General features: G+C 35.0%; 4 protein-coding genes and 1 long non-coding RNA gene across 6 annotated transcripts in view; 2 read left to right on the top strand and 3 right to left on the bottom strand.

Annotated features, from left to right (window-relative positions):
* Positions 1-259, top strand: part of LOC127097816 (uncharacterized) — a 2,402-nt gene extending 2,143 nt beyond the window's left edge. Inside the window, exon 2 of the mRNA XM_051036298.1 lies at positions 1-259. This exon is cut by the window's left edge and continues 514 nt beyond it. Coding sequence (XP_050892255.1) covers positions 1-31 — 31 coding nt within the window. The 3' untranslated portion in view covers positions 32-259.
* A 13,127-nt stretch (positions 260-13,386) lies between these two features.
* Positions 13,387-13,875, top strand: LOC127095618 (uncharacterized). Its single transcript, XM_051034286.1, has one exon. It carries the CDS (start codon positions 13,387-13,389, stop codon positions 13,873-13,875), a length of 489 nt encoding a protein of 162 aa, XP_050890243.1.
* A 19,855-nt stretch (positions 13,876-33,730) lies between these two features.
* LOC127097815 (histone-lysine N-methyltransferase EZA1) lies at positions 33,731-42,679 on the bottom strand. Of its 2 annotated transcripts, none has more exons than XM_051036296.1 (17): positions 42,398-42,679; positions 42,033-42,134; positions 41,106-41,377; positions 40,749-40,910; positions 40,326-40,410; positions 40,027-40,182; positions 39,891-39,938; positions 39,739-39,810; positions 38,755-39,368; positions 38,188-38,341; positions 37,279-37,499; positions 36,749-36,880; positions 35,109-35,196; positions 34,947-34,994; positions 34,736-34,864; positions 34,427-34,504; positions 33,731-34,308 (listed from the first exon to the last, which is right to left on the bottom strand). In XM_051036296.1, exons 1-17 carry the CDS (start codon positions 42,437-42,439, stop codon positions 34,126-34,128), a joined length of 2,586 nt encoding a protein of 861 aa, XP_050892253.1. In that variant the 5' UTR covers positions 42,440-42,679; the 3' UTR covers positions 33,731-34,125. The 2 variants fall into 2 exon arrangements, with proteins under 2 accessions (XP_050892253.1, XP_050892254.1); XM_051036297.1 differs by having other exon boundaries at positions 38,755-39,365; positions 42,398-42,678.
* Positions 42,680-50,230: 7,551 nt separating this feature from the next.
* Positions 50,231-50,736, bottom strand: LOC127097814 (uncharacterized). Its single transcript, XR_007793202.1, has 3 exons — positions 50,608-50,736; positions 50,443-50,516; positions 50,231-50,335 (listed from the first exon to the last, which is right to left on the bottom strand). It is a non-coding gene; the product is annotated as an uncharacterized LOC127097814 (long non-coding RNA).
* Positions 50,737-58,563: 7,827 nt separating this feature from the next.
* On the bottom strand, positions 58,564-59,938 carry LOC127097813 (uncharacterized). Its single transcript, XM_051036295.1, has one exon. It carries the CDS (start codon positions 59,608-59,610, stop codon positions 58,732-58,734), a length of 879 nt encoding a protein of 292 aa, XP_050892252.1. The 5' UTR covers positions 59,611-59,938; the 3' UTR covers positions 58,564-58,731.
* Between the last annotated feature and the right edge of the window lie 12,151 nt (positions 59,939-72,089).

The following is a 72,089-nucleotide window of genomic DNA, read 5'->3' as shown; positions in this document are numbered from 1 at the left end:
GAAGCACGCTCTTGTCGAGGCAGTTTTTTAATTCATAGTGCTTTTCATAAATTTGAACGCCTTTGGTTGAAATTTAGTGTTTCTTTGGTTATTTATGTTTGGTTTTGTGGTATTTGTTGTTACTTTTTAGAAATATAAGCTGTGTTTGGTGGGAAATTTGGTGTAACTGTGATTCCTTAATTTTATAGTTCTTCTTGTTTTTGTCCCAATAAAAACGTTATGATATTCAATGGTTCTTAAATTTTTTAAGTTATGAGTACTTCCTAGTGTCACTCAATCTATATACTTTATAACTTATTATCAGTACTATTTGTCTGGTAAGCAACTTACGTTCCCTTGACAAATACATTTATTATAAAAAATGTGTCTTGTTTTTCAAGCTCTTTAGATTGATCAAAGCGTCACGGGTAATATAGCTTATGAGAGACATAATGTCGTTAGATACAACGCCTCTCTTTTGTAATTGGTTTTGTTTCCAATTGTGTATTAGAGTGAGTTAGTACATATTTGAAGTCATTATTCTTTAGAACTTTTGAGCTCTTCAGAAAACCCATCAAATGATAAATTATTTTTTGAAATATGTGGATCATCATCAAAATTAATTAACAGCTAAAATTTAAGTTTTTTTTTTAAATTGAAATTTTTGAAATGTAATGAACTATTAGATATGCAATTCACTTTTAGAAATTAGAAATGAGAAGTTTATTATAATGTGATTAGATAATTTAACTTTTGATTTCACATTTGGTTACTATTAGTTTCACATATGAGTACTGTTAGTTATATATATATATATATATATATATATATATATATATATATATATATATATAATATATATATATATATATATATATATTATATATATATATATATATATATATATATATATATATGATTATTGTTAATTATACATATAGTTACTATTGACTTTGTAACACATGTTTATAATATATATTTAATTTCATTTTAATAATATTTTTCTCTCTCGATTGCTTTTAATTTCTCTTAATTTTTTCAATTTGCAAGTAACTTAAAACATAAGTTATCAAACAAATTGGTATCTTGAGGACTAATTCACTACTTAATCTCCATCCATGGCATATGGAAGTACAACCTTCAATAGATTCCTAGCCAATCTACAAGTTTTCAAGGGAGAACATTATGATAAATGGCGTGTTATGATGAAAGTTATATTTAGAATTCAAGATGTGCTTGAAATCATGAACGATGGTTTCTTGACATTTGAGGCAGATGCTATTGAGGCACAAAAAACTACTCATTACAAAATGAGCAAGAAATATGGGAAAAAGCTTGATCTTGATACATTAGTGTGTGGATTCAAATGTCTTTGAGGAGATCATTAGAAAGAAATAGTCAAAGGTGTGTGGGATACTCTCAATAAGTTGTATGGTGGAATGACAAATTAAAGAAAGTCAAGCTACAATTCTTGAGGAAACAATATGAGAATTTGCAGATGAATGTTGGTGAAGCAATTGTCGAGTTCTTCTAAAAAATGGTGGTTTTGACCAATCAAATGAAGTTGTGTGGAGAAAAGATTTATGAACTGCAGAAAGTGGAAATGGTTCTAAGAGCTCTTCCTGACAAATTTGATCACATTATTATGGCCATTTAAGAATCCAAATATTGGTAAAAATGAAGTTTCAAGAGTTGCAACCATCTCTTGAAGCTCGTGAGTTGAGGCCCAAATCGAAAAATTAAGATAAGGTGTTTGAACAAGCTTTATAGGACAAATTCTTCAAGAAAATGAAAGAAGACTCCTCAAAGAACAACAAAGGAAAAGAAAAGTGGAATGAAAGTGATGGTGCATGCAATAACTCAAAAAGCCAAAGCGAGATAAGCAAGAATGATACTCCTCAGAATCGCAAATTTAAAAAGAAGGTGGAGATAAAGGAAGTCCAATACTATTATTGTCAAAAGTTTGAACAATATACTAGGGGCTGTTACTTCGACAAAGAATCGAAGAATAATGACAAGGGTGTAGCACAATTTACTCATTCTTGAAGTAGTGACTTATAAGAAGTCATTTTTATGGATGATACACAATTGGCTCAAGACAAAACCGATGTTTGTTATCTTGAAAAGGGGTACAACAATCACATCACTAATAATAAACACTACTAGAAATAATATATTTTATGAAAAGTCTTCCACCTCAGCTGATAAACAACTGATGTGTAAATAATATGCACGCCACATTTTTCTAAATACTACCCATTTTCTCGGTTGAGCTGGCAACCAAGGGTAAAAGTATTCAAGTGACACGCCTTCGAATTCCAACAACTTTTAATTTTTTTATGACCTATGACCTCAGTTGAGCTGGCAACTGAGAGTAAAAGTATTCAAAGAACACACCTTCGAATTTTGGCAACTGCATTTTAACAACTTTTATTTTATTTATTTATTTTTGTTTATGACCTATTATTTCAGTCGAGATGACAAACAAAGAGAAAAGTATTGATCAACCTCTCTTTCGAGTTCCAACAACTTCATTTTAATGCATTTTTATTTATTTTTTAGTTATGACCTATTACCTCGGTTGAGCTAGCAACCGAGGGGAGAATGAGAATTTTTTGTCCAATTCGATGAAAAAAACTTAAATAATGAATCTTGTCGTCTATTTATAAAGTAGCAACAGTCAAGACATTTCCAACTCATCAATCCACATGAAACATCAATGATCCGCGTGAAACCATCACCAGCCAATCAGAATGTGAATGCCAAAACGATCTATCTTAGATGTAAAATGCTAAAATGTAAACTTAACATGATGAAAATAATGATAATGAAAGCAATTGCATGAAGTACAACATTATTCTCTAGGATAAATAGCAAGAGCAGGAAACTGTTTCATGTTGGTTCTTTAATGTAATCTCTTCTCTTGTAATTGATGTTAAAAATGTTTAATGTTAGTTAGGAAAGCTTGGATGAAACTTAACAATGTTAGTCATTATTGTTGTGTCAAGTAAAATGTTTAATGTTGTTGTTGTTCTTGTTGTTGAGATTTAATGTTTAACGATTTTATTGATTTTGTTTATTTTTTGTTATTGTTGAGATTTATTGTTTAATGATTATATTGATTTTATCATGTAACTTTTGATTGATAAATAATAAAGAACATTTTTGTCAACATACAATTACATGGGAGTAGCAAGTATAACATGGGGTGGCATGTCAAGTTCTCTACAGAGAGTCGCAAGTATCATACATATATATGGAGAATTTAATTCCCCCCCCCCTCCATTTATACCTGACACCCCCATAGTTTCAAATTGTCAAAATTGCCCCTGACTTAAAATTGAATGAAATTTCCGGTAGGCAAAATCAAAATTTCCGATAGAAACTAAATTTCTAGTGGTGTATTATAATACCCCGTATTTCCTTAAATGCATAAATTCCTATTAATTGAGATCAATTGAGTTCCTATATGCTCTAAAAGTTACCGATTAGGATAAATAGAGCAAATAGCGATTTCAGGTTGACTTAATTAATATTATTTGTAACTGACCTTTTATTAATTGGGACATTTTGGAACTGACCTCCTTGAGTTCTCGGTTCTCTTGCTCTAGCTGATCCATCAGTCTTGAAGTGTTGGCTCTGGTGTAGTACCGGTGAGTCAGCTTGTCTTCAAAATAAATGAAGAGCACAGAGTTAGATCATTGAACAAGAAGCCTGGAGCAAAACCTGCTTATGCACATGATGCATGCAATGTTTGTGCATATGATTTATTTTATTTATCAAAGGAACTTTAGAGTCCTATTGCAAATATTGAAAATATTAATTACTTAGACATATATGGAAATATCATATCAATAATATCTGGAAAATATTTTTACACCAAAGAAGTACAGTCTTGGTAACCAAACACAATACAAGAGAGAAGGAAAATGAACATCCTATGGAACCCTAGAAACAATCGTCTAAAGCTCTGGAGACTGGAAGATAAGTTGCACGAAGCCTCTTCACCTCCCTCTCATAGGCTGCCTCCATATCTGCCTTCTCTTTGGCTAGTCGATCGTACTTCCTCTTCCAAAATTTGGAAGACTGAGGAAGAAGAGAAGTCACCACATCATCAGGCTCATCAATAACCTGATGCTCAAGAAAATCTATCAATGCATCCTTTTCTCTAAGCTGCTGAAGCAACTCCTCTCGTTCACGTATCCAGGCACGTGAACGGTCTTCGTCTCTCAACTCCTCTACTCCTTGGTTAGAGAGGGTTGAAGGCCCAGCCACAACCAAAGGTGTAGGTCTCGGATACTCATAAGGCATAAGATACTCGAAAGCTCTCCTCCTCACCCATGAGGTATAGGGTTCCAAAGCAATACAATTCTTCGGACCAAGCTCTTTCCTTCCCTTCCTATGGATCTTGCTCCAAGCGCGAACCATCCTGCCCTTCAAGCCTTGGGGATCTTTACCCTCCTGAAAGAATACACCCTTTAACAGAATGTTATTAGGTTTATCCTTTAGGGGGAACCCAAGCTGACGACGTGCCAAAATAGGGTTGTAGTTAATCCCACCACATGTACCAAGAAGAGGCACATTGGAGAATTCGCCACAAGAGTCGATAATCTACACACCATCATATACATGGTTGTACCAAAAGATATCATCATTAGTGAGAGACATAAGCCTCGTGGACCACCGTAGACATCCTTTGTTCTCCTTGAAGGCGACCGTCTGCGGCAAGTGCGAAATAAACCACTTGTACAACAGAGGCAAACAACACACAATGGTACCACCACCCTTTGCATTCCTCATATGCAAAGAGAAATAAGTGTCACCCAATAAAGTCAGAACGGGATTAAGAGTAGAGAAAATCCTAATAGCGTTCACATCTACAAACTTGTCGATGTTGGGGAATAACACTAGCCCATAGATGAGAAGTACAAATACGGCCTCAAAGGCGTCCTCACTCATGGCCTTCCCATACATAGTAGCTTGAGCAATGAGGAACTCAGAAGGGAGACCTTGAATTCCTCCTTTGGTAGTCATATGAGCACCAACCAGAGATTCATCTATATGCAATAGATCAACAATCTCTTGAGAAGTAGGAACCCTCTCTAAGACACTGAACGACAACTGATCCAGGATAGGTGTACCCACAAGATAGGCATACTCCTCAAGCGTGGGCAAAAGCTGGAAATCCGGAAATGTGAAGCAACGGTACAAGGGATCATAGAACTGCACCAATACACTCATCAGACCTTCGTCCACTTGAGTAGCCAGAATAGATAGAAGCTTCCCATGACGAGCCTTGAAACCCAAGGGATCTAATACATAGGATGTCAAATTCCTTAGCTCTTTCAAGTCGGGTTGTCTGAAACTGTACTTCTTCGTATTCCTTCTTTGTTTGTCCATGTCTGAAAATTTGCAAATAGACCTCTTAAGTTCCTCAAAAAATTTCTCATTGTTTGATGATATGGATGCAAATGGGTGCATGAATGCATGGATGCAACAATCACACTCAAGGATCAAACAAAGCACACCACATAAAGGTCATGGGATGGATCAAGTCATCCTTAATATCAATCATCCATTTTGGTGGATTATGGTTTACACCTTATCAACACCCAAGTTCCATTGATATTAAGGATACACAAGAACTGATCAACCATGAATCAAGGGTTTGTTGCAAGTCACGAGCATGGAGTCTTGGTTAAGAACCACCCAAAGGGAGTGTACTATGGTTTAAACCTGCCAAACATGTTCTACAAGAGGTTCCCATAGTCATCATCCCATCTTTCGGATATTATCGGATAAACGACTACTCGTATTCCAAAAATATTCTCAAGAGAGACTCTTATGAGTGTAGTATCGCGTAACAATCGTATCAAATCTTACACTTGAACGACCTTCGCATTACGTCCTAAAAATAGGCCAAGATGGGCTTGGTAAACTAAGGTCCTTGGCTTCCAAGGTCTATATTGGAAAGAGTAATGCCTAACCACGACTACTCATGTGACATTATTGATCCCAACATGACCTCCACCAAGTGAATGGGCTTGCAAGTCAACTTGCTAAGGAATAACTCCACACAAGTCAACAAGACTATGTCATTCTCCTATCCTAAGTGCACTCGAGTTCGGGTATAGAACTCATCTTACAAAGATCACCAAGCATACAAGCAATTAATATATCAAGCAATTCAATCATTACATACAATACAGTAATCCCAAATTGCACAAAAATATGTCACAAAATAATATACAATACAATACAACAAAATGTGAAAAGTAGGCAAAACCCACTAGGCAAAAATCCCCAACACAATCGCCACTTTTCTGTAGCGGGGTATTCCTTACCTTTAGATTTATTGACTAAATCAAAAGTAAACCATACAAGTAGAGTCACCACCGCACTTCTATTTATCCAAGGGAAATGTTAGAAAGCGAACAAAAACCGAGAAGTTTTATCGAATCAAAAACTAATAAAAATGTCAGAGATCGGGGTAAGGGGGTTGGTTATGCAATGGGAAGGTTTTAAGCACCCAAAACATCCTAGGTACTCCTAGGGAGCCCTTTTCACATTTTGTTGTAAGGTAGGTTGGTATTTTGTGAAAAAAAGTATTTGTGCAAACATGATTGGGGAGATGAGAGAAGAATATACAAGTTATTTACAATTTTTGTGTTTGAATGGATAAACCCATTGCCTACGTACCATCTTAAAAAAGATTAGGATCAAAACCTCGTAGTTCGGGGTAAAAATCTCAAAACAAGTTGGTGAATTGATTGGTCCAAAAGCCTTAAGGTCTTTTGTTATCCAAGGGAGAAAACTCAACCTAAAACCACAAATCCACCAGGTGAGGATAGCTTCAACATACTAGTGAGGGGTTAACCCTATAATAAGCATGGAAGACTCATTGTCCATCACTAAGGATATAGGTGAGTATTATATCTACCTCAAGGATAACTCAAACCTAATAGCTAATGGTTATGAAAAGTTTTAATAAGAAAGTGGCCATTGAAACCACAAGACATTTGAATGAGTTATATTTACCAATGAAAAGTATTTACAAAATATGGTCAAAGTTGACTTAAAGATTCAATTCAAAAGAAGTGTTATGAAAAGGAAGTTTGAAAATCAAAAGCATAATGCTTAAGTTTCTAATGTTTGAAAACAAGTGTTAATGTTTGCACAAAAGTTTTGGCTTGGGTTATAGTGGAGGGAAGAAGAAGAATGGCTAAGTCCTAAACATATAAGAGATGAAGGGAAAGAAATAAGACCATAAACGGAGTTCCCTTCTTGAGATCATATTGATGATCCAAGTAGCTCCCATCCTTTGGAATAAGCAAGCAAATAAGTGTATACTCAAGCAATCAATCAATCAAGCAAAGCTCTTAGGCATCTTCCAATGGCTCTTGTATCTCTCACTTTGAAAGCTCATGACAATGGTTCTTCACTTAGGCTCAAATCGGAATCCCTAGCACAAGAACACATACATCAAAAAGTTTTATAATGCAAACAAAGAATGGACAAGAGGGAGTTTAGAGAATATGTCCTTTCAATTCCTCTTCAACCTTAAGCATTCTAAAGGCATGAGGCCTAGTTGCTCTTTGACTTTTATAGCACTCTAAAGGCATAAGGCCTAGTTGCTCTTTGACTCCATTTTTGCATAGGGAATGTCCTAAAGGCTAAGTCCTTTTGTCCATTTGCAATTGGTTCACAACAATCAAAATAAAACACAAGTACAATAGTATATACACAATTATGTGCTCAAGTGAGCAAAAGGCAAATTGCATTAACATAAACATGTGCTCAAATGAGCAAAGGGCAAAAGCAAATGAATAATATGTACAAGAATAATAAATTGCATAAATGTAAAGTGCAAGAATTAAATGTTAATGGTTAATGGTTAGTATTAGTGTGCCATAAGGCAATTTAGCGCTATGTTAAGCAATTGTAAGTGGACTAATGTAGTAGTCACACCTATCTGAGGCCGGTCAATAAAAATATAGGCAACAACACAAGTTAGAGATCTTGATTAGTGAATCAAGCTCCTACAACTTGCCATGCCAAAAGAAGATGAGAAATGATCTTGTATTGATTTAGGTTCTTTGCTTGATTAGGAAGCGACCTATCCTTAATGCAAATCCATTCACTTGATCTATGATCAAGATGAATTAGATTTGAATCAAGGAAGGTTAAACCTCCCATACATCAAGGCTAACCACCAATCTTTAACTCATTGATAAAAAAGAAAAAGAAGAAGAAGAAAATTAATAAGAAAGTGCATTAATGGAAATCAAATGAGGTAACCAATCATACATTGACCAAAGATAGATGAAATCAAGGTCAAACATTAGTAAACAGAAGCAAAATGAAGATTAGGAGTCAAGAAACAAATAAAATATTTTTGGTATTTTTCAAAATTAAAATAACACTTGAATTAAAATAATAAAGAAAGGTCAAACTTCAAATTCACTTCAAATCAACTTTGAAAAGTCCAAGTGAATCATCCTAAGTTCAACAAGGTCAAACAAAGTTTGACAAAAAAATTCACCATTTTTTGAAACCAGAAACTAATTTTAATCAATTAAAAATGCATAAAAATAACCTAATTGAATTAAAATCTCAAATCAATTAATAAATTAAGAAGAATATTTTTCATAGATCCATCATCATTCAAAGAGGTTAAGAAAATATTTTTGTATTTTTTGAATATCAAAAACCATTTTAAATGAATTAAAAACAACCAGAAAAGAGAAAATTTTACAAAAAATATCAAATGATAAAATAAAAAATATCAAAAATCATTTTTAGAAACTAGAAATTAAAAGAAGAAAAATGCAATTGGTCTCACATTTTTTGGACCAATAATGAGTGAGATGTGATTTTTTGAAATGAAATGGAATAAAAGAAATAAATGAAAATTAAAATCAGAAATTAAAAATGAGAAAAAGTGTGAGGCGTTGGATCAAGAGCTCATTAATTGAGCTGGCGCATCAAACGGATCATGTGCGCACGCCTACCAAACACACTAGTCAATGCATAACACGCTGCCATTAAAAAGGTCATAACATGGAAGAATCCAGATTAGATCTGGAAACAAGATCGTGTGGCCAGGAATTGATTTGGAGTTAGGACGGTGGTGTACACCACCTGTCTTCTCCGGCGAGACCTCCGACGTCGGTGAGAGTTGCAGACATGGCAACCTCCATCAAATGCCACGATCCATATATCAAATGAAAGCTGGGGTGATGTACATCACCCCTGTGCCAACCAATTCTACTCGAGACTTCCATGGAGAGAGAAATCGGAGGTTGAATTTTGTGGTGTTCAACTGAAACTTAGTGTATTTGCAAAATTCAAAGCACAGTTATGTTGCCTCTGATGAGAGGACTTCAGACAACCCAGTAAATGCAAGAAATAAGCTATATATAATGAGATTCAAAGAAAATAAGTTTGGATGTAAACCTCTGAAATGAGGATCTTGAGAGCACGATTCTTCAATGCTTTTGCTTGCAGTGTAGTCTAGTGATGAAGATGAGCAAGGTTTAGGAACTATAGATCTAGAAAATCAATCAATGCAATTGAAATTTAGATCTGAAAAATTGAAGAGAAATGAGAAAGTTCCTTTAAGTGAGGTTATGGAGATATTCTTGCAGCATAACAGGTGCCCTTAGGTTGCGAAATTATGAAGCCTTGGAACCTTATTTATAGCAAATGGAGAAGGTATGCATGATCAAAGCATGTGCATGGATGGAAAGGGCCTCCATGCATGGGCCTGTACAGGCGCATGGAGGGCCCAATTCCAATTGGAAATGAATGCTTAACATCAGCAAATATAGTTTGGACGTGCAGATGATGTGTATTGAGCTCATGCAATGTGTTTGAATCAAGTTTCTAAAAATGTACCAATACTTTCTCCTCTTCGAAAATGACATTTTCAAAATGAAACATAGCCTTATGGGTAATGGTTGGAAAGCTCTTGGCATGAGGATCAATTGTTATGTTGGGCAAAACTTCATTTGGAATTTGGAAATTGGTGAAAATTGATCATAAAGTGCAAGGTGCAAAACATGTACATGTGAAAATTTCCAAAATGGCCAAACTTCAAGCCCTTCTGTTTCAATGATGCAAGCTCCAAATGATAAAACCTTCAACATCAAAGTTGTATATATTTTTAATACAATCAATTTGGACTTAAATTTTTGCATCATTTGGATTTTTGATGAGAAAGTTATGGGCACTTGAAGTTGGACTTTTTCACTTTTCAATGCCTTTGGTCCAAAGTGACCTATAATGTTTTACATTATAACATGTGTTTCTTTTAGGATTTTGAAAATTTGTTCAACATAAAAAATTAAGTATACATCTTAAAATTTCCAATGAATTTGATCCCACCTAGAAATCATGAAAAATGAACGAGTTATGTTCTTGGGAAGTTGACCCAAAATTAGGGTTTCAGTCAAAATAACCTATAATATTTTGAAATGGATGATAACCTTCCAAGCTTCAAATAAATTTTTGATGAACATGAAAGTTGTTCATATGGTTCTTAAGTACATATTTTCTCTTGGGATCATCTCCATTTGATAAACATATCAAAAGTTAGGTCTCAGTGTATCTCACAATAGTTAGATGAATTGACTGATCAACTTCTCAAGTCCATGCCTCAAATCTTGATGAATTAATGATTGAGGATACTCATATAAGCTAAAATATGCATGAAATGGTGAATTAAAGAACTTACCTTGATTGTATTTGATCATGGGTTGAGGTTGCTTCATGAGCAAGGCACAGTTGATGCACAAATGAATTAGGGTTTCCTTGGGAAACAAGCCTCAAACCCTTTGGTTTGCTTTGATCAAAATGATGAATTGAGATACTTGGGAGGCACATTTGATGGATGAGAGCCTTGGGAACCATTTTCATGCTTGCTTTCATCTTCACCTAGCCATATCAATGAGCATAGGGGCCTCTATGAGCCTTGGATCTTGTGACTGCTCAAGCTACAAACAAAAGATGTTAGTGACATATTTTTATGCTTTTGGTTAGTAAACAAAAGAAGAAAATCAATAATATACAATTCAAGCATGCTTGGTGATCTCAAACCAACTCACAAGTGTTCCTACCCAAAGGTAAGGAGCCAAGATGTTATGATCCTTGAGGCAAATGCAAATGCAATGTTATAATGCCATGAGGGATCTTAGGGTCAAAATTGGGGTCTTACACCAACCAATCGATTGACTTAAGTTAAAAACTTCAAAATCCATTTCTTAAGTGTTTCTAAATGCATTCTTCCAACCATTAATCAATTGTGATGCTATGCTTATGTTGAATACATGCTAATGGTGAAAATTACGTGATGAATCAAGTGAGTTAACCTAGGATTGAAATTAGGTCACAAATTAGGTTTATAATCTAGATAATATAAGAATACGGTATTCATTCGTACGACGCTTATGTGGAGGTCGTGGACGAATTGTTGCCTTGATTGAGAATGAGACGCATTGTGTGGAACATGCCATGTTATTATTTGTGTATTGTAGTGAATAAAGTCACCTGTGATTGATGGATTTTGTTATGGTTCGTGGAACCGATGATTTATGAAACCGATCATGTATTCAAAATGTGTATTTTCTGTGACGATGCACATCTCTATTTGGTATGCTTTGATGAGTAAGCATAGGGAAGTGAGACCGATGATTCGAGCCTCAATTGGGTTTGAGCCCCAACCATGGCGGACATGGGGGAAAGGTGGACACCTAAGTGGGATGTAGCCCATACGGTGAAAGAGACCCTAAGTGGGTTAAATTCCCATACGGGTGACGGTCGCTTGAACTGGGGATTAAGCCTCATAGAGGACCCGATATCCACCGCGAAAGTCGAATCATACGAGCATGCATGAACCGAGCCTGGCTTAGACGTAAGCCCGTTCAGGAATTGATGCATCGTGATCTGAATAACGATCGTGGTTGAGTTGTGAGAACTCAGGTGCATGTTGCCATACATTACGAGTTAGTTTCCCCATCGCTCAAGTCTTCGTTCCCTTGTTGATTTGAGTTAGATATGAGTTGAATATTGATTAGAGAACCCTGTAGAGCCGAGTGGAACCATAAGATAGGGAACCCACTGAGATTATTATCTCACCCCATGTTGTTGATTATTTTTCAGGTGGTTCTAAGCAGGAGAAGGGTAAGGGCAAGATAGAGTGATGTCTTACTTACCTGATGACTGATGGCTTTTCTTTTCATTGTGTAGATATTTTTGAGATCATTGTCTAATGATCTAGATCAGTAGTTTTATTTTGGGCACTTTTTTGTATATTTTGTGCCATGTTGTATTTATTTTGGGCATGTATCTGTATATGTACAATGTGCTGCTAGGCGCTTATGCATTTCAGTACCAGTTTTACACTATGTATAATATGTATTCTAGACATATATTATATGTGGGTGTTACAATTGGTATCAGAGCAGGTCGTATCCTCGACCTAGCCATGAAATATTATAAGTATTTCTTTTTGCCTCATATGTGGGTTGTCATCATTGTCCTTGGTGTTATATTCATAGTACTGAGCCTGATCAACTTAATCCTATTTGTATGACATTAGGGATCATGACTGGAAGATACAGAGGTCGCGGTAGACCCAGAACTCAGAATTCAGACTCCGAACCGCCAAGTGGTAGTGAGGGTTTTCTATGGCCTCAGTTTATGCAGCAGATGCAACAACAACAGAATCAATTCATGCAACAGATGATGCAACAGTGGAATGGTGGTTTTCATCCTCAAGGGGTTCCACAAGATGTTGCAGGCGGTAGTTTCCGAGATTTCTTTCGCATGAATCCTCTTGAGTTTCATGGTGGATTAAATCCTGTGGAGGCTTATGGGGGGACACCTAACATAGAATGAGTGTTCCCTGACTGTGTAGGGGTGCAAGGACAATGTATTGTGAATGAGAATAATTTGAGAAGGGTTCAAGAAGAGATTGATCAGTATAGGGTTGGCCAGATGAACCAGGGAGGACCAAGTCATCAGTTTAGGCCTAGACCCTGACCCTTCAAAAGAAGGCAGGTGCAACATGCAAGACCTAACCATCCTCCAAAATGTCAAGTATGTAGGAAGTCTCATTTTGGAAGATGTGTTGTAAGTATAATTAGGTGTTTTAAGTGTCAAGGAGAAGGTCACATGTTTAGGGAATATCCTTAGAATAAGAATCAGATGTAGGGGAGGAGCGCCGATCGAGTTTATACTTTGGATACAAAGAAGGCTAAGAGCAACAATGCCTGCCTTGTCAATAATCATCCTTGTTTTGTATTGTCTGATTGTGAGGCGACACACTCTTTTGTATCAATTTGGTGCATGAAGCGTCTTGGCTTGCAAGCAATTCCCTTGTCTCCTTCTATGGTGGTCACTACCGCCATGGATGATGTGGTTGAGACACCGTTGATTTGTGAAAATTGTTCACTCTCGATGAATGGTAGAATTTTCCAAATTGATCTTATTTGTTTATCACTTAAGAAGGTTGATGTGGTTTTGGGGATGGATTGGGTTTCTGCCAATTCGGTGTTTATTGGATGTAAAGAGAATTTGATTATCATTCCATCTAGTGAAGCTACTCCAAAGGATGTGGTAAATACTATCTTGGAATGTACGGTTGGCATGGTTAATTTCTTATTTGAGAATAAAAAGTCAATTCTCTTGGTTCTTACCAAGGAATCTAGCGATAATCTAAGCGTTAAAAAAATCCCTGTTGTTTGTGAATTTCCAGAAGTTTTCCCTGAGGATGTCTCCTCTCTTCCTCCTGAAAGGGAAGTGGAATTCTCTATTGATCTGATACCTGGGACGACTCCAATATCTATTTCTCCGTATCGCGTGACGCCACTAGAGTTGAGAGAGTTGAAGAATTAATTGGAAGAGTTGTTAACCAAGCCTTTTATCCGACCTAGTGTCTCACCATAGGGAGCTCCAGTGTTGTTAGTAAAAAAGAAGGACGATAGTGTGCAGTTGTGTATTGATTATCGTCAGTTGAATAAAGTTACCATCAAGAACAAGTATCATCTGCCAAGGATAGACGATTTGCTAGATCAGTTGAAAGGAGCCTGCATGTTCTCGAAGATTGATCTATGATCGGGATATCATCAAATAAGAGTTAAGAGTTCAGATGTACCAAATACCGCATTTAGAACCCGATATGGCCATTATGAGTTCCTTGTAATGTCGTTTGGTGTAACAAATGCCCTAACTGTTTTCATGGACTTTATGAATCGGATATTTCAACCTTACTTGGACCAGTTCGTGGTGATCTTTATTGATGACATTCTTATTTATTCTCGTACTCCTCAAGAGCACGGAGAACACCTAAGGATTGTTCTATCAGTACTGCAAGAGAAACAACTTTTTGCCAAGTTAAGTAAGTGTGAATTTTGGATGGACGAAGTGAAGTTTCTTGGTCATGTAATATCACAAGGAGGAGTATCAGTGGATCCATCTAAAGTTGAAGCAGTTATTAATTGGGAAAGACCGAAGAATGCTTCCGAAGTCAGAAGTTTCTTAGGTTTGACAGGTTACTATCAGAGGTTTATAAAGGGGTTTTCACAGATAGCATTACCAATGGTTAGACTTACCTGAAAGGGAATTTCTTTCAAATGGGATTTTAAGTGTGAGAAGAGTTTTATGAGTTTGAAGGAAAAGCTAACGACTGCTCCTGTTTTAGTCATCCCTGATCCTAGTAAGTCCTATGAAGTATTTTGTGATGCCTATAAGAAAGGATTAGGAGGGGTGTTAATGCAGAGTGGTCAAGTTGTAGCCTATGTCTCTTATCAGTTGAAACCTTACGAAGAGAACTACCCGACTCATGATCTTGAACTAGTTGATGTTGTTTTTACATTGAAGGTTTGGCGACATTACTTGTATGGAGTATATTTTGAGATGTTTAGTGACCACAAGAGTTTGAAATACTTATTTGACCAGAAAGAGTTAAATATGAGACAGGGGAGATGGATGGAGTATTTGAAGGATTTTGATTTTGAGCTTAAGTATCACCCGGGGAAGGCGAATAAGGTTGTGAATGCCTTAAGTCGGAAAGAGATACATAAAGCTGAGTTGATGATGTTAGATACGCATTGTCGGAAAAGTTCTGAGATCTTAATCTTCAAATTAGTTGGACGCATGATGGTGTGATAATGAGAAACTTGAATGTTATTTCTAACCTAAGGGAAGAGATCCGACAAGGACAAATGATAGATGAGAATTTGCAAGAGATGTCAATTCAACCAGGTTTCACTCAATCACCAGATGGAGTCATTCTATTTAATTAAAGGATTTTTGTTCCGAATGATGACGAACTGAAAAGATTTTTTCGGGAGGAAGCTCACAAAGAGGAGTTTACTATACATCCAGGTTCAATGAAGATGTATCAAGACTTGAAGAAGGACTATTGGTGTCTTGGAATGAAAAGGGATATCGCAGAGTATGTGTCAGAATGCATTGTATGCCAACAGGTAAAGATCGAACATCAGAAGCCAGGTGGTTTATTACGGCCTTTAGAGATTCCAGTTCGGAAATGGGATAGTATTTCAATGTATTTTGCAGTAGGGTTACCTCAGACCCAAGGTGGTTATGATTCAATTTGGGTGATTGTGGATCGGTTAACTAAGTCCGCACACTTTTTAGCCATGAAGACTACTTACAAGGCAAGTCATCTTGCATGGTTGTTACTTTCAGAAATTGTTAGGTTGCATGGTGTTCCAACTAGCATTGTGTCCGATAGAGACCCAAAGTTTACTTCAAGGTTTTGAAAAGCATTCCAGCAAGCTATGGGATCAAGATTATGTTTAAGTACTTCTAATCATCCTCAGATGGATGGAAGATATGTTAAGAGCTTGTGTACTTGAAAGTGGAGGGAATTGGAAGGAGCTTTTACCATTGATTGAATTCGCATATAACAATAGTTATCATGCAAGTATTGGGATGGCTCCTTATGAAGCCTTGTCAGGACGGAAATGTAGAACACCTCTATGTTGGACAAAAGTTGGTGAAGAAAGGATCTTAGGACCTGAGATTATTCAAGAGACTACAGAAAAGATAAGGATGGTCCGTGATAAGATGAAGAAAGCACAAGATCGCCAAAAGAGTTATGTGGATCACAGGAGAAGACCATTGGAATTTGATGAAGGTGACCATGTAATTTTGAAGGTGACTCCGAGGTTGAGATTGAAAGGATCGTTTAAGTCACGAAAGCTAAGTCCGAGATACATAGGGTCATACCAGATTATAGAGAGGATTGGAGAAGTAGCCTACCGATTAGCTTTACCACCTTCTCTATCAGAAATGCATGATGTTTTTCACGTATCTCAACTCCGGAAGTTCATTCCAGATTCTCTTCAGCCTATTCTTCCAGATTCAATAGAAGTAGAAGCAGACCTGACCTTCAAACCTCTACCAATTCGCATTGCAGGACGAGAAGTTAAGGTATTAAGGAATAAGGAGATTCCTCTTGTTAAGGTTCAATGGGACGAATCACATCCGGGCGATGCTACTTGGGAACTGGAGTTAGAAATGCGAGAAGCTTACCCTCATCTCTTCCAGGTAATATTTAAATTCGAGGACGAATTTTTATTTAAGGGGGGGAGAATGTAATACCCCGTATTTCCTTAAATGCCTAAATTCCTTTTAATTGAGATCAACTGAGTTCCTATGTGCTCTAAAAGTTGCCGATTAGGATAAATAGAGCAAATAGTGAGTTCAGGTTGACTTAATTAATATTATTTGGAACTGACCTTTTATTAATTTTGACATTTTGGTAACACTAATAATGGGTCAATAGCTCCGGTAGAACAAATATTACAAGTTAGTGCCACTTGAGATATTTGTTTCTACCACTCCACCCACTTACTAACCACACAAATAAGCATGGCCACTTGTTAGTAACCTTGACCCACTCACAATCACATGTTATAACACACTTGCCTTGTGGATATTTATCAGTAGAACCATCAAAAGGAAAGAAGAAAAGGATAGAAAGAAAGAAGTAGCTCAAGGGAAAGGTAGAAGAAGAGAAAGCAAGGCTAGTGGATTAGAAGAAGAAGAAGGAAAGCTTGGAACCAACACCATCATCTTCATCCTCATCTCATCTTCAACAACTTCTCCTCTTCAATTTCTTGAGGTGGGTTCTAGTTAGAAACCCTAGATTTCTAGAGGATTAGGGTTGTAGAATGTTAGACAAATCATGAAAATCCATGCTATATTATGAATATTTTCTTGCTTTTGTTGATTACCATGAACATGTGCCTTGTTGTGTTCTTATAATTGTTATGATAACATGATTTGTTATGGTTGTGGTGAAATAATTGGTTGTGATTATGATCTTGAAATCATTGTGATTGTGAGCTTGGAATCCTTGATTTACATGTGTATAAGAACATGTATTATGATAGGTTTTGTTAGAAGAAGAAGTGGTATTTTGTTAGAAATGGTAAAACAGAGGAAAATGGTGTCTATGAAGTGAAATGTGAAAATGTGAGTGGACCAATCGATTGGTCTCTGTCATCAATCGATTGACAACCTTTTGTTTTGCAGGAAAAAATGAGATTTTTACATGACCAATCGATCGACATTGCATTACAATCGATTGCACAAACTTGCTGTATATGAACAATGGACAATTTTAGCAGGACCAATTGATTGACAATCAGGATCAATCGATTGACACTCAGCAAACTTTGAAAAACAAAAATGTGAGAGGAACCAATCGATTGGGCTTCCCCAACCAATCGATTGACTTAAGTTAAAAACTTCAAAATCCATTTCTTAAGTGTTTCTAAATGCATTCTTCCAACCATTAATCAATTGTGATGTTATGCTTATGTTGAATACATGTTAATGGTGAAAATTACATGATGAATCAAGTGAGTTAACCTAGGGTTGAAATTAGGTCACGAATTAGGTTTATAATCTAGATAATATGAGAATACGGTATTCATTCGTACGACACTTATGTGGAGGTCGTGGACGAATTGTTGCCTTGATTGAGAATGAGATGCATTGTATGGAACATTCCATGTTATTATTTGTGTATTGTGTTGAATGAAGTCACCTGTGATTGATGGATTTTGTTGTGGTTTGTGGAGCCGATGATTTATGAAATCGATCATGTATTTAGAATGTGTATTTTTTGTGATGGTGCACATCTCTATTTGGTATGCTTTGATGAGTAAGCATTGGGATGTGAGACCGATGATTCGAGCCTCAATTGGGTTTGAGCCCCAACCATGGCGGACATGAGGGAAAGGTGGACACTTAATTGGGATATAGCCCATACGGTGAAAGAGACCCTAAGTGGGTTAAATTCCCATACGGGTGACGGTCGCTTGAACTGGGGATTAAGCCTCATAGAGGACCCGATACCCACCGCGAAAGTCAAATCATACGAGCATGCATGAACCAGGCCTGGCTTAGACGTAAGCCCGTTCGGGAATTGATGCATCGTGATCTGAATAATGATCGTGGTTGAGTTGTGAGAACTCAGGTGCATGTTGCCATACATTGCGAGTTAGTTTCCCCATCGCTCAACCCTTCGTTCCCTTGTTGACTTGAGTTGGATATGAGTTGAATATTGATTAGAGAACCCTGTAGAGCCGAGTGGACCCATAAGATAGGGAACCTACTGAGATTATTATCTCACCCCATGTTGTTGATTATTTTTTAGTTGGTTCTGAGAAGGAGAAGGGTAAGGGTAAGATAGAGTGATGTCTTGCTTACCTGATGACTGATGGCTTTTCTTTCCGCTGTGTAGATATTTTTGAGATCATTGTCTAATGATCTAGATCAATAGTTTTGTTTTGGGCACTTTTGTGTATATTTTGTGCCATGTTGTATTTATTTTGGGCATGTATCTGTATATGTACACTGTGCTGCTAGGCGCTTATGTATTTCAGTACCAGTTTTACACTATGTATAATATGTATTCTAGACATATATTATATGTGGGTGTTACATGTATTGTAAATTTCTGGTGTACCGAAAGTTTTAAAATTTCCGGGAAGTTGCAAATAATACCGGAAATTCCAAATTTACCTTTTTTATACCGGAAACTTCAACCTAAGTGAAATTTCCGGTAATGTTATTTGTTTAAAATTTTAAACGCTCAGGATCTTGTCGATAGTTTTGGATGGTTGTGATTGTACCAACAATTTTTCATGGTCTAAAGTAAATGCAAGGTCACATGTTGTTTGATAAAAACATCTCAAAAAGTTCCTCTTCCATTATTTTTGATTAAGGTGGAAGTTTACTTCAACGGAGCTTCACCTCCCATGGAGTTTCGACTTCCATATGACACCACATCTCTTGCAGCCTTGACGTCCAAGTTAAATGAATTATTTCCTAATACCGAAAATAGAAAGGTGATAAAGATCGGGTTTCATGAATATTGGATTGATACTGACGGGATGGTGAAATACAACCTTATTAAGTTGAAGACCGATGAAGATGTGAAGGATATATGGAGATCATTTCGTCGTAGGTTAACAAATGGGCCGATCGAGTTAGAAGCGAAGATTTCAAAGTCCGGCGACAACATAATTAAGATGATGAAACGTCCAAAATAATCTGGTAGTGTATAGGTTTTCTTATTTATTATCATTTTTTAAGTTATTTTTATGTTATGTAATCCATTGTCAAATGTTAGTTTATGTTGATGTTGCATCAATGGGAGATAAAAAATATTGTCAAATAAAAAGTTATGATGAAAATGTATGAGTAATATATAAACAATACAAATAATATAATATACAAAAGATATCTAAGTAGGCCCCCACAGGCTATGTGTGCAGCTCGAGATAATCCAGTATAAATCTCGCCATGTGGGTTTACCAAATCCATGAGGTTATCCATAATAACTGAAATCACCTAGAGGCTCTGTTGGTCATCGACATCATCTAGAAGAGGCGGCAGTGTTGGAACAAGATTGTTCATATCCCTTGGGATTTGATAATAACAAAGAGCATGAAGAACAAATGAGTATACTAACACATGTTCAAGTGTGCGGGATCACAAGCATATAATTAGTCCTGATTGAAAGCATATGCGGAGAAGTAATTTAAGTCTGATTCTGATTGATCAGAACCTGGTAACTCTAAATGCGTTCATCAGCTTCTAAAGGGTTCAAACTTTGGCCTCATAGCCCAACTTATGATGATATCTCAAACTCTGATTGTTTGAAGAGCCTCTGATCTGTACACTATACCAAAGCAGTCTTGTCTTATCAAAGCCCTGAAGTTCTAGACAAAGTTAACTAGGGTTTTGTTTTGCAAGGCTCAAGGAATGGTGATGTGACCTCTTCAGTATGTTCTACCTTTTGGTAGATACCTAATACCATGAAAGGTGATGTGAACAATGCCAATATTCAGTGGAAAAAGCTTCTAACCAGTTACATTCTCCAAAGTCTCTCTTGGCATGCTTATTCACTAAGTTTGCTTATGTGTTCAAACTCTCTAACGAATCTTTCCCTACCTCTATAAAAAGAAGCTAAAGATTTGAAGGAAATACACAACAACATAATACATTATCTTGAGAATAACTCCGAGCTTTCATCTGTAACTGTTATTGCATAAGATCTTAAGTTTTCTTAAGTTTGTATATCTTAGAAATCTTAAGAGGTTAAGAACCTTTTTGGTTGTTGCACAACTGCTATACTTCTAATTGTGTATCTAAGTGTAGTGGTTACTATTTCTACTAAACTATTTGTTTAAAGTAGAGGAATTTTCTTGCCTGCATGCTTGAGCAAGGAATTCTCTTGTCTATGCACTTGAGCAAGGAAGTCTCTTTCTAGGTTGATTGAGCAGAAGTCTCTTGCAAGGTTTCTTGAGCATAAGTCTCTTTCTAGGTTGATTGATCATTGAAGTCTCTTTCAAGTGTGCTTGAGCAATTTGTAACTTGTTTAGTTATAGTGAAAATCTCTTTTTGAGGCAAGGGGACTGGACCACTCTTAGTTAAGGAGAGGAACCATGATAATATTTGTATGTTTCTAGAATTTACTTATGAGCATCTTTATTTCAGCTGCTATATCTATTTCTGATATCAGACTTTGAACTTTGTTCAGAATCTGAACTTGTTGTTGCAGAAGCGAATCGATTTTTGGGCATAGGCAATTCAACCATCCCCCCCTCTCTTGTGTTTTTTCTTACCTTCAGTTTGCATCAGGCCCTGGTCTATAATAAACACTTAATAGTGGTACTGAAAATATCTTGAGAAAAATACTTTTCCCATCATGGTTGATAATTCTGAAGTAACTAATCATGTTGGATGTTCTCCTCGTGGTAATAACTAGGGGTGGCAAAACGGGCCCGACCCGCTAGCCATGCTCGTTTTGTCCGCACTTTAGTGTGGGGAGGACCAAGGGTTTAGGTCCTCACCCTCTAATGTGTCCGCCCTGCCCTGTTTTTTTTGCGGGCTTTTGCGGGCACATGCATTTACATAAATTTTTGCATTTTTAGGTTTAAAGAGTGTAGTGTCCGCGGGCTTTCCCCGCCCCGCCCTCACTTTTTTGCTGGGCGGGCTTAAATTTTAGGCTCACATCCTCAACGATGACCGCCCCGCCCCGTTTTTTTGCGGGGCGGGCCTAAACGGGGCGGACGTGCCCGTTTTCCACCCATAGTAATAACAACCATTATAAAGTACATCTGGTAAAAAAAACTATACTACTAGACTACCAACATTAAGTGGTGGCTCTATTGAGTTTGAATGGTGTAAGAGCAAGATGTACACTCACGTCATTGACCTGGATGATGAGTTATGGGATATCTTGGAAGATGGCATTTACTTTCATGCCAATGGTGTTGGAATGGTTTTTGACAGAAAATCTCTCACTCCTGATCAGAAAAAGATTTATAGAAAACATCATAGAGTGAGAGGAATTCTTATTGATGCATTACCTCATTCTGAGTATAAAATGATTATTGATAAGTTTACTGCTAAGACTATCTTTGAATATCTATGAGCTACCTATGAAGGTAATCAACAAGTTCAAGAAGCTAAAGCAAATCTTCTGGTTCAGTAATATGAGTTGTACAGGATGAAAAATGATGAGAACACTGAATCTATGTTTTCAAGATTTCTAGTTCTTTTGTATGGACTTCAGGTCCTGAACAAGAGCTACACCACTGTGGATCATGTCAAGAATATTCTTAGGAGTCTTCATGTCAAATACAGACCCAAAGTGTCTTCTATTCAAGAAGCTAACGATTTAAACTCCTCAAGTCTTAAAGGTCTTCTTAGTAATCTCCAAAGTCATTAAATGGAGTTAAATGGAGATGAGCCTGAAAAGAAATTTAAAACCGTGGCTTTAAATTTTATTGGGAGATATGAGAAATCCTCTAAAATTAAAAATCATAAAAAGCCACTCATGATGAAGATTATGATTATGATGAATTAGCCTTTATCATAAAAAGATTTAAATACTTGGTCAGGTAGAAAAATAGTTTCTTTAGTAAGAGAGATCGCTTCAAGGGGTCAAGTTCTAGGAGTAAAGATCAGGATGGGTGTTACAACTGCAAGAAGCATGGTCATTTCATTGTTGAATGTTCTGATCTTCAAAAAAACAAAAGCAAAAAGGAGAGCTTCCAGAAGAGCAACTTCAGAAGCAAGTTGAAGAAAAGTCTCATGGCGACATGGGAAGAACTTTACAATGAAGGAGAAGATGAAGAAGCCAATCTTGCTTAGATGGCCTCAACTTTTTCAGACTCAGAATCTAAAGTTGGTTCAGACTCAGAACATATATTTTCTAATCTCTCTAAATCTGATTTAAGTAGTATGTATCATGATCTTATGGAAATATGCCAGCAGAAAGCATGGCATATAAAAACATTAAAGAAGTAATGTGATCTTTTGGAAGACGAGCTAAATCTTGCAACAGAAAAAATTGAAAAACTTGTAAAAAAGAATTGCTTCAATGAAAAATACGTTTGTCAAATATCTGGATAAAAATAAATTAGCTCTTCAAAATTTCATTTTATCCGGATCTGAAAGAACCAAACTTGCTTCCATTATATATGCAGTAAGTAAGAGAAAATGGTAAGGTCTTGGTTATCATCAAAAACCTTATAATCCAAGGACTAATATCTTGACGAAACCATCAGATCCTTCTTTTTCAAGCACTACTCAAAAGGGGTTGAATGCTTACTTTATGCCTGTTGCTGAAAAAGGTAAAATTCTGAACCAATAAGAACCTATGTTAGATAACTCTCAAGTTCTGAGAAATTCAAGATCCCAGACTCAAGGTTCAGAAGTTCTAAGTAAATTAGAACCTAAGACTCTTAAGTCAAATTTTTTGAAGAGTTCAGAACTCAAAGTTGCTACATATAAAGTTACTAGAGGTTCAAAGGTCAAGGTCAAGACTTATCCCAGACAAAATGTTGAAAGACAGAAAATCTAGAATGAATCTAAACCTTACTATAAGGCTAAGGCACAAGGCAAGAAGAAGCCCTATAAAACTAACCTCAGAGGACCCATAAAAATATGGGTACCAAAGAATGAGATTATTTTTGCTGCATATATGCTTAAAGAAAAGAACAAAGCAATAGCTGCTCCAGGACAATGGTTGATTACAACCTTTACCAAGAAGAAGGCCTACATCCCAAATCCTAACTTTGGAGGAGAAAGGAGATATGGAATCTGGAAGAAACCAGTAAGACAAGATTACTGGTACTGGGAAGACTAAAAGTTTCTTACAAGTGAGTTGGTGCTTCAGATTCTTGGTTATGTCTCTGAAGTTCATCCAGTTGTCTTGAGAAGTCTGAAGAGACTTCTATTGGTTTGTAGAAGAGCATTGTTGGAACTATATTGTTCCTCTGGAACAATCTCAATAGCTGATACCGCAAAGAAATCTTGGCATAAAATCTTTTTCTATATCAGAATATGATGATGTTCATATGTTATCTTGATCATAAGCTCTTTATTAGGTTCTGATGAACAAATAGCCTCTGAAGCATCACAACCTCTAATACTATGAATAAGACTAACTACATATGTTGTGTTTACTAATGGACGCTTCACAGTAACTACCTCTGGCGCCTGTCCTGCTATGTGTCATAAATGGGAAACGTCTTCTGACACGTGGAGTGAATCTGTTGGGTAAACATTTCTTCACTTTTTGGTTATTTCGTTGTTAGCTTACTTAACTTGTTTTTTCTTTCCTTCTACATTTATGTGACTTTGCGTTTAAAATTTCTTTTTCACTCGAAAAATACTTCATTTATATAAGAATCACACACCTCACTACTTCACTACCTACACTTTTGCTTTCTCTAACCTTCACTGAAAAACCCATTTTCTAAAATAACCATAGAAACCCAAAAAAATCCATTCATCAATGACATCCTCTTCAAATACACACATGATCGTCAAATCTAGAAAAAACATGACTATCAACCAAGATGATCTAAAGCTTTTGGTAGAACATATTGTTGACCTTGACTCATTCAGTCAGAATGGGTATGATCTTTGGATCTTCTTTAGAGTTTAAGAGTGGTCTCCAATCTTTGATATGTTGAATGGACCCACATATCCTCATATTGTGAAATATTTATGGGTAAGAGTAGATGTTTTTGATGAACTTGTTACATGTAAAGAACTTATACTTCTGGTGGAAATGACAGTTGAAGAACTTGAAATAAGATATGTTGTAACTCAGAAAACTATTGGTGTGGTTATTACTCATAAAATTATTTTTAGACTCTTGTGTACACCAAACTCTGGTAGATTTGTTGTGGGCACCAAAGACAACAGTCCTAAAGCAAATGCTATCAAGTGGTGTTTGTGTTTGTTTAATAATGATGCTAATCTACGTTCGTCTGACTTTGGAAAGGTCAAGAACATGAAGAGAGAATTCAGGCTTCTGTTCAAGATTTTAATTGGTTGTGTGATCCCTAGAGAAGGAAGTATTGATCATATTTCATGGGATCACAAACACTTCATTTTCTACCTAAAGAGTGAAGACGAGATAAATCTATCAGCTTACATCTTCAACCATCTATGTGAAGCAATCAAGGACAACATAAATCTTTGCAAGATGAATGTTCCTTATGCTAGATTGCTGTCATAATTGTTTTATCAGGGTCATCTAATCGATGGCCTTAAAAACATGTCTAACAATGGGGATCTGGAGGAGATTTATGGAAATATCTGATGCTTGTCATGGCTATATATAAAATATAGTCTATCGGACACTTGACTGCAAGTGCATAGTCCAGTCGCTTTAGTTTTAAAAGATATCGATCCCACAGGGACCTATGGTCAAACTAGTGTTACTAACGTCACTATGTGTAGCTAAGGAAATGATTAGTAGAAGTTCAGATGCAGAATATTAAATCTAGGGGAAATTTAGTTTTAAGAAAGAATTGATGAAAGGAATCAGTATGCAACGCATTAATTGTCAGGGATTCGATACGTCACCGGTGAATAGTTTAAATGTCAAATATCTCTCAGTAGAAAATATTTATTTAAAAAGCTTTATCTCACACTCTCGTGATTGTTGATTCGGCCTATAGTTTTAAGTCAGAACGTACGCTCTCGCTGTCCCATTTGAAGTTAAAATTACTTTTTGAAAATAAATAAGTTCTAATTGTTTTTAAAGTGCTCTCGCTGTTTTTAAACTCAATGTCTAATTTTTACTATCCAGCTCGAGCCTCACGCTCTCGCGATTGTTGGTTCTCACCTTAGTTAATTCCCCACTCTCGTGGCAAAATCGTATTAAATAGCTTCTCACGCTTTTGTGATAAAGTTAATTAAATTTAAATTAAAAACTTCAGCCTAAAAGATTGTTTGAGAAAAAGAGTTTTCACCGATTATTATTAAATCCCATCAAATTAAATTGCTACATACCGATACATGTAATTTAGCCGGACATGTTAAATAGAGAAAACACAGAGCATAAACAGATCAACATTGCGGCAAACATAATTATAATAATAACTCGGAAATAATAATAATAATTTAATAAAAACCTGGCAATTAAAGTAACAGAGTATGGCGAATCTTGGAGTACTTAAGCAGTCCTCCACAAGTCGGTAGGATTCCGCTTCTTCAATGCAAATTGCTTACTAAAGTTAAATAAAGTGTAGTAGTTCCCCAGTGTAGGAAACTACTACTATGGCTAACTGGAAACGGAAAGGAAAGGAGAAAAGGAAATTCTAAAAAGAATGGTAAATGAATTAAGGCAACGGAAACAAAGTTGCTGAAAAGAAAAATAACTAAAAAGCTAGAATGCTGTAAAAAATCATTTGCAGAGCATAAGTGTGTGTCCTCCAATTTTTCCAACTTTGGTCCTTTACATATTGCCTTGGTAGGTCTTGGCGGTTGAGAAATTTAAGGAAGACTGGTTGAATGAGGAATCCACGGGGGAGTCATGTTGTTGGAGAGAATTTAGGCACGTTTGGGTGCCTCTGATTGACTGTTTCAAAGCGTAAAATCTGGCCGTGTGATGCTTGTCATGGGCCTGTGACAGTCGTCACAGGCTGGGTCGTGACGGTCGTCATGAAGCTTGTGACGGTCGTCACATTAACAATTTTTGCATTCTGGTTTTCTGCTTTTTCATGTGCTTTCTCATCTGTTTCTTTTTCTTTTTCTTCCTTTTCTACATTTTGCTCATTAATGCTTGGAGATTTAAATACCTGCAAAAACAACTCGAATACTTGCGAAATAATCGGAATATTGATTAAAGTGGTATGATCTTTGAGTGTAAATCAAGGCAAATATCTGATGTATTTTCGCGTTATCAATATCTTATCTGCTTCTATTCTAGATAACATGAAGCTAATAAATAAAAGTGTTATTGTTACTTCAAATATCCCTCTCTCTATTAGATGTACCAATTTTGATTATCTGAGAACTATCATATCATCACCAAGATGGATAACCCTGGAGTAATTAAGAATTTCATCATACAGTCTTTCAAGGAAGGTAAAAGCATCAGACTCAAAGATATTAATGGCAAGCCTACAAATGCATTTGAATCTTCTAATAAGAGGAAGTGGACGACTTTAATTGTTCTGAAGGATGTTCAGAAATCGTCTAAGAAGATAGCAGTTAAGAAGAAAGTTGAAGAAGTGATTGCAACCACTGAAATAATGCCTTCCAAAACTATAAGTGGAAAGTCTCATAAGAAGGTTGCTTCTATTTCTGTCATTTCAGAAGCAACTTTAATAAGAAGAGATTGAGGAAGAAGAATATGAAGAAGAAGTTGGTGTGTCGCTAACCATGAAGAAGAAAGATGCAGGTGACACTTCTCAGAAGAGTGAAATTGAGCCTATGAAATTATGGCTGGCTTAAAGGTTGTTTAAGCTTAAGTTGTTCCTGAAGAAGTTATCCCATAAACTGGTGTTGCTTCAGAAGATCTAAATATCAATGTAACAAGTATAAATATGAACTTAGTATCTGAAGATTATTTTGATTACACCACCCTTAACCATATTTCTCCTACCCCCTCACTTATTCCCTTAAAAGTTATTCTCTTAAACAAAATGAACCTAATGATGTTCAGAATAAGTTAGTTTAATTCTCTGCTTCTAAACAACTATCACTTCTAAACACAATGCTTGAACGACCTATAGATGTTCCTAGTGGGAAAGCTACATCTTCTAGCTCTGAGTCAGAGTATGATGTAGTAGAGTTTGAAGCTCGTCTTAACCTAAAATATACAAAACCTTCACATGATATCATTAAACATATCCTTGTTAAGTCCATCCAAGTCTTATTTCCTATAGTTCAACCTTCTAGCCAAATATGTTCTACTTTTGAAGCTGAACATGTAATCCGTGTCCAATCAGAAATCAACTTCCCATCAAAAATTCAACCACTATCTCAGGATTCGTCCCCAACATTTCTTCATAGACAACTTAGACCTGTTTAGAGTTAACCTTTAGACTAAGTTGTATCTGAACTTCAGAGTGAAACTGGACAAGTTGTTCAGGATCTATCTCTAGTTTAATTTGCTTATGAACCTAGAGTTGAGTTTGAACAAATTCCTTTTGACCTCCTTCATCCTGAAATCTCCCTAACACTACAAGAAGCTTCAAATCAATCTTATTAACTTGGACCCTCTCATTCAAACATTTCATCCCTTTCACGTACTGTCCAAACAAACATGGGTGTAATAAAAAATATCCTCTTAGATAAAGTACAAAGCCTGGTCGATAAGAGGCCTTTTGCATTTGACCCAGTAGCATATGCTGATAAGTTGAATTCCCTCCAAACAATTGTTGCATCTATTATTCAAAATCTGAAGGATGTCACATTAGAGTCTGCTACCTCCTCGTGTTCTAGACCATATCTTATGGAGAAGAACTCATCTTCGATTGTTGCTACTCAACAAGCTATTGCGGCCAAGCATACTAAAATTGATGATAGGATGAGGTCTATGGATTCTAGGAAAGACATCATGGGTGCAGATCTCAGAGCCATTTTGGATCTTCTGAATAAACATTAGTCTTAGGATCTGAACCATTTTATTTTCTTTGTTAAACTGATTCTTTTTATATGATTTTATCTTTACCTTCTCTATCCGTTTTGCATGTAATTTTATCTTGCTTATGTGATTTTTTTTCTATAAGTTGTATTTTCTGGGAAAACATCTTTCCTTATATGATAATTATTAGAAATAATCGGTGGTTTCTTTGTGTTATTCTTTGGATGGATTATTTCTAATTATTTCTTGGATGGTTAATGCATTCAAATGAAACAACACATCAGAAAATCATTGCAAAACAAAATAAGGGAAAATTTTCATTAATCAACTAGACGAATTGCAATATTTATGTGATTACATCAGTTTGTCCATATCATAACAATAACCCATAGCTGTTACATAATCCTCCTAGTCAGGCACACGTTCATCACTCCCTTCATCGGAATCATAGAAGAACATATTTTTTGGAACTTTCTTCTTCTTCTTCTTCTTCTTCTTGGGCCTATTTACTCTTAAGGTATCCCTTACAGCAATCAACCCAAAATGGTCGGGCCTCCTCGGTGGAATATTGAAAATGTTGTTCCTGAGTAGCAAGTTTGTCTTCAGCATTGAGCACTATTGGAATAACACTCTTAGCTTTTTCTGATGAAGAACTCATGTTGCTATGAAGATAAGAATAATTGGTAGAAGAAATGAGAAGTATGTTTATGAAGGTAGGCTTTTATAGCAGAAGTTGAGTGACGTGTACAATGGAACTTCTGATGATTTAATGTCTGCAATGATGACTTATGATGGTTGATATTCTTGAGTAATGTATGACCATCTTGAGAAATGCAGAAATATTTCAACCATTATAGTCGTTTCTCTTTATTGGGAAGAGAAAAAGTTGTTTTTACCGTGTGTTATCATATTTCAATTTTTTCCAAATATTTTTTGCTGACTTATCCAAATCTCACTTTTTTCATGACTAAAGGGGGAGAAAATTATGGGAATATTTAAGAAGGTTAATTTTTTTTATACTTTTAATTAATCCTGAACCCTAATTATTCAATTATTTTGATATTACTTTCTTCTGAACATTTATGTGTCAAAATAAGTTTAAATTAACTTGGATAGAATTTAGGGGGAGCTTACAAAACTCAACCAATGGACTATTAGACTCACGAGGAGCTTACAAACCTCAGACTCTGATGTTGTCAAGTTAGTTAAAACTAACCAACCATTATTCTTAAATACATTTGTTTGTCATCATAAAAAAAGGGAGATTGCCAGAACAAGATTGTTCATATCCCTTTGGGTTTTGATGATAACAAAGTACTTAAAGAACAAATGGGTATACTAACATATGTTCAGATGTGCAGGATCACAAGCATATAATTAATCCTGATTTAAATCATATATGGAGAAGTAATTTAAGTCTAATTCTGATTGATCAGAACTTGATGACTCTTAATGAGTTCATCAGCATCTGAAAGGTCCAGGCTCTAGTCTCACTGTCCAACTTCTGATGACAGCTCAAACTCTGATTGTTTGAAGAGTCTCTGATCCGTAAATTGTACCAAAGCAGGCTTGTCTTTTCAAAGCCCCAAAATTCTAGACAAAGTCAACTAGGGTTTCATTTTGTAAGGCTCAAGGAATGGTGATGTAGCATCTTCAGTTTGTTCTACCTTTTGGTAGATATCTTGTACCACAAAAGATGCTGCAAACAATGTCAATATTCAATGGACAAAGTTTCTAACCAGATACATTATCCAACGTCTCTCTTGGCATGTTTCTTCACTAAGTTTGCTCATGTGTTCAAACTCTCTAACGAATCTTTCTCTACCTCTATAAAAGGAAGCTGAAGATTTGGAGGAAGTACACAACAATGTAATACATCATCTTGAGCATAACTCTGAGCTTTTATTTGTAACTGTTATTGTATAAGATATTAAGATTTCTTATCTTTGTATATCTTAGAAATCTTAAGAGGTTAAGAACCTTTGTGGTTGTTGCACAATTATTATACTTCTGATTGTGTATCTAAGTGTAATGGTTATCATTTTTACTAAACTATTTGTTTAAAGTAGAGGAAGTCGCTTGCCTACGTGCTTGAGCAAAGAAGTCTATTGTCTGTGTATTTGATCAAGGAAGTCTCTCTAGGTTGATGAAGCATAAGTATCTTACAAGGTTGTTTGAGCAGAAGTCTCTTTATAGGTTGATTGAGCATTGAAGTCTCTTGCAAGTGTGCTTGAGAAATTTGTAACTTGTTTGGTTTTAGTGAAAAGCTCTTGTTGAGGCAAGGGGATTTGACTACTCTCAGTTGAGGAGAGGAACCAGGATAATATTTATGTGTTCCTGGAATTTACTTTTGAGCATTTTTATTTTTGCTACTATATTTATTTCTGATATCAGACTCTGAACTTGCTCTTTCAAAAGCGAATCAATTTTTGGGCACACACAATTCAACCCCCCCCCCCCTCCTGTGTATTTTTCTCACCTTCAGGCGGCGGTGGCACGTCATTGTCAGGTACCCCGATATCATATGTATGCTTAACATGTGGGAGGATGTGAGGGTGTGATATGATGAGGTACTACTCTAAGTAACCATCCTCATATTGCGAGGGGGTGATGAACCATAACTGCTCGATCTCTAATGGCACGACCAGAGATGATAAAGTTACTCTAAAACCACCAATAAATGGCCGTAGATGGTATATCCAGAACTAGTCGTGGAATTCTCTAAAGATAACCATATTGCCGCATACACCTCTCAGGAAAGTGTCTAGCAACCATGGTCTCCCACCACACATAACCTGAATATAATGAAGACTCGTCGAACTCATGGTGGACTCTATGATCAGTGTATGGTGTCCAGATGACATCATCTACTTTCAGCGTATTAAGCCTCCTCATGTACTCAATAACACCACCGAGATGTGATTGCCTGACCCTTAATCTCCTCGCCCATGGGGACCCCATTGGGGAATATTGTACCCTCTTGTCACAGATGATGGGGAAATGCTCGTATATCCAACACTGATACAAAACACAGACACAATAAATAATAACTAAGAAATGTTATTCGTAACATTTAAATAAGAAATTAACAACAAATAATAATTTCAAGTATACCTGTTAGAAACTCAAATAACCAGCAAGTTGTCTGGTTTTAAATATTGTCGCCATCCAATTGATGTATACATAATGGTCAACGCAGCATACCCCCAAGTCCAACTGGTAATGTCGAGGCTACTGAACAGGCACATGTATCGGGCGTTATATAAACACTTGTCTTATCCGTAAAGAGAGTACATGCTACTAGATGTAACATGTACACCCTAGTGGCAACCTCATAATAATAAACAAATTAAAGTTAAACATAAAAGATATCTCTCTCCCTGTCATAGTCAATACGCCACATGGTCAGCAAACTCATTAAACATCGACTGGTCAATGGGTCCTCCAGGGAATCCTCCATCAGTATGCATAGAGGGATCGGTCGAAGGAGTCGTAACCTCTGTGTCAGTAGTAACAGATGGGACCAGATCAACAACAACAACATCTAGTTGGACCACCTTAGCAACCACCTCATCAGCAACCACCTCAGCAACCGCTCATTAACAACAACCTCATCAGCAACAACCTCTTATGCAACAACAATATCTAGCTGGACCACCTCATCTTCCACCTCATATTTGGGTTGCTCAACTTATTGTATCGTCGACGTTGAGTGCTACGAGGTGCGCGAAATTAACCATGCTCAGCCAACCGTTTTCGGTGTGAACCGGTTGGAACCACCCTTCCAGGCCTTATATGGGAATACTCGACCTCAGTAGCCCTAGTCTGGTTTGTCGTTCTGTTTGCAATAATATCGTCTCTGCCTCTGTATTTCACTACAAAAGAAGAAGAAAACCATTAAGTATCGGAAATTCTGAAATTTCCGATAAAAACAGTTTTTATAACTATTGGAAATTCTAAAAAATTTGATAAAAACAAATTGGTTATAACTAAAAATTGTTTATAACATATTGATTTTGAAATTATCGATAGAAGAGACGAAATTTTCAATATCGCCCTAGAGAAATCAAATTCGTGTCTAACAACTGTAAATTTCAAAAATGAATAATTTTTTTTTTTGTAGAAACACTATCGTCTATTCATACAAAATGGGAGTGTCATGTTCAAACAGAGGATGTCAATTTAAATGCTCCCATACTTTTTTAAATTTATAGGATCCGTCGAATAGTTATACTTATACATAAGACAATTTATACATAAGACAATGAAATATATATATATATATATATATATATATATATATATATATATATATATATATATATATATATATAATTTCTCTTTTATTTATTATAAATAAAAAATTATATTTACTAATTATGTATTTAATCTATATATAATTCAAATACATCAATCATTTAATAAATATAAAAAATCAAATTTCACTTATAATAAAAAATAAAGGTAGCATAGTAAAACAAAAAAAATGCAAATATAAATTACAAGAGGAACCACCTTGAAAATATGTATCATATGTCAGTAATTTAAAATTACAAGAGGGACCACCCTAAAAATACGTATACTATGGCATGATCGTTTCAAATAAAGTCTTTTCAATAGTATTAAATTGAGCATGCTTTTAGAGTGCCTGGACAAATTGAAATATTTTGGTAGAGTTACGTTTTAAATTATTGATAATTTTGGTAGAGTTACGTTTTAAATTATTGATAATTTTGGTAGAGTTACGTTTTAAATTATTGATAATTTCTTGTGAATCAACTGAATATTTGTAAACTCTTGTACTTTATTAAAATATGAGAAATATTATTCACTGAAATTTAACACCTACACCGTATAATAGTTTAATCATTATTTTTTTTTCTTTGTTTCGAGATAAATAAACACAGGATCATGTTATATTGCATATGGTGTAAGTATACAATGTTAGACTTTTGGTGTAAACATATCAATCCTCTTAAAATATATCATTCCATTCTCTATAAATAGTATTATGTTAATTTTCTATATATTTTCTTAAACAATATTCAAATTCACTATTATTAGTAATAACAAGCTCTGTAATTATAAATGTTAGTATTTCATAAACCTTTGGTAAATGATATTAAATAATTTCTATCAATTTATAATACATTTATCTATTAGTTTAAAGTGACTGCACACACAACTTTGAGTGGAGTTGTATCAGGAATAACCCCATGACCAAGTTTCAAAATTTGAATACTTCTTAGTAGAAAGTCCATGTATTCATTCACCCATTCATTCTGAAAAATAAATCCCTTAGAGAGATGATCAATATGGATTTTATTCAAGAAAGGTTTATCTATTACACTATTAGGAAGATTCATCTTATTCATATAAAAATTATGCCAAATCAGGAAACGTATATTTGGAAGAATAATATGCTTTGCATCCAAAAGAAATTTATACTCAGGTTACTAACTGCTAGGCTAATTTCTAGCTTATTGCTCTTAACACTAATCTGCCTCATCTCTTACCCATTTTATTGTCTAAATGTGCCTATATCCATAATTTTAAGGTATACTAGCATCGCCAAATAAATTATTAGTTTCCTTTTCACAAACAGTTGCTCAAATATTCCCATGAGATGTCACAAGTTTATGTTGAGAATGTATTTGGTAGAAGCCACAAGTTTGTATATGATGGACATTGGCCGTTGCTCATCAATGGGATTGATGTTTCTTCGCCCTACCTTCTGATTCGTCTCTCTTGGAACCCTCAGGTTTACGAGCCCATGGAGGTGCTTGATCTGGACCATAGCGATAATCATAGAAGAGCTCCTCACTGGTATCAATGTGTTCCTTGGCGAATATGCCAACCCGATGATCTCCAGCAACCAAAATCACCTGTGGCAGCAGTACAAGAGGGAAATCATTGTTTATGACAATTCAAAGATCATGTTCGAGCTACAAAACCCAAAAGGTAAGTTTTAAACCTCCCCGCAATCTGATTTTCTGGACTCACCTTTGCATGGCAGTTGGGGTTTGATGAGTGGTTTGCAAATTTCAACTTGTCTCCTTTCCGATAAGCATCAAGAACGAACTGGTGAAGAAACAGAAACAGAAAGCAGATTCAAGTTCCACAATAATCAGTTTGAAATCCAAATGTGTTATAGCTTGCGAAGAAAGAAATGTGAGGGAAGGGACTAGATTGATGAAACCTAACATACATTAAAAAAAATGGATGATCAAAATACAAGGAACTCAAGTCAATGAGGAGCAAGTCAAGAGATGCTCGAGTTAAGGCAAAATGCAGATCATGCAAGACATATACCTGCTCATTCAAATCGAAAAGGAAAGATGAATTTGCACGATCATATATTTTTCCACGCTTATCAGCTTCTCTGTGTGAGATCAATTCACCTGTGTACTCTCCTAGGTAATCATTTTTGTTAACAGGATTCTGAAATATTATCATCAAGTTAGTTAGCAGAACAAGCTAGCATTATTAGAAAACAAAGAAATCCAGTAATCATATTCATAACCTTCAAGAAGGCTCCCCATCCTGCAACATCGGACTTCCCCAAGAGAATCTGACAGATAGAAATAAAAACAACATGAGACAAATCACATGAATTAGATATTCATCACTTTGGTTTATGACAACGGCGTGCAAGTAATTCATACATCAACTCAGAATTACTAACCCTCTGTTGTTGCCTTAAAAGAAGTCTCATATTTCCACATTGACCTTCTCCACGCCGTGGTGGCTCCCCTAATGTGCCATCCCCACAGCTGTACGAAGAGTGCATTGTTTAAAGGCATTTGTGATGATTTAAGGTGGACGGTGGAATCCAAAATCCAAACAAATTGTAAAAGTTAGACACTTGACACAGTTCAAACCGATACAGAAGTACAGAGAAATAAAGTTGTATCAAACTACAAGATAAAGGTGACGTAGAGATTATCATTTCACGATTAGGGAGAGAAGAGGAAAAATAAACTTAAAATTTTGGATATAATTTGATATATCGGTAGTTGTGATTTGATAAGCAAAGAGTAAACACTAATCTTTATCTATACTAATAGAAGACTACATTTCCTGATTGAAACAGGAATAAACCCTAAACCCTGAGACAATATCAAGATAATGTGAGATATTTGTATATATCAAGATAATGTCAGATATTTGTATATATCAAGATAATGTGAGATACTTGTATATATATTGACCAAAGCTACGGCCAGACCGCGATGGGTGAAAAAGTAGTGCTAAACTGGAACAGACTAGGTCGTATCAGACTACGACCAAGACAAAACCTGTGTCAAACCATAGCTAAGACAAAACCTACGCAAAACCAAAACAGTCTGCAAGAACGACAGGAACCAAGCCGAATAAAGATCACACAACAGAGGAATTCTGAACAAGCCAGAAAGAGGACACGGTGAAGGGGAAAATCTAAACAAGCTAAAAGGATGAAATGGCAGAGGAGAGCTTCAAAACATATCGATATGCTGATATGGAGGAGGAAGAGGGCTTCAAGACACACCCAAAAAATGATAAAATATAGGAGAGAGAGAAAAACGGCTGGAATTTATGCATGGTTAATACTATGATTTGAGTTCCAAATTTGAATAAAATTTCATTCTTTTGGGAACTCAATAGCAAAACAGTTATGAAACAGGTCACAGAGAATATAATTTTATATTTATGATCTGATACAAAAAGATTGAATGTTGATCATTATTTGTACTAATAGTCAATTGAAGACTCAAAATTTTGATTAAATATGGAGTTAAATTATTGTAGCAAAAAAGTAATATGATAAATAACTTTTTAAGAGAAAAAGATATACTAAACAAGCAATTTGTGTAGTACAACTCCCACAAGACCAGCAAGATAAGAAAAATCACAATGGTTTGGCATTAATATCTAAGCAAGCAGTAGATGATATCTAAAGATATGACACCCTCAGTCCCAAAATGACTGATTCCTTTCAATTATCAATTCAACATTAATTGTTATTCTTCCAATCATACTCTCTAATTAATATTACATGCATCACTTTCAATTAAATATCTCCCACTTTGTATTTAAAGTGAAGGTGCATACATCAATACATGATAAAAGATACTTTAATAAAAAAAATATATTATTCTCACTCTTTCATCTGTATATTATTTTAATATGTGTGAACTGTTCAACTGGATCAATTATTTTGTGAAGGAAGAAATACGAAAGAATAATGACTTCCTAAATCAGGCGATTTAATAGAATCAAGACATGTAATTCAAAAACCGAAGCGGCATAACATTATGTTTAAAACAAAAAGATTTGGTACATCACCTAACCCAACAGTTTCGACATACGTCTGGATCACATTCACGTCCAGCAGCAAAGCATGGACATTGTCGACTTCTGCATTGACTCTTGGCACAATGGCATCCTCTGAACCGATTTTTGCAGCTCTTCGAACAACTGAGGATAGAAAAAAAATTATATTCAAATCATAATTTGTTAAGAATTACATTACTTAAGGAAGAATAACAGTTCACAAATCAAGTTGAAAATGCATTTTATAGAAACTTTGCAAACATGAAAAGCAGTATTGAACCAACAGCTTTATACTGACAATCCGAAACAAATGATCGTTAATTTTTTAATGAGTTCAAAATCTTATATAAACAGGTCAAACCATACTTGACCATATATATCCAGACCAACCTTATCATAGTTCACCCATAGCCCCCATAATTCCCAACAATATAATTCAAGTAACGAAAAAACGGCCAATGAGAATTAAGAAATATATCCAGTAATTTTCTCTCCCAGTGCATTGCTACAAAAGCTACACAGTTAAATGAAAAGCTACGTACCCACAATATTTTTCACAGCATGTCCCACCATTAACACAAGAACAATCCTTTCCACACATTGATTGACATTCACAAGGCGTATACTGCTTGCAAGATTGGTTTTTTCCATCAGCAATTCTTTTCCATATTGTTGGGTGACCAGCAGACTTCCAAGAATATTTAAACTTTCTTGTTTTGCCTCTTTTTCTCAGCAACCGTGACCTAGATGGCATGTCTTGGTCCTAGCACAAAAACCCACATTCAAAAGGACTCTTGTGGAAAATAAACAGTAGGGTACTCATAAAAGTTGCTAGAAGTTTAGAGGAAAAACATTCCATGATAATAATGTTATATAGTTAAAACAAAATTGAAAAAAAAATCATTTTACAAAACAGGAGGATCAGGAATCTTCCCAAGGCTACAAGAAACTACAGAGGTAAGAAAGAAGAAAAAATATATGTTGCCTCAGAAACACAACTCAGTCATAATGCATGTAATACCAAGACACACCCCTTTTATTTGGCAATAAATACAAAAATGATAGGTAATTTACAATCAGAGATAACATAACGGGACTGAGAACCCAAATGCTTCTGCATAAGATAAAGCCCAACCCCAAAGCCTTAAGAGTGCATTCTTGAAGGTCTAAGACAGCTGTGGTTGATTGTGAAATGCAGAAATTGAAGTGTGGGATGTAATAATTACTGAGATGATGTAATAGAGTTAGTTAGTGAAGATAAAAGGTGAATCTGATGTAAAACTGAAGGTCTTTTTCGTACATGATAGCAAATGGAAAATTTTACTCTACGTCTTCAGCAAGCTTCACCCCAACCCTCAAAAGAAAATAAAATAAAAACAGTCAAGACAACGAAACAAGACATGAGAATGCAAGGCAAGCGAAGATGGGAACAGGAAAGCTTGTAATCTTACTGTGCACTCTGTGTCAAATTTTCCCTTGTCATCCATGATTGAATTAGCTGCAGCGATGGATCTGTGGGGCATTGATACTCCTCGATCATGCATGTAACTAGATATTTCCATGCAAGTCTTCAAACCAGAAAATAAGTTCCTAGCTATGAGGCAACTGCAGAGCACGAGTTGCACATAAAGACAAGGGAATATTTATGACAAAGAAAAATGAATTATTCTTTCATTCCATTCACGTATGAAACATTAGTCACAGTCCGGATAGTTTACTACAAAGAAGTTTCAAAATTTACATATTTGCCTTTTCCCCCATAACTATGCATGCATTTAAGAAGATTAATTGAAAGTGAAGCTAAAAGGAAGGATGGATTTGTAAGATTTATGGAGAAATAAAGTAATGAAAATAATAATTTAAAAAAATCTGCCTTGCAGTTTACGAATTGGGAAACATAAAACACATACTGGAAACAAGAAAGTGTCGCCTCGCACCACACACTTCAAACTAAATTTGATGTCCTCCTAACATTTATCAACATAATCGTGTAAGGTGAAACACAGAAAGATACATACCTGTTTCTGCCAAACATTTCTACTCCCTTCAAGTATAACTCTTTCTCTAGAGGTTTCCAATCTGAGAAACCTAGCATTTCATCAGCCTGTTCTTCCATTGAATTCAATGGGTTTTTAAGTTCTGTCTCATTTGTGACAACTTTGGATCCATTCACAACACCTTTGTCACTCTCATTGTGGCAAGTGCTAGAAGGAACTATTAGTTTATTCGAAGTGTGTTCAACCGGGTTGCCCAAAATTGCAGAAGTATTTATATGTTTATTTTCATCACATGCGCCCAGGTTTAGGTTCTTACTATTATTACTAATTACAGTAACTACATCATCTGAGACTCTTTTTAGCTTTTTACTAGAATTCGGAGAATCAGGAGGCAATCTTGAGTCTGGCTGATTTGTGACTTTCCGTTTCTCTAAATTTTGTGAGACATGGTCATTTAAATTAAGATATCCATGGCAATCAAGTCTTGTCGAAAGTTTAGTACTCTGATTTTCAGGTTCTTCGACAGCGGACGGTGGTGACATTCTCCCATTTGTCTCCTCTACAATTAAAATTTTCTTATCCCGAACAGATCCAGGAGTTGTATCTTTTGGAAAATTGTTGACGTCATTTAACTGCTAGAAAATGAAATGGCAGTCAGTCTTTACTCTATACACATTTTCCCTGTCAAATCAAATATATAAGAAAGAAACGATGAGGTGAACTAGTATACACACACAGAATTGTTCATCAAGTATGAAGTGGAAACAAGTTTTCTTAAAGCTATGCTTCAAACAATATTTTTAGTAGAATTAATTCCAATATTAATCAACAGAAGATAGAAAAGCTACCATATTTGTTGCACACTGATTCCAAAGTCAATGAACACCTTAAACAAAATACCAGCAAAGGAAAATAAAATATAATTTGAATAAACCTATTTTCATCTCCGAAAATTTCTCACCCTCAAATATAAAAAATACTTCAAAATTCAAAGAAGAAGAATACCTGGAGGTAACACTGATCACCGCATGGTTTCCTATTACCTTCAGGCTCAGACCAAACTGTTTGCTTTTCACTCTGAAGCAAACCATCAAAATAAATTTATTGATGAAGTAACATAGATTAAGTTGAAAATAACATAGGGCATTATTCCTTACCGGACATATCAAAGGTTGAGAACAGCCATGCAGTCGACAATCGAAAATCTGCAGCAGGAAATCACAAAAATATAGACGCACTCACTATGAAATTGAAGACGATGTTAAAAATAAAAATATGATGCATTTTACATACCAGGCACCGGCGACAAAAAAGGTTATCAAGAGAATCTAGTGCATCACTCAGGGTTTTCTCTAGATACATGCTCATAGGAGAGTCATGTTCTCCTAAGCTTTTTGAATGCTGGCCCAACCTACCAGTAGTGTTTTCCCTGATACTTTTGTACCTCTCCTGTGTTTTTCATGCAAATAATTTCACTAAGAAATGAAAATGGTTTCTCACCAAAAATCTCCATGGTGAAATATATTGTTTTTGATGTTGAAGATTAACAATAGTCAAGCATATAGTCCTTCCTACAAGTTATTCTGGCTTACCTGGATTTCTAAACTTGTGCCCCCAACATGCTTGCAAACAACATCCAGTACCTCTTCATTTAACCCATGTTCCTCAAATGCCATCCTAGAAAATTCAATAGTCAAGACAATAATTCTAGAAAGAAGAAACACTGAACGTTTGAATAAAGTTGGAAAATCATGGGCTATAAGTTAATATCTGGTATTGAAATTTGTCTGGTCATGACTTGTGATACAAGTCTTATTTCCTAAAGGTGCAGCGAGAAAACCATGTGTGATCCAACAGAGCATTTATGTGACTCATTAATTAAATATGTTAATCAACGAATCTATAGATAACCACAATTATTACAATCCAGATTGAATGTTCTTGTTCCATTAAATCTTTCTTCATAAATGAATGAACCTTGTTAAAGCATTTTTATCATAATGATTATTACTTACCGTAAAATACGGTCTTCAGCCTCACAAAATTCATGTTTTACTTCCTCAGGTTCTGTTAATTCTTCCTCACTGTCGCTACATATCAATGCCTCACTTCCACGTTGATCATAGTAGATCCGTCTTCTTCCAACGACTGACTGATCTTCAGCCATTCTCTGATTCCTGATGCGCGTGAAAGATTTTAAAATAGAGGAAAATACATTATTAAACTTTCATACCCATTGTTGATCAATAAGTATTGAAATCCCATATTCTACTTTTAAATGCAAAATATTCAAGCAGTAGGTAGTTTCACTTTGTCAAAAAGGGCACATCAGGCAAAATACGGGAAATTAAAATATTTATAAGTCAAAACACCTATCCAAAAATATCCACGATGTATATGGTGGCAATCTTTCAATACGCGGAATCTTGATGCTTGTAACAGATGATATGTCTTGATTGCTGTGGTCTTTGTCTCCTGAAACATGGATAAAACCATCGAATTTACATAAAGGATGGTCCATTCTTGAAGAAAGAATTGAACATGTCTTGTTTTCTTCTGTCTGTGAGGAGTCCCTGGTTGATATTGCTACCATTATTCCTGAAATATGGCATTGTAGCTTCTTCTGGTTCCTCTGAAGTTTTTCCTAAAGAAAAATGATTACAATTAACTGCAAGCCAAACAGCATGGTGTGCAAAAAGAAGCTATCCCAACCTTGAATTTTCAGTTGACACTAAAGTTTACTCTTTTTTTGTTCTGACACTAAAGTTTACTTTAACAGTCACACAACATAAAGTTCAACCCAGACACACGGCTAAATAAAAAATATTGATAAAATTCACACCCATATAATCAAACAAATCGAACAAATTAGCACAATGTAAAAGCAAACAGAAATCGAAAGAGATTTCATATGGCACTCTTATAGCATACTTTATGCATTCTGATGTGCTTTATTAACACTAGCTATCCAAATCCAGTTCTCCACGAGAATAATCCAAGAAAAACCAAACAAACAATTCTACAAAATGAAGATTGCATGAAATAACAAGTACATGTTTGAAATCACAGCGAGTTTGACGAAATCACAGTAACCTCATGATTATGTTAAAGCTCCAAAGTGTAATTTCTGTAAGCATTGCCATTTCGTCAAACTCACTGTCAACCCAAACTCATCAATTTCACTACATGACACTATCAGTGAAAGTACATCTTGCCAGCAAACAAACTACAGAAATCTATGCCCTTTCCAAGAATCAAATCACAAGATCAAACACTGAAATTCTCAATCAGAATCTTACACCAATGAACTCAATCCTCTCTGCCTGGATTTGCTTTTTCAACTGATTTATCTTGGCGGACAAGGCTCCAACAGCATCATCCGCCGGCTCTTCAACTAATTTCTGTCAATATTACATTACACAGCATCAGAGTTACATTTTTCAAAAATCAAAACACAAACGCAAAAAATAGAAGTCCGAAAATCAAAATCATGAAGCTTCCAACAAATGAAAAAGTTCAATTCCAATACAATTAAGCAAGTGAAATACTAAACATTAAGTACGTAATATGTATAGTGCTTAACAGAATTAAATTGATATCGGTAACGAAACATAAACGAAATTTCAAGATAAAGATCAGAAAAATCCGTAAAAGTGAAACTGACTTGATGGAGAATTAGAGGAGAATCGTTAGGTTTGGAAACCATGGATTCTGATTTAACTGAGTTGAGCGAGTTGATCAGAGTAAGAAGAGCGAGCGAGCGAGAGAGAAATATGATACTGTTAGTTGTTATGATCAGAGATTCAGAGTGAAATGGGGTGTAGCGGAAACGAACGAAACGTAATAAATTTATGACGCTGATGAGTGATAATGCCTCGTAGTGCTAAATTACGCACTATCCATGGGCACTGTTTTCTCAGTTACGTTGATGTTTAGTTATTGTGGGAGGTAATTAAGCACCCTCGTGGTTTGGACGCATCCTTCTCCACTTTGGGCTATCTACCTTTTTTTTTTCTAGTGGGGTCCTCTAACTTTTATTCGTTGTTGGGTATTGGTTCCCTCATTTTTTCAATGTAGGAGTGTACTACACTATGGAAAGTAAGATATGTTACTGTTTATCAAAAGTTTTTATTTTTTTATTTTTTTAGGTTTGACAATACAAATATTTTTTTTTTAAAAAGTTAGATTTGACTTGTAACTGTAATTAAAACATATTCTTTGAAGTATCTCCGATCTAAGTATCTACATTAGAGGAATAGATAAGCTAATCTATGAACACAATGTGGATTATTTCCAAGCTTTGGAAGGTTAATATGATATAGAGTTTAATGAGTTCTAGGGATAGATCTTTCTAGAACTAAAATAGATCTAAATTGTAAAGAAATAAATATCATAAAAAAGTTTTAGATTTTTTATTTTTTAATAATTTATTACTCTTAATTTAATATAATATTTTCTTAAATGGTAGGGTTACATTATTATGGATCATGTGTCTTTTTTTTTAGATAAGACTAGTTATAGAAGATTTTCTAGAAAAGTCTGGAATTGATTCAACGAAGGATATGCACCGCAAGACTTAGAACTATAAGAATAGTGGTTGCAATTGCAACATACAAAGGAGATAAATTATTAAAAATCGGTCTTTTTTAATGGATTTCTAGAAGAAGAAGTTTATGTCAAATAATCACTCGATTTTGAGATCAACGGTAAAGAAGATAAGATGTACAAACTGGAAAAAAAAACTTTGTATGAATTGAAGTCAAATCATAAATCTTAGAACAAAATAATTAATAACTTTATCATCAAACTGGAATTCATTGAATGCACATCAAAATACGGAGTATATGTGAAGGGTTCAAATGAGCATAATCACATTATTTTGTGTCTATATATAAATGATTTCTTGGTTATATGATAAATGAAAATGAGCTAACAAGTTTTAAGGCTAGTAAGATCCATGAGTTTAAAATGTCAAACATAGGAAATTCATCCTATTTCTTGGGAATGAAATTTGTAAATTCAAGAAAGGGAATTTTCTTGCATATGCGGAAATATGAAGAAGACATTCTAAAGAGATTATATATGAGAAGTTGTAATTCTGGAATCACTCGTATGGAGAAAGATATAAATCTGAGCAAAGATACAAATGACGAGCTTGTAGATGCAACTTTATATAAGAAAATCATTGGCTCACTCAGATATATGTTCAACACTAGTCCAAACATCTGTTAGAGTGTTGGCTTAGTAAGTAGGGTCACTGACAAGTCTAGAACATGTCACATACTAGTTACTAAGGTGATATTAAGATATATCAAAGACACCGTTCGTCATGGTGTTTTTATCCGAACCATAAGAACACTAGCAAAAAAGCAAGAACATATGATTATTCTAATTCAGACTGGGGAGAAGATCAAGATGGTAGAAAAAGTATTGCAAATTATCTATTTATGATTAGAGAATCACCAATATCATAGAGTTCAAAGAAGCATGGAACAATAACTTTATGATCCTATGAAGCTGAGTATGTAGCAACCTCGTATGCAGTTTGCCAAGCGCTATGGATGGAAATGCTATTAGAAGAACTGAATGTCACATAAACCTTTAAGATCAAGCTACTTGTTGATAACAAGTATGCAATTTATTTAACTAATCATCCCATGAGTCTTGGTAGAAGCAAACACATTGATAAAAAATACCACTTCTTGAAAGATCAATTGAACAAGTATAAGTTAGAGATTGAATATTGCAAGTCAAAATTGCAAATTGTAGATATACTCACCAAATATTTGGAAAAAAAAGGTTTGATTGCATAAAGGAACTTATGTTGGATATGTGACTCCATACACAAGAAGGATGGGGAGAGAGGGAATTGTGGAGGTTTGAAAAACTTGGGTTTAAAACAAATTCATTTGAAAAATTAGAGTTTAAAAATATTTTGAGTAAATGCGTAGCGAAAAAGCAAAGTAAAGATAAATACTTGAAAATAAAAGAGTTAAGGAAAGAGAAATAACACCGGATAATTATACAAGTTCGAAAAAGAAGAACTAATTTTGTCCTAAAAAATTATTCTTGAGAGTATCCCATAAACTTGAGAGTTTTTATAAGGTTGTTCCCATGAACCCTCTTATAAAAGGAAATAAAGTTTTAAGGCTAACTTCTAACCAAACAACGAATAAGGCTTATAGCGTCTCCAAACTAAACATAGATTTTGCAAAAGCCGATCTCGAGCCAAGATGGAGTTTTGAGTTGGCTATCCTCCAAACTGAATCGAGGTTTTACACAGGATGACCACAAATCAAACTGAGATTTTTATCGGGATGATCTCAAACCTACTAAGCTTTTATATCGGACTGAAATTAGAAAACAAATGGGATTTTATATCAGGCGGGTCTCAAACAAATACACTTTTTAATTGGACTGAGTTCAAGAACTGTTGTGAAGTTTTTATTGGATGATCTTAACGAATTAAAAGAGAGTTTTTCATCAATGGTGGTGCTCACGAACCAAATGGAGACTTCCTAAGACAATCCCCCAAACAAGAGCTTTAAACTTGTTTAGTTTGCAACCAAAATATTAACATCCTATGGAAGAATTATTTACACAAGAGAAAATTCATTCTTGATAAATTTATAATTGTTCCCTCACTCAGAACAATATTCCTCACTTAGACTCAAGAACACTCTCAAATTAAAGTATTATGACTAAAATATATGAGAAAAAATGAGAGAAATGAAAAGTGAACATTTTCACATTTTTTAGTTGTGAAAACAGTGATAGAGAATATCTTTATTTATAGGCCAAGACATGATATAAATTTGGAAACAATCCATGAGCCTAGTCAACATCCTAATCAATTAGGCTAATCTAGTTGACACCTCAAATAATTGATTATTGGGGTCCAGAATAAAAAGTTTTGATATAGAGTCGTTACCAATCATTGAGAGAATATCATAATTGATTAAAGACTCATTTACTCATTATCTATTAGATTAGGAAAAAGATATAATCAACTAGACAGTTAGAAAATTTCTCCTAATCAATTAAATACTCCTTTAATCAAGTGACTAGGTCTTAAAAATATTTATCCAAATAAGACTACCCTAAGACTTGTCTGGTGCCAAATTTTATTAAAGATTGATCTAAAGAAGACTTTGCATAAAATATTGTGTTTTTAAAAAACATATTAAAATATTTATTACTTTTTTTAGGTTTGACATAGTAAAAATATTTAGTATTTTTTTATAAGTTAGATCTGACTTTTATCTGTAATTAAAACATATTTTTCGATGTATCTCCAATCCAGTATATACATTAGAGAAATAAATAAGCTAATCTATAAATACTATAGAATAGATCCATTCTTTTTCATTAAATTATTTAAAATTAAAATAGATCTAAATTGTAAAAGGAAGAGAGGTTGGATCGGGGGTCTATAACTTGGGATCCTAAGTGGAGACGTTCTTTTTTTGTTCATGAAGAATCTCTAGTTGCTGAATTTTTCTCTTATCTCAGAGATGTTCGTATTTCTACAAAGCATGATTTGTAGAGGTAGAGTCATGTTATAGATGGCTCCTTCTCTATGGTCTTCACGTATCAAGCCCTTGCTGAGAGTGGTGTATCGTTTGTTGAGAGTGGTGAGTTTGCGCTTTCAAACCTTTATGATACTTGGGACAATTAGGCCCCATATAAGGTGCGTGTTTTCTCTTGGCAACTACTGTGAGATAGATTTCCTTCTAAGGAAAATCTATTTAAGCGAAATGTTATTACCGATCTTGACGTGACTTTGTGTGCTTTTTGTGGAGATCATGCAAAGTCAGCATCTCATTTGTTTGTGAATTGTAATATGGTTGCTAGTGTCTAGTATAGGATTTTCTGGTGGTTAGGTGTGCACTTGACTTTGCCTAGGGACATTAGTCTTGTCTTTGAGTTTTTTTATTTCTTTGTATCCTAGGGTTAAGATCAAGGGTATATTTATTCTGATTTGGCATGCTGTGGTGTAGACTATTTGGTTGACTCGTAATGATAAGATTTTCACTAATATATCATCTAATGTGAAAGAGTTGGCGGATAAAAATAATTTTTTTAACTTGGAGCTGGTTCCATCATAAATCCAACTAGCTATTTATCCTTCAATGATTGACTTCATAATCCTATCATTTGTTTGATCCAATAGCGGATCAAGATTCTTGGGTTGGCTTCCTAGTTTGATGTTGTTGGTGTTGCTCCTTGTGGCTCTTGTTCTTTTGTTAATGGTTTAGTGATCTGAGTTCTATCTTGTTGTTGTTGGGCGGCTTATTGTTGTGGCTTCTCTATTTTTATTTTTTGGTGTTGGTTGATTGTGATTTTCTTTTTTGGTGTAATTTTCTTTTGTTTTATTTTTGTTTAGTGGTTGGTTTTCTGGCTTTTTGTTTCTTGTTTCATCACTTCTTGTACCTTTATTTTCCATGTACTCTTTTTGCTTTAGCCTTTTTTATTATATTATTTTACCATTAAAAAACCCCTTAAATAGTTAGGGTTATACAAGGGTGTACATGGGATGGGCCAACCCACAAAATTCGGTCAAACCCACCCAAAAAAATCCGGTCAAACCTAATACCCAATCTAAAAAACCCATTTAAAAATTTGGGTTTCGGGTAAAACTGGACCCCAAATCCAAAAATCCCACTGACCCACTAATCAAATATTCATTACTACAATTTTGATGAATATTAACTTAGTTGTTACAATTTTAGTCTCTTAACATAGTATTTTAGTGAACCATGACTTTAACTAATTTTGAATGTTTCACTCTTTAGATATTTTGATGTTAATACAATTTTATGTCATGCAACATTAACTTGTTTATAGTATTTTATGATAATTTTTATTAATTGATGATATCATTTATTATTTTATGATGCTAAAAGATAGTAAAAATATGTTATCTAATTTTTTAAGGAGATAAAATATTGAGTAATATTTATTTTAAAAAATATGATGACTCATCATTTAGTTATTTAATATTAATAAAATAGAAAAGTTATTTGGATAACCCACTACCAACTCAACCCAACTCGAAAAATTAGTGAGGTTGTCCAAATCGACTCATTAATGTAATAGATGGTTATTTTACTTCACTCAAACCGGAGTGTCTTATATAAATTGGGTATTAGGTTTGGCCAAACTCAAACTAAACTGACCCACATACACCCTTTATACTAAACTGGACCGTGTGTCTTTATAAGAAATTAAAGTAACATAAAATTTGAACATTAAGATTCTCTTTATTTGAAGTATTTTTTGTTTTTCATTTTAAAAAAATATACTTAAAATTTATTTCCATTTTCATTTTTAAGTATATTTTATAAAAATAAAAGCAGAAAACACTTAAACTAAACATAACCTAAAATAACAAGTAGTGACAAATACTAACAACACCCCTTTAAAACTAATAAAATATATTAAGTCAATTTGGTATTTTTTTAATTTACTTTGGACTTTCATTTTGACTGATTATCAATATTTTTGGGCTGAACGAGATCCTTGTCCTCAAGGTTCACTCTTGCCTTGTCACCTGGTGTCAAGACACAAATGAGAGAAGTAATGCCAAAATTTTGAATCAATGGATAAGAATTTGTCTTGGACACTTAGTTTGGATCTTATAGTTGAGAGTGAGTATGTCTACGTGAAGGCAGGGACTATGGGACACATGGTTGAAATGGGTTGGGATGATCTGAAGAGAAGGATAGTGTGAGACATGTGACAGAAACGAATTGGCTCGTGTATGTTGCGTAACCAAAGGGGGAAGGGTAGATTTTAAGAAAAATTCTCGTTATTTTACAGATGATCTGTTTTTTTTCCGGAAGAATCCTAATGAACTTATGAATGATAGTGTCGAAAAATAAAAGTGCAGAAAGAAGAAATGAGACACAAGAGTTAGGAAAAAAGTCATATTTTGGTACCAAGGAAAAATGAAAACAAAAGCTACCATTAGAAATTGATCTTTAATCATTGTAAGTTTCATGTCTTGCTTTTTAATTGTAATAGTTATGATTCTCTTAAGGATGTGGAGATAGTTATCTTAAGTTACATTCTCTTTAGATGATTTTACCCTTATAATATGAAACCATGTGATATTACTTGATTGTCTTTATAATCAACCTTTGTTTGATAGATTATATAATTTTATTTGAGTTACAAACACAAGTACACTCACTTTATCCTTGTATGAAATTAATACAATCTTCGTGGATACGATAATTTACTAACCACCTTGTGATTTTTGTTGGCATATCTACTGCAATACGTTTTTACTATAAATAAAATGGAAACATTATCGGGGATTGTCAATCACTTCAAAAAGGCAAGAAAGAACGATTGTACTTGTATTTAGCGCATTTAAATTATATTTCTATCTTATTTTATGTTCTATTTTACTTTTAGCTTTATTCTCCTTGATACTACTGAGGGTATTTGATTGTTTAGTTTATGTGTAGTGCAAGATCATAAGATTTGTAATTTGATCAAAAAATCGAAATAACCATAAGGGAATCCGACAGGCTATTTGTGTAACTAGTAATAAGAGAAAAAGATAGGTGAACCAATTGTATGTACATTAGGATATTTCAGGCGACGAGCAACTGAAGAAGAAGTGGCTTACAAATTCCAATAGAAAAATCCATGCTACTTTGATATAAAATATTATTATTTCAAGATTAAGAGACAACCACTACGCAAAATAAGGGAAAAGAGGGCGCTTATTTTGGCCTATAACAGCGCTTTTAAGCGCCCTCTAATCTGGCGCTGGCATAGGTAAAGACAGCGCTTTGTTCTCCTGGAGAAAGCGTTGTCTAAAGTGGCCACATTATAGTGCGCTTTAAGAAAAAAGCGCCCTCTGGAGTGGTCCATAAAGGGACACCTTAGAGGGCGCTTTCTGGAAAAAGCGCCCTCTAAAGTTGTCAGTGTAAAGTGTTTAGAGGGCGCTTTCTGGAAGAAGCGCCCTCTAAAGTTGTCATTGTAAAGTGTTTAGAGGGCGCTTTCAGGAAAAAGCGCCCTCTAAAGTTGTCAATGTAAAGTGTTTAGAGGGCGCTTTCAGGAAAAAGCGCCCTCTAAAGTTGTCAATGTAAAGTGTTTAGAGGGCGCTTTCTGGACAAAGCGCCCTCTAAAGTGTTAGTTATTTTAAAAAAATTTGTTTGAAAAACAGTGGATATATATTTAATTGGTAACCTGTTCGCATGCTGCAAAAGTGTAAAATTCATATTGATTTCATCCTTTAATCCAATGTTATACACCATTAATCCATTGACATATACAACATGAATCCATTTATATACAACATTAATCCTCCATATATACAACATTAATATATGATTCTTTGATCAACAATATACAACAACATATTCTCAAAGTACTACAATTAAGAGAATAAAACATAGCAACCAACACCCAGTGACCACTGTATCCAAAAGCTGTCTAGTAGTTCTAACCAATACTAAACAAAAACGCTCATCCACCCATGGTGGCAAACATGTTCTGTATATCCAAAAGCTGTCTAGTAGTTCTATCGCACATCCATACAAAATAAGGCTCAACCAAAACAACAAATGGCAGCATAAGTAGTCCCCTGCAAAAAGAACACGTCCAAATGCAAATAACACAGAACTGTCAAAAGGCGATTGAGCAACAAATAGTAAACAATGGCATAAAGTTAAATGACATAGCTAATATTACCTGAATTCCTGCATGGCTGTTAAGGTAAAAATCAAATTCCCTAGGGTGACAAACGCTGGTGTCTACCACGGTTCCTTTGACAATTTAGAACAACAAAATCAGCAAAACGTGATAAATTCAAATGATAATATATACCAGTTGCGTTGAGAAATATATTGAAAAAACCTGGCATAATATTTCCACTTCTATCGGTCTCTTTGGGGTTGACAGGAAAGAGACGGGTGTGATGTCTCTTTTGGACCACTACAAAAGTAACTTTAGGTAGATACCCATCCTCTATTGAGACACAAGCCTGATGAAAAAAAATTAAAAATTAAACGCAGAGAATTTAGTGGTGTATTTTATGAACGACAAAGTAACAAGAAATCAACTTTGAGAAGTCCTAAATTCTGCCTACAATACAGGGCTGCAAAGTTGATGCAACAAAAAACATATAACAATATATGGTAAGTACCTGTATCTCCGATCATATTTTTTCTTTGCCAACCTTCAAGTCCGGACTTCTCCAATTATCACATGTAATCGGAATATGTTGTCGAACAAGGAAACCAATGTAACTTGCCAACATTGAACCCTTATCTTTTGAAGATAGAATTGATATATGTTTAGATGGACATGTTCCATTGTCGTAGAGGGATACTTTCAAATATCCAGCATCATCATCTACGCGAATGAGGCTTGACGACAATAGAGCATCTCCATCTAAACAAATATCCAGCATCATCATTTTACCTGTAAAAAAGAAAACAATTAAAATCAGATGACAAATGTAAAAACAATTAAAATCATAAAAGTCATTTTACCTGTAATAAAGAAAACAATTAAAATCATTTGACCTGTACCTTTTTCACTAAGTTCTCTTTCTTTTCTTGGTTGGAATATGTTCTACATGTCTCTTAACAACACGGACGGTTGGATTGATCCAAATACCCTCATTATGATCATTTCTAATATATGAATCATTTGATATAATATTCTCATCTTGATCATTTCTGGTAAACGATTCAATCTCAACATCAATATCACCTTGATCTCCAGTGTTTTCATCAATTACTTTGTTGGAAAAAAGAACTATAGACCATTTCGTACTTTTCGGATCATTGACATAGAACACTTGTCTAGCTTGAGAGGCTAGAATAAAAGACTCATCTTTGTATCCCACCCTATTAAGATCCACTTGCAAAAATCCTGACTTATCCATTCGAATGCCGTTATTATTTTCAACCCACTTGCAACCAAATATAGGAATCTGAAACTTCTCATAATCAAACACCCAAATGCGCTCGATAACACCAAAATACGACAAATTTGCAAATTTGGGGTTTAAGTCCTTCACACTTGATATGTGCATTGCTTCAGCTACCACGGTGACACCACTATTCTGCATAGTACTTTTATCATCTTGTTCTTTGGTATAAAATGTGTATCCATTAATCGCGTATGCGCTATAAGAAAAAACATGGAAACTTGGACCATATGCTAAGCATCTCAACCTTTCTGTTATTGAAGCGGGATCTGAATAATACTTTGAATAAATATGATCCTTAAACCAAGGTATAAAACATCGATTGTGCTCTCGTACTATCCAATTTTCATTTCTATTGGGATTTAAACCTCGGAGAACATCCTTGTGAATTTCAACATACGGCTCAACCTCATTCTCATTGTGCAGAACATACAAATGCACTTGATCCCGTTCGACCCTTGATACTGCCACGATTTTATTTCCAATTAGATTTTTTCCTTCTTTCTTTTCGACAAGCTGAGACTTGGGGAGTCCGATTGACTGAACATTAGACAAATATTCAGTACAAAACTCAATCGCTTCTTCAACAATGTATCTTTCAACCATACAACCTTCTGGTCGACTTCGGTTCTTCACGTACCCTTTTAATATTTTCATATAACGTTCAACAGGGTACATCCATCTCATATAAGCTGGTCCACACAATTGTGTCTCTTTCACAAGATGAACAACTAGATGTACCATTATGTCAAAAAATGATGGAGGAAAAAACATTTCAAGCTCACACAAAGTAATAACGATTTCTTTTTACAACATTGGTAAGATCGCAGGATTGATCACCTTACTGCAAATTGACTTGAAGAAAGAACACAACTTAGTTATAGAGCTTCTTACTTTTTCTGGAAGAATAGAACGTATACCTATTGGGAGAAAATGTTCCATTATAACATGGCAATCATGGGTCTTTAAACTCTTTAACTTGAGGTCTTTCATAGACACAAGTCTTCTAATATCTGAAGAGTACCCTTCTGGAACTTTAACTTCACTTAGAAACTTACACAATGTTTTTTTCTCCTTTCTAGATAGAGTATAAGCAGCAGGCGGTAGATATGTTCGTTTTCCTTTCTTCAAGGGTCCTAATTCAGTTCTTATTCCCATCGCTATCAAGTCCTTTCTTGCCTTAAGGCCATCCTTAGACTTTCCTTGTATATTGAGTAACGTGCCAATAACACTTTCAAATACATTTTTTTCAATATGCATAACATCAAGAAAATGTCTCACATACAAGGACTTCCAATACGGCAATTCAAAAAAAACTGACCTCTTCTTCCACCCACTTTTGACAAGTGTGTGGGCAAAAGGCTTGCCAAACTGAGTATCCAAATCTTTCACCTTTTCAAAAATTTGATCACCCGTCAATATAGGTGGAGCTCTGCCTTGTTCTGTCTCTCCATTGAACGCCTTTCTCCATCCACGGTAGTGATGATTTGAATTTAAGAATCTCCGATGACCGAGAAAGACATTCTTCTGACCAAACTCCAAGCGCTTCCAATCTGTTTTATCTTCACAAACAGGACACGCACATTGACCTTTTATGCTATACCCTGATAGATTTCCGTATGCTGGAAAATCATTAATTGTGCCAAACAACATCGCCCTCAAGTTGAAACTTTCTTTCCTATATCCATCATAAACCTCCACACCGGTCTCCCACAAAATCTTTAAATCTTCGATTAAGGGCTTCAAGTACACGTCTATGTCATTCCCTGGTTGTTTAGGTCCAGAAATCAACATAGACAACATCATGTACTTACGCTTCATACATAGCCATGGAGGTAGGTTATAAATCATAATAATCACATGCCATGTACTGTGTGAGATACTCTGGATACCGTGTGGGTTCATTCCATCAGTAGATAATGCCAAGCGAAGGTTTCTTGATTCTTCTCCAAATTCAGGATAATCATTATCAATTTTCAACCACTGTGGTGAATCTGCCGGATGTCGATACTTTCCATCTATAATTCTTTCATCTGCATGCCAGGTCAAGTGTCTTGAATCGGTTTCACTACGAAACATGCGTCTAAATCTCGGAATAACAGGAAAATACCACAAGACCTTTGCTGGAGATAACTTGTTCTTATATCGCGAGACACCGCATTTAGGACACTCATTTAACGATGCATACTCATTTCGAAACAAAACGCAATCGTTTGGACATGCATGTATCTTATCATAGCTCATGCCAATAGAGCACAACATCTTTTTGGTCTCATATGTTCGATTGGGAAGAACATTATCCTCAGGAAGCATATCTTTCAAAAGGGCTAATAACTCTGTGAAACTTTTATCCGACCACCCATTGCCCGCCTTTAAGTTGTACAACTTTAATACCGCAGACAATCTTGTGAATTTAGTGCAACCATCATACAAAGGTTTCTCTGCATCACTTACCAACCTCTCAAACATTTCGGGACAATCCTTAAGATCTCCTTCAAGTGCTTCTGCAATCTCTTCAACTCGATCACAATCGTATGTATCTGCGCCACTATAGTTTGAGGCATAGGTCGTACTATCCCCCGGTTCAACATTCTCGTTACTTTTCTCACCATGCAAATTCCAACATGTATAACTTCGATCAATTCCATGCCTCATTAGATGCGATGTCAACTGAACTGCGTCAACCCGTTTCCCATAACAACAACCCAAGCAAGGACATATCATTCTACTGGGGTCTTCGGCGTGCGCAACGGCAAACTTAACGAATTCTGATACCCCATTCTCGTACTCTCTCGACAATCGATTGGAAGACATCCATGTATTATCCATTACTAATTAGAATAAATAAAAAACAATTTCAGAAGAGTTCAAACACATTCGGACCTAGGTTTCTAATGATACTGGTGTTGACACAAAATCAGATGTTCATAGGTCGTATAACCCATTGCATCCGCAATCATGGTCACTAAAAACCAACCGTCAATTTCCTAGTGCATCCGCTATCATGGTCGAAACAAACATAGAAGGAGGAAACGCGCAGTAATAAGGTAAAATAGAAATTGGGCAAAGCTAAAACAAAGCAATAACATAAAACAGTAATTGGGAAAAGCGTGTACCTTTGATTGGTAGAAGGAGGAAACGCGCATGTAGATCTAACAGAGGTGGAAGGAAAACGCCTCAGAACCCTAACATGAAAAAGAACGCTAATAACAGATAGTGAAATAACAAAACGCGCAGTATGTTATAATTTTAATGTTTACTAAAGGGGACATTAGAGGGCGCTTGTGGAAAAAAAGCGCCCTCTAAAGGGGGCCTAAGAGGGCGCTTATGAAAGCGCTCTCTAAGGCTTTCCAGAAGCGCTTTATAAACTGGAAATGTACATGGACTTAGAGAGCGCTTTTTCAAAAGCGCCCTCTAAGGGTAACCTTAGAGGGCGCTTTCACAAAAGCGCCCTCTATTGTTGTCCCTCCATTTTTTTTTGGCTTCACTTTAGAGGGCGCTTTGTTACAAAAGCGCCCTCTAAAGGGGGCCTAAGAGGGCGCTTCTAAAAGCGCTCTCTAAGGCTTTCCAAAAGCGCTTTATAAACTGGAAATGCACATGGACTTATAGAGCGCTTTTTTAAAAGCGCCCTCTAAGGGTAACCTTAGAGGGCGCTTTCTAAAAAGCGCCCTGTATTGTTGTCCCTCTATCTCCTCCTTATTTTTTCGCTTCACCTTAGAGGGCGCTTTATTACAAAAGCGCCCTCTAAAGTGCGCTGTCTATTCCAGTTGTTCGCTCCTTATTTTTTCTCTTCACTTTAGAGTGCGCTTTTGTAATAAAGCGCCCTATAAGGGGCGCTGTCTATTCCAGTTTTTGGCGTAGTGAACCCATCAGATGGAACTGCTATGATGGATCCTTATGAGCACCTGACATGATTTAAAGAGACATGTATATTTTGTAATCTAACTAGAGTAAGTGGAAGTCAAAAGAGACTTCGTTTGTTTTCTTAAACACTTACAGGATGAGCTAAAGACTGAATATGAACATTGTTGAGTAAGACGATAACTACCTAGGGTGAACTCAAAAATTTGTTTCTCGAGAGATTCTACACAATAAACAAGTTTATGGACAAGATGGTTGACATTACAAGGTTTGAGCACGGAGAGACTGAATCTCTCCATGACACATAAGAAATGTATAAATATGATAAAACATTGTCCTTCACATAACATTGATGATTTGGCAGAGGTTCCATGTTTTACAAAAGGGTTTCGTGGAGACTCAAGACTACTATTGGATGCTTTAGATGGAGCCACCATGTTGATTAAATCTACCATAAATATTAATATATTTGATTGAGAATATGTCCTAAAATGAATATTGTGCATTTCTTGAAAAAAACGTTAGAAGAAAAGTAAATGAATCAATGGAGACTCAGAATCCGAGACCACAACAATAATATTTAAATCAACAACAAGAGTAATCAAACCAACAACAACCTTCACATCAATATTATAAACCACCTCGTCAAAGACATCATCAAAGATACTAGAATAATAGAAAACAACAACAATTCCAAGAGCATAATCAACAACCTAATTAGGCGAGGAAACCTTCTTAGATGGAGGATACCTTTAATTAGTTCATGCAAACATCAACAGATAATTTCAAAAATCTTTAGCTAAACCAAGAAACTAGTAACAAGAACATTAATGTATCAATATAAAATTTAGAGAGACAAATTGGATAACTCTCAAAACAATTGACGGATAAGGGAATAGAACTGAAAACCCCGATAATAATGAAAAATGTTATGTTGTGAGTGTTAGAAGAGATATGTTTATTATGATTTTAAAACCTAAGCATCATAGAAGATAATTATCTGGAAAATAAACAAAGTGGTGAGTGATTATGGAGAAAAAAATGAGTAGAGTAGAAAAATGATGGAGCATAAAGAAAGAAACCAGAGAAAAAAAATATGAGTTTAGGAGAGAAAAATAAGGGGAAAGAGAATTTAGCCCTTAAGCCATCATACCCATATTTACAAAAGAAAGATCCTAAAGAAGGGCAATATAGGAAAATTTTCACATTGTTCAACAATTTACAAGTGGTTATACCATTCTCATAAGCACTTCAACAAATTCATGTGTATGCTGAAATATTGAAATAACTCCTAACAAAGAAGAGGCAATTTCCGACCAACGAAAGAGTGAAATTGTCGAAAGAATGTAAAACAGACATTTAACAAAAGCTTCCACTAAAACACCATAATCCATAGAGCTTTAATATACCTTGCACAAAACAATTAAAAATTATATGAGCACTATGTGACTTAGGGGGCAAGCATCAGTTTGATGTTGCTCTTTATGATGAAAAAACTAGGAGGAACACAAGGTCTACAAATATGAAATTGACATTAGCCATTTGAGCAAGACCTAACATTGTTCGAGTGAAATGGATGGCAAAACACATATTAAGTAGTTTAATGAAATTAAAGGTTCAATATGAATTATTATTTTTTGTTTGGAGATCAATATGAATTCTGAATTTAAGATAATCGATCAAAAATGTATTTTAACCAAAATATCTAACTCTCTTTTAAATCTTCCAATTAGGGGTGAGAATATATTGGATCGATGTCGAGTTCTCACCAATAATCGAACTCAGTATTCTCTGAATCTTCATTCCTTAGTAGGAATTCGTTTAGCAGTCGAGCCTAAGTGTTTGGTTGGCTAACTCTATATTTTTGATGTAATACAACTCAATTTATTGATATAATTCAATTAATTACATATTTTGCACACCATATACTTAGAAATTAATCACATTAATCACATTTAATTTAAGGTGTTTTTGATTAGGGATAGGGATGGGAAGGTAGACGAAACTAATTCTATTAATTACATACTTTGCATACCCTATAGTTAGAAATTAGCTGCTGCATTAGTCACACTTAATTTAAGGTCTCTTTGATTAGGGGTAGGGGTGGGAAGATAGACCAAACTAGTTCAATTAATTACATATTTTGCATACCCTATACTTAAAAACTAGTTGCATTAGTCACACTTAATTTAAGGTCTCTTTGATTAAGGGTAGGGGTGGGAAGATAGACAAGTAAAAGTAGCTTACGGTCTAGCTACATAAAGACTAATCCAAGGGAAAGAGGTGGGAAACATTTAACTCTCTTTCAAATCTCCCAAAGTGAATATTAATATCCCAAACTAAATCTAATTAAAATAGATTTTTTTTTATCAAACTTAAGGGGTAATTACAAATATAAATTTTGTTGTCATGTCTGATAAAAATTACTGATAAATTTTATTCAAAAAAATTTGAAACTTCACTTTTTTTTTTGTTATATCAGAAACTTCACCTATGGCTTTAAGATTTCTTTTAAAATTTATAACAAAAAATATTAAAATCTAGAAAAATTCTTTAGCCGACAACTAAGTAATTAAATTTTAAGTCGTAAAATCTTTGTCATAAATTTTTACCATAAATTGTTCAACCTTATTTTTCTTCTAAAGCAATTGAAAAGAAATATTGAATACATAATCTTACAAGTCTTATTAATCAACTCACTTAGAAGCTATTTAGAGACATCCAATTACAGAAGTGTGTGTATAAACCTACGATATTGAGTTATTCATCAAAATGAAATTTTGGGAACTAAACAAAAAAAAAGTTAAAATATTTTTATTAAAGTAGTTCTTAAATTTAATTCAGTTCAACTTATACACAATCACAAACACATGATGAATCAAACATATTGATATTAGCAACATGATCACAAAACAAAAATGGTCAACTAGTCCACATTAGTACTTCCTTGAAGAAAGAAAAAGAAGATCAATAAGCCATATTAAAAAAGTGATTAAGCCATATTAAAAAAGTGATTATCAACAAGTTGAACAATATCCAACAATACATTATTATCATCATCATGATCATCAATACAATAATGGCTATAGGTTTATCACAATCCTGCCAACATATACAACATTGCAACATCCTTAACCATAGAATCAAATATCAAAACAAAAGAGACTAAAAAACAATCAAATCTAAACCTTTTCATCATTCTGATTCTGTTCCAATTCCACTTCAGAAACCTCTGTTACCCTTCTTCTACACAAAGAAACCATGAAAATCCACATAACACCTTTCACAATTCTCACCATTCCAATTGTAACAGTTAAATAATACAACCACCATCCAACAAATTCCTCAATTCCAACACCCATCAAATCTTGTTCTTTTTCTGTTTCACTCATAAAACCCAATTTCTCAATCTCCTCTCTCAACTTCCACCACCACAATGTTCCTAAACAACCAGCAACAACCACTTTCTCAACCCATAGTCTCTCTCTTTTTCCATTACCAAAAACAGTGTCATCCACCACTGGTCTCACAACAACTCTTGACCAAATTTGTGTTGTCTCGTGTAACCCCAACAGGAATATCATTCTGCTTAAGAAGCTTCTCTCAACACCACCGAAAACATCGTTGTCGGAGTCGAAAACTCCAGCTGCAATGCTTGCTTCAATTCCCAAACCAACACAAATTTGAAAAACACAGAGAAGAATCCATTTCCATGATATATCAAGACGAGTTCGAAGAACTAAAGAATTCGATGAATCATTCAAAAGGGTGATTTTTCCCATTAAGCCATTGATCAAAGTAGCTACACTTACAATAGAAACAAGAACATAGAGAATACATGGGGAGGTGTGTATAGCAAAAGAGAAAATATAAGGTAAGCGTTGTTGTGAGTAGATTTCAAGGTGGAATTTAGCACCAGAGAGACTAGATAAGAGAAGAAAAGAAAGAGGGAGGAGAAGAGTGAGGATTGAGATGGTGAGGAGATGGAAGATTGCTCTAGGGGTGTAGATAGTAATAACATAGTTGAAGAAGAACTCTTTGGATTTTTCTTGCCAACCCATTTGTTTTAGAATGAAGCAATTAATGTTGAATTGAAGAAAAATAATCACTTTCTTCTTAATTCACAAGCTAAAGGGAATTTGAAGATTAAGTAAAGGTGTGTATCTCTTTATGTATGTGACTTGTTAACTATATTGTTTGGAAATGAAATTTATTAAGTGGTTACCACGTCCATTGGTTACTTAGTTGACATTTTAAAGGACATGGTGTTGTTGATTGATTCTTTATAACTATAGAGTACTTAATTTAGATCAATCTCCACCATTTTATATTAGTTTATCATTGTTGCATTGGTTTGGTATGAGAAAAGAATATTGGCATGGTTTGAATAATGAGGGCGTTTAATTGGTGCAATTTTGATGGATTAGAGTGGAAAAAGTTTGAAAATTTGAGGAAACCTCTTTGGCTGTTCCGTGGCTCACTCTATGTGGACAGAACATCTATGAATTTGTTTTGTCTATATTTGAAATTACGTACTACGATCAAATATAATGCCAAAACGTTGCAATAATAAATTTGCTACCTTGTAAGTCAAAGAAATTATGAAATGGCCATTTGGGATGAAAGGTGCAGATGCATGATTCTCATGTGGTTAAACGTATTCTTATTTTTAATACAAAACTTGAAAGTTCAAATGCAACCGTGAAAATATTTAATATTTTAATAGGAGGATTGGGAGCGGATATTATATATATATATATATATATATATATATATATATAATATATATTATATATATATATATATATAATATATATATATATAATAATATATATATATATATATATTTTGTGCACTCATAAGACCCAGGAAGAAAGATTCAATAGTAAATATGGAAAGACATATATGGGCCAGTTTGTTTTAGCTTTAAAAAAATAAATTTTTTCTTTATATTTTTGAAAATGGATTTTACAAAAATATTTTTCAAAATATTACAAGTTTTTCTAAATTTATTTTTTATATATTAAAAGATTGAATTGTTCATTGTATAACATAAATATACATTATTGAAGATCAACACGTTAGATATGGTAAGGGATACTCCTCTTCTCCCACCAAATAAAGATGCTTCGACCTTAGTTATTTCTCATACAATTCCAATATCACAAAATATAGCACCTCTAACAGTCATACAAGGGAGCTTCCAAGTTTTTCCAATCTTCCAACCTCCCTTACATCCGTTATAAGGTCAAACTTCGAATCCACATTCATTGCAATCTACGATTCTTGGTCATGAAATGTTCCAGAATCTCCAACCTATAAGTTAGTTTAGGCACACAAGCGGAAAATGATCGGTTGAAAATGTCTATAACCTAGTGCAATAACAAAACCCCCACTTTCTCGCTGAAAGAATACTTTAGATTGAAGAAAACTTGCAGTTCACTTCCCCAAAGAATAATTATGTGCTTAGGACTTGTTTCAGACTGGTCAAGCCGACCCCAAATGGGTTTATACCGACCATACTGATCCCAACAAACAATCAAAGAAAGGTCTTTATTCTTTCATAATCTACCTAATACGTTGAGACTATCATTCTAGTGATCTTCAAAGATCTCAACTATAAAGCATCCAACGACTCTCCGTAATTCACTCCTAAATAATAAAAAGTTAGACATTCCCTCTTTAAATATATAGAGAAGGCCAAAATCAAGTAACAAGTTTCAAATACAATTTTACTTCACTCTTATTCTCTATATATTGACTTGAGTGTTGAAATGCTAACCTTGCAGGGTCCCCAATCCGCTGCGCCGAAAGTCACAATCTGCCACCATCGTCGTTCACATTCTCATTTCTAGTTCTCGAACAGAACATTGACATTGTATGTGAGAAATGACCGTTGATTCCTATAATTTCCACAAAATTCACACTAATTCTCCAACTTTCATAGTTTGTAACCTTTTCCGATCATAGGAAGCATGTACTTGCACTCAAACGCGAGAACCTATCGTGTTTGGACTCAATTTTGCATTATCTCAATCTCCTTTCTTCATATTTCTAGATTATAAATTATTAATTTCATCGATGATGGTTGGATCTAAGGCTACCAGATTCGTCGTTGCACGAGAAGCCACCATTGTCGCTCTAACAATATGAAATCAACCACCTCTTCCGCCGCCTCAAAATGCCATAGATCTTGAAATAGTTGTTGCCCTGCATCTAAATCTAGTTCAAGCTTCGCAAGTAGCAAGATCTATTCAGGAAAATCCAGTAGAGACTCATGTCTTGCCTCCAATTACTCAACTTGAAGACTTGCCTGACCTCTAAACTCTCTAGGAGAACCTCTGTATGCAAGGTGCTAACGAACTATTGAACAACAAGTTTATCATCGTTCAACAACAAAATTCACACGCCTTCGAAATAAGGCTTCAACACCTAGAAGAAAGTCTTCATAACGCTTCTTCCTTCGAAATACAATTGAAGAAGTTGCTTCAAGAAAAACTCAAATTGACGTCCCTAAACCATCTAGGTCGAAGAAAGACAAGGCTCCTTGGCTGAAAGACCGATATAAGAGTAAGAAATACCAGATTCTTTCTCACAGGCTTGGTGGAGATCATATAAATCATGCTCCTTCCCTGACTCAAACATAAACTCATTCAAGAAAGGTACAACCGAAGCACCAGTTATCAGTAAGAATACTGGAGAGTAAGATCCCAAAGTCTATGAAGAAACCGCATAATTGAGCGATTATGACAGGAAAGGGGATCCAAACGAGCATATGCAACTTGTCGATGACCAGATGAGTTACTTCAACACTGACGATGCGTCTAAGTGTACGTTGTTTGCACTAACCTTAGTAGGGTAAACTCAATTGTGGTTCAATGATCTCAAATTCTTGTTGTTCCATGCATGAATGTTTACAAATGTATCTTGGGACGACCTTTGTAGCCATTCTAGACGTTGTCACCTCGCCGATCCACTTCAAGCTTAAATACCATAACCTACAGAGAGAACTGACAACAATCAATGCCAACCTAGAGGGAGCAAATAGGACATACCAGGCACTCTAAAAAACATAGGAAAAGGCATAACCATTGAGCTCAATATCACTTCCCTCATCGGAAAACTAAACAAGATGGGAATTTGTCCTTCAAAAAGTGGCTAAAAAGGCTAAAAAGAGCTAATGAATAAACGACGACATGTCTGCCTGGTTATATTTTTTATTATTTAGTCATCTAAAATACTATGTTTAAATCATTCACTGCTTGGATCCATATCGCTATCAATAGCAAAATAAGTGATGTCTTCTAAAACACTTTTAACTTTGTGACTATGCATAGCAACATGAAATTTGAGGTATGACCAAAGACATTGATGTCCAGCCTAAATAAAGTCAGGGGTACTGTCAGAGACACTTTGTACGTCCCGCTAAAGCAATCAATCCCCCACATAATGTTAGGGGTGTTGTCAGGGTTGTCTTATACGTCCAACTAAAGTAATAAATCCTTTATATAAAGTAATAAATCCTACACATAAAGTCAGGGATACTATCAAAGACGCTTTGTACATCCTTCTAAAGCAATCAATCCCCCACATAAAGTCAAGGATGTTGTCAAAGACGCTTTGTATGTCCGGCTAAAGCAATCAATCTCCCACATAAAGTCAAGGGTGTTATTGATGACGCTTTATATGTTCGTCTAAAGAAATCAATTCCCCAAAGGCAATTACGATCCACCCCATTTGATGATAACAATTCATAGACTCTTAGGGAATAATTTTGCACCCTAATGGTTTTGTCTAGTGTGTAGCTTTTGCTAACAGGTTCCGATTCTGAAGATTTAGAGAGTGACGTTATCAGATTCTGGACCCAACACGCTTTGACTCTAAAGAGATAAAAAAGTGCGCTTTACAAGATTATGTCAAGTTCTGGAACGCTCTTAAACAACGGTTCTAATGAACGTTTCTGCTAAAGCTTCTGACTCTGACTCTGATAGAAGAACCTCTGAAGGTCTGTCAATCTCTCAAGGTTATATGCTCTCAAGTTCTGAAGAATCTAAAGACAATGTTATGAAGTCTCTCTACTCAGTCTTGATCCTTTTAAACATGATTCAACAACATTTATTCAAAAGCCTCTGAAGATTAGAAGAGACGATAAAAAAAAATTACGTGAGAAAAATAGTATACAATACAAGTGAAAATTCTCATTCCACTACACTGATTTTGTGTAATAAGGATTGTACTAATATTTTGTCTCCCACCTTTGCAGACCGCTATGCAAGGTGCCAACTCATTTGTGAAGATTTCTATCCACACTCTCCAACAGAAATTTCCTGGCCTATATAATGAACACTTGGAAGAATGGAAGAAACAGATGATTTTGAACGATTATCAAATATCTCACAACATTTTTGCTGAAATGAATATTATTCTTGTGAATATATAAAATAAAACACACATAGAGCTTTTGTTCGTTTTCGTATGATAAATTCATTGTACTAAAATTTGTGTAATCTATTTTCTTAGAAGCAATCTTATAAACACATTTCTTGTATTTTATTTATTGAGTTTGTATTCCTTAAGAGACTAGGGTTTATTCAGGATTCTCTAGAAGACATTAATGTGTTATCTTGGTGTGTCTGTAATAAGTTGATAATAGTGGATTAAGTCCTTGGACGAAATCACTTTGGCGGGTGGATTGGACTAACTTCGTTTACAGTGAACTAGGATAAAAGTAATTGTCTTCATTTATTTTTGTTCTTGTTTCATCTCTGAGTGTTTTGGATACGAAAAGTTTTGATCTTGGAAGCCCAATTCAAACCCCAATTTCTTGTGTTTCTTGTCACCTTCATTAACCATTCCATACGCAATAGTGGCTTGGCCACATGTCTACATCTGACCAGGTTTTCATCTGGTATGGGGAAGGGGAACCGACCCTTGACCGAGAACGACCGTAATGGCATTCAATAAACTTCGAGGATCACGTTGAATACCTCAAAATATGTATCAAAAAGTAATAAAACTTGTATTCCCCTTTCCATTGTTGCATCCACATCCAATAATCTTCGACGTAAGACCTTGTATGTTTATAAAAACCTAGAGTTATGCACTCGGGATCATGAAAAATGCCTTACAATGTCGGCGTCTAAATAACTTCGAGGGAAGACCTCGTAATTTCACAAAAAGATAAAATCCAGAGCCATGTACTCAGGATAATACAAAAACACCTTAAATAGTGTAGTGTTATATTTGTAAGAGGCCCGACTAGGGCAAAGAGTGTAGGCCTCCCCCAAGAGAGGGGACAATCATATCGCCCTCAGGGAGGTACTACCTCGCCCCAAGGTTTCCTTATCACCCATACATGGGAGATGTGGGATAAGATGTTTTTTTGGGCAGGGAGAAGTCATGTCAATAAGTAACCCACGCCCCCTTGGAAATAGGGATTCAATCATTGACTAGATGGGAGGTGACCTTTCCCTAGGGAACCCTATGCCCAAAGCCTCTATAAATACTTCTCCCCTGAGGAGAAGGATGAACAGGTCTTAACTCATATAGATCACACCCATATACGCTTATATCTAAGCACCTCATTCATATACAGAACCTCTCACCTCAAGTGAGAAGGTCCTCTAAACCACCCCAAAACACCATCATATAGGGCATCTCATCACCGTGGGCAATCTCTAACCACCATACAACATAATATACCTATAAGGTCTCTAAGCATCCCTGCCCTCTACAAGGGTGACATGCACACTTGTACTTTTCGACCAATACAAACAGGTAACAAAGAAATTTCATTCCATAAAGAAGTATTTTATATGAACTTTCCCATTACAAGGTACTATCAAATAAGTACCACACAAAAAAAGGGTCAAGGACCCCGCTGTCATACCCCAAATTTGTCCTACCTTTATTTTACAGTCTATTTATATTTATATTCATATAGTCATTACGTTTAGACACCTACATAAACCGGGTCATTGGTCTAACTTTATGACTTCAATTATCATTCATTTTTTCTCTTTCTTTAAATTTTCATAAGCATACTTCCCCATGACCACTTCATTTGGTCATGGACTCGCATGGACATGCATTAGGCTAGTGTAATAAGAGCTTAAGAATGGATCTCTTTAGGTCACATTTCTTTAGTTATGCCATGGTCACCTTTGCATCTTTTTCATTTACTTCTATAATAATGGTATAACTGTTCAATTATTTTGGTTTCTAAAATGGCTTTGATTAAAGTTTCAAAATTATCAAAATTATTCACAAGTTTGGTAAAGGGTTTGAATTTATTTAAGTCATGACATATCTTTTAAGTATAAACATCATCAAATATGCATCAACATAAGCTTGAATTTACTTTAGGTTATTTTCTATAATATTTGAATCAGTTTTAAAAATCAATTTGATTTGGTCATCCATATAAGTGCATTGACAAATAGAAATAAGTTTGGTTTCTAATGCATTTCATATTCCATAAGGGTACATATTTTACATGGCCATCATATTTGACATGACATTACCAATGTGTTGCTCTTACACAAAAATAATTAAACATTGGTCTAAAAAAATTGCAAATAACTAAGAGAATTTTTGATGTATAAAATCTTCTTCACATACTGCAACTACTAGTTTCCTCACTATCTTTTTCCCAGACGCCATCCATATCATCCTATATCATTTGCATCACATGAAAATATATGATCATAGCATCAATATATAACACAACAAATATCACCATGCAATTACATACATACACATACATCAGTTTATGTTATTATCATGCAAAGTGAGTCAACAAAAAATCAACTCACAAATACAACAGAGGAAGAAACATACACATAGTACATCAGATTAATACAAGACACCATCAATTCATAGCACCATTATTTGTTTTCGAGCACACCTCTTGCCTTGACATCCAAGACATCATCTTCTGATGGTAAGCAACTCACAATGTGGATCCTTGATACAGGTGCTAATGACCATATCACATTTGCCCTAAAGTCCTTTGTGTCATATCATACCATAGCACCATTATTTGTTTTACTTCCTAATGGTTCCACAGTTATGACTCATATTTTTGATTCTATCAATATCTATCCCAACCTTACATTGCATCATGTTTTATATATACCTTCATTTCATGTCAACTTGATATACATACCTAAACTTGCATTGTCGGATAATTATTTTGTGCAATTTAATTCTAATACATGTCAAATCTTGCAGAACATTACTAAGGAAATGATTGGTATTATCTAAAATGAGCAAAGCCATATATGTCATCGATACTACATCTGATAAACACGCTTCTCTAATTTGTAACTCTAGTTCTAATACTAGCTCGCTTGTATGTCATTATAGACTAGGCCATATCTCTAATGTTGACTTACACACCATTTCCAAATTCCATCCTTTTGTATCAAATAAAAAACTTGGTCTCCTTGTGATGCATGCCATTATGTCAAACAAAAGAAATTGTCTTTACCTTTAAGCACTTCTATTTTTTATGCTCCTTTTGAATTATTGCATGGTGATATTTGGGGCATTTTCTCCACTACTTCTATATTAGGACACAAATACTTTCTTACCTTAGTTGATGATTTTAGTAGGTTCACTTGGGTTATTTTAAAAAAGAAACTAAAGATGAAACCAAAACCAAACTCAATAACTTTGTTTCCTATATTGAAAACCAATTTCACACCACCTTAAAATGTTTAAGGACAGAGAAAGGTTCTGAATTTTCCATGGATTCTTTCTTCCAATCCAAAGGGATCATTCATCAAAAGACCTGTGTTGAAACTCCAAAACTAAATGGTGTGGTGGAGCGAAAACATCAACACATTCTTAACACGGTTAGATCACTTTCCTTCCAAGCCAACCCTCTCTTAAACCTATGGACTTTTAGTACACAACATGTTATTCATATAATAAATAGACTCCCTACTCCTCTCCTGAAATACAAAAGTCCTTATGAACTTCTCCATAAAGAGCTACCATCCATTATTCACCTTAAAGTGTTTCAATTCTTATGTTATGCATCTTCCCTTCATGCTGATAGAACTAAATTTGATACTGTCGCGCCACGAAAAATACCAGAGAACATCACACTCTAAATACAACAAAGTCGACACTAAATTTTATATATCCTAAGAGAAAAGAAAAATATCAATAAATCCCAAAGGGGAGAGAAAAGGGTAAGTAAGTCGGTTATGAAAGGGAAAGGTATTAGCACCCCTCACATCTGTTGTACACAATGAGAACCATTTTGATTGTTCTTTTCACGGATGAATGTTATTATCTAAATGTTACTTACAGTTTGTTTTAATTAAGGGGAAGATAAGTTTTTAATTAATGTGCTCGCCAAGATTTCAAAATCCTGTGCCTACATATTCTCATAGTGCAATGAGAAAATCAGAGCTTTGTAGTTCGTGGAGTAGAAAATGAGTATTTTTTGTTTGATTTTAGGAGAAAATTTTATAATCATATCCTAGAAGTGTTTTGATGTTAGCTGGTTTGATCCTAGTTCGGATGCTCTAAGCTTTTAGTCTGACTGCTAAGGAATGAATTATAACAGTTCTTTTATGAAAGAGATTGTTGTTTGGTTAATGAATTGAAAAGGTTTGTGAAGGTGTTGTTTGGACCAAGAATGTGATGCTTGAACCCATACAGTGCTGTCTGAACCAAGAATGAGGTATTTTAACCAAGACATGGTGATTAACCATGAATGAGAGGTGTTTTAACCAAGAAATTGTGATTAACCATGAATGAGAGGTATTTTAACCAAGAAATGATGATTAACCATGAGGTGTATAAACCAAGAATATGGTGTTTAAACCAATGCAGTGTTATAGGGGTTTGCATAGACTCGGGGGTCAAGGCCTACAAATGAGGTTTGCTTAAACTAAGGGATTATCAAAGCAAACATGCAAGAGTATATGTGTTTTAACCAAGAGATTATGATTAACCTAAAGATAGGTATTTTAACCAGGAGATGGTCACTAACCTAAGGAAATGTATTTTAACCAGGAGATGGTGATTAAACTTAAAGAAAGTATGGGTGTTAAAACCAAGAGGTACTGTGTTAGGTTAAAAGAGAATGGTGTCCGATATTGATCGTTGTGGATTTTGGTATGAGGATGAATGTTGAAAGTTGTTTTGATTTGAATTGTACTAAAGTCTATAAGCGGAGGTGAATACTTTGAACAACCGGGTCACGCGTCCTGTATCCAAAGATATTCAAAATAAGGCTCGTGGCGCATAATTCCTTCTCCACTTCTTAAGGCTCGTGGCGCATAATTCACATCATAATTAACAAGTGTTTTATGGTTTAAAAACTGTGAATTTCGTTTTAAAAGGATGAGAAAAGATATGTTTCAAAGCATGAGATATGGTATCAGGGAATGGGAATAGAGTCTAATATGTTCATGTCTTTACGACCACTTATTTCTAGGGTTTTGAATATGAATGTGCTCGGGATTGACTTGAAGGATCATGTATAGGGTAAGTCTTAAGACCTAATTCAAATCAATTGATCAACAGAATTATGGTCACTCAATTGAATAAAAAAACCTAAGAGAGCATGAAATTTATTTTGACAATCATGTTAAAAGTCCTAAGCCATTAATCTAATTAATTGATCAAAATATGTTTGATCAACTAATCAAATCAACAAGGGGTGCATGCTAAGATTTAAGCTATACACATCTAGCACATGACATTATGAAGAAAAAAACAAAGGAAATAAAGATTGAATGTAATGATAAAGCAACCCTAATTTCCATTAATTCTAATCTACCATTAATTTGGAATCAAGAATTAAATCTAATTAACTATGCTTATTGAAATGTCTCTTTTTTTAATGTGTTAGAAAAAAGTTAAAAGAAAATGATAGAAATAATTAAGAAATAAATTAATTTGCTAGGGAGTGTCAAAGGTGAAAAGGTTGTGCGAAGAATGTATAGGGTGCAGACCCAAGGATTGCAAAGCCCAAGTGTTTTGGTTTTTGTTTGAAGTTAGGTCTGGGGGTAAGTTAGTAAAGTATAGGGTGCATAGAAGTAAAACAGGTGAGTTGGACATACTGAAGCCCAAGGAAACGAGTTCAAAGTGGGCAAAGGGGTTGGAATCCTTCATTCACTCATCTCTAGACCTATTCTTCTCCTTCTATCTTACACAACCGCCAAAATTTGCTCTGTCGCGCCAAAAATCGCTTCCGGCGGCGGCGGAGCCCAGAACCCTTTATGACCATCACTTATAAACTCCAATTTTACCTTTTTCCACTTCTCAAAATTGTTTCACCCAAATATCACCTTAATGCCCTATTTTGAAACCAAAACTCAAGAACTCTAACATCTTCAATAAAAAATTAAATGGCCTAAACACATGATTTCCAACGAATACCTTAGGGTTTCGATTTCTAAGTACAAAGACTACAACATGGTAACAAGAGAGCACAAAGAATGAAGAGTCAAGGGCACGACCTACCTACAAAGCTTAGGTGTGTTGTGGTGGTTATTGAAGCGTTTGGAGATGAAGAATGAAGCAAAGAAATCCAGAGACACAATATTCAGGTAATGATGTCGAACCTCAACTCTTTGCAATTCCTTTTTCTTTTCTTCTTCTTCTTTTTCTTTGAAATTTTGCGATAGGAAAATTTGCTTGTAGATGTCAGTCGTTGTTGTAGCTTGATTTGGAATTGAGAGATTGGGAGTAATTAGGTCTAGCTCTACTCTTTCAGAGCTTCAATGTGAAGCTCCAAGGAGTATTTTGAAGGAGCTTTAATGGTGATTGGGGAGTGAATTGAGGAAGTTGCATAAAAATTGGCAAAATAAGGGAAGTGTGTTTTTTATGATTGAAGAGGAAAAGGTGCTTAAATAGGATAGGTTGAACAAGAATTGGAGGTAAATTTGTGTAACAACTCTGGGTAGCTTAGGGAAAAGGGCAACCATTAGTTAACTATTAGGAAACTGTTAGTTTGGGATGTTGAATGGTAGTTAGAGTTAGTTAGAATCAGTTAGTAACACACTTAGAATTGATAGGGTTAGTGTGAGTGAAGTTAACAAGTTAGTTCAGTTAGTTTAGCAGTTAGAAGTTAGCTTAACTATTAGTTAACAGAGTTGGTTGTTAGAATTAGTTGTTAGTTATTAGAACAAATTAGAAATTAGTTATTTTAATTAATTAACTAATCATGTTAAAATAAGTTACTGAAAATTTCAATAGGCATTAGGTTAGCAACTCACACAATTAGTAATATTTATGTTAGGGCCAGTGATCTAGTTGAAAAAGGGAATTAGTTGGAGTTTTAGATCAATAGCATGGTTAGAATTGTTAGGGTTATGTTAGTAGTTTGTTTAGTTAGTTTAGAAATTGATCTTAGTAGTTAAAGTTAGCTAGATGAGAATTGATTAGTGGCTTGATAGTTAGGGTAATTGTTGGATTGATTAAGGGTTAGACAATTTGGAATTGGTTAATAAGTGATGACAGTTAGAGCTTTGATAGTTATGTTGGCTTAATGGTTAGTCAATTTGTAACTGACTTGGGGTGTAGGTTAATAGTGATGTGTTACTATTTGGCTAGGGTTAATTGGTCATGGTAGTTATAGTTAGTTAGTGTAAGACCCCAATTTTGACCCTAAGATCCCTCATGCAATTCCATCATAAGCATTAGCATTGGGATCATACCTTGGCATCCTCCTTCCCCCTTTTCATTAAGTTTGTTTTGGGAGAGATCACCAAGCACTTTGTGATTATATCATACTTATATTTTATCATTTCACTAACCAAAATACCAAAAATATGCCTTTGTATTTGTCTAACTATTTTGTAGGTAAGGCATGATCTCATTGGTTCATCAAGATCACATCTAGGGTTTGAGACCCTCATGAACAAAGAGCACAACCAAGAATTGATTCAATAATGGTCATGAACATCATATATGAGTCCCAATGTTCTCTACATGTTATATTGATCAAGTTTTCTTCAATAGTTTGAGGGTGGTTTGCCTTGGAAACCCTAGTTTGACTGGGTATCTTGAGTAACTTCTCCAACAAGCTATCTCACCATTTGATCAAATTCCTCAAGGGACACTTAAAAATTAATCATCTTATGCATATATGATCTACCATGAGCCAATAAAGTCAAGAGAATTGGAAGTTAGCAAGTTGGTTGATGGTGGCTGGCCAGATGGATTCATCTGATCAAAACTGGGTCTCCCTAGACCCTATCTCCTACAATATTCACCATATGAAAATTATTCCAAGAGAAAAATTACTCTAAATGACATTCCAAACAACTTTAATGTTGAGACTTAGAGCTAGTTTTGCTTGGAAAATCATTTTTTATGTTGGAACATTATAGGTCATTTTGTCTAAACCCTAATTTGAAAGTCAACTTCCCAAAGCCATAACCCGCTCAATTTTTATGATATGAAATATTTACAAGTTTCAAAATCAAATTCAATGCGTATACTTAAACTTTGATGTTTGGAGTGGGAGCTAATTCAACTTTTTTGAGCATGTGATATGAGGTTACATTATAGG

This window comes from Lathyrus oleraceus, chromosome 6, assembly GCF_024323335.1.
Source record: "Lathyrus oleraceus cultivar Zhongwan6 chromosome 6, CAAS_Psat_ZW6_1.0, whole genome shotgun sequence".
NCBI lineage: Eukaryota > Viridiplantae > Streptophyta > Magnoliopsida > Fabales > Fabaceae > Lathyrus > Lathyrus oleraceus.
The sequence above is the reverse complement of the archived record's forward strand: the minus strand, read 5'-3'. Positions and strand labels throughout refer to the sequence as shown.

Excerpts from the sequence above, each read along its gene's own strand:
- LOC127097815 (XM_051036296.1), bottom strand. The coding sequence starts at position 42,439 with ATGGTTTCCAAACCTAACGATTCTCCTCTAATTCTCCATCAA. Across the intron at positions 34,995-35,108 it reads TTTTAAGGCAACAACAGAGG|ATTCTCTTGGGGAAGTCCGA; the intron begins GTTAGTAATTCT and ends TCTATCTGTCAG. Across the intron at positions 34,309-34,426 it reads ACCCCAACTGCCATGCAAAG|GTGATTTTGGTTGCTGGAGA; the intron begins GTGAGTCCAGAA and ends CTGCTGCCACAG.
- LOC127095618 (XM_051034286.1), top strand. The coding sequence starts at position 13,387 with ATGGATGATGTGGTTGAGACACCGTTGATTTGTGAAAATTGTTCACTC.
- LOC127097813 (XM_051036295.1), bottom strand. The coding sequence starts at position 59,610 with ATGGGTTGGCAAGAAAAATCCAAAGAGTTCTTCTTCAACTATGTTATT.